Raw genomic sequence first — 72,089 nt, 5'->3', positions numbered from 1 at the left:
GATGAGCCTATAATCGACTGCATTAATTGGTGGCGAACACTTAGTCTTGACTGCAAGAATTGATTGTCAGAAATCTCTGATGTAGAGATGTGTATGCAGGGAATGCATTGGGGCCTTCTCTACATTCTTTAAGGCATAAAACCTCGCACATTTGAAGAATTGGCTATGCGTGCCCATAACAAGGAAATCAGTATGAAATCCCATGACGGCAAAGGTCCCATAGCCATGGAACCAAGCAAGGATAAGAAAGACTGGAAGAAGAGCAACAAGTCCTCAAAGAACACTGCTAAAGAATCCATGACTATCTTAACTACCCCAATCAAGATATTTGTTAAAGATAACAAGAAAGATGATAAAAAGTCTCGCTAGTTTCAAGAGGGGGAAAGACAACGTCCTACACTAAAGGAATTAGAGAAGAAGGAATACCCATTTCCCAATTCTGATGTTCCTGGCATATTGGAATGCTTATTCAAAAGTAAAATTATAGAACTCCCTGAAAGTAAACGCCCTCAAGAGATGAGACATGTCAACGACCAAAATATTGTAAAGATCATTGTATTATCAGTCATCCAATTGAGAAGTGTTTTATCTTCAAAGAGGTAGTGATGAATCTGGCAAAACAAGGAAAAATCTTGTTGACATAGACGAAGTTGTAACTTCAAATCATACTATTGCTACTTTGGCAACCTCTGTCGTGGGGAGTGCTCGTTCTCAACCTTCAACTTCTGAGATATATTGCATAACCATCCAGTTTGGCTCATTGGAACCAATCCCCATCTATCTTAGCCAAAGAAGTGTACCAGACGTTTCAACATTTGGAAGGGTCTTTCCTCAGGATGATAAAGAAGGATGGACTCTGGTGACAAGAAAAAAACCACGAAATCAACGAGCTGACATTTTTCAGACTAGTTATTCTAAAAGGGGGCAAAGAAAAAAGAAACCTCAATATCGTTATAAGCAGTCTGGCCATAACAGAAAATGTGTCAAGAAGACACAGTAATCTAAACACGCCTCTATGAGCAAAGGGCTCCAAAAGCCATTACTTTACAAGAGTTCTTTCCAGAAGGATATTTAGATGATGAAGTTGTAACAGCTTACATGGTTTCAACTGAGAAAATGAGCCCTAATGATGAGAATTGCGAGGATCAAAATGAAGCCCTGACTATAAAAAACCATGCAAAGGATGCAGCCATCATTGAAAAGTCCGATGATGATGAAATAGTAGGAGGTACGCTTGATTCATGTTATGCACCAATTGTTTTCACTGACGAGGATCTTCAGTTGGGTTCGAAGCCGCATAATTGTCCTCTCTTCATTTTCAGTTACGTAAAAGAATAAAAAGTTACTCGAATGCTTGTTGATGGTGGATCAGCAATGAATCTCATACCAAAATTTACGATGAAAAATCTCGGCATCACAGTCGACGAGTTGTCTCGTAACCGTCTTATTATTCAAGGTTTTAACCAAGGAGGACAGAGAGCTGTTGGCATGATTCGGGCAAAACTAACTATTGGCGAGCTCCAAGTTGAAACCTTATTCCACGTTATTAATGCAAAGACGTCCTACAATTTGTTATTGGGAAGGCCTTGGATACATAGTAATGGTGTCATTTCATCGACTCTTCATCAATGCTTTAAATTCTACTAGAATGGCGTACAAACGGTTATGGCGGACCATAAACCATTTACAGAAGCAGAATCTCATTTTGCTGATGCCAAGTTCTATATCGATCCTGATACACCTTCAGAAATGCCTATCCCAAGCCATCCGTCCACACAAGAGATTCAATCTACAGAAACAAAAGAAGCATTAAGTGATCCATTAAATGTTTCAGTGACAGACATTGTAAAGGTAACTAAAACATGAGGGGTCTTAATAAAAGCATATCGGACAAAACTTATTTTAAAGTATGTTCCAAAATCTCAACGACAAAAAGGGCAGTCACATGTCATCGAGATAATTGAAACCAAGGAATTTAAATTGAAGATGTCACAAACCAAGGAAAAAGAAGATATGCAAAAGCTTAAAGTTAAGTTAACTCTTCCTCTCACTAAGATTCAAAAGTCTTCGCCGTCCAAGTCTCCGTTAAAAGGGTTCGTGCGGCCTTCTCAATCTCTGATTGGATATGGATCACTTCCAAAATAAAGGATTGATAAAGGATTTGATCCGAAGGGATACCAACTCTTGGCTAAGTCGGGGTATGATTTTGCTAATCCTTTAAGCCTTGGAAAACTTAATTCTGAGGTCACCGGTGAGAAATTGCATGGCCTCAATGAGACACAGAAGTAGTTGAAAGATCAAGGGCATAAAATTATTCCACCCAAGTCTGGTATCGATTTCATAACTTCTGAGCCATTTCGAATTCGAATCACAAAAAAAGATAAGAAGTCAAACACCTTATAAATTGGGTTTGAAGAAGTTGAGGATGAACAAGATCATCAGACTATGTATCAAAGATCGGTCTTCGACCGTATAGGAGCTCCATGTTACGAATATCTATATTGAACAGGTTGTCGAGCCAAGAATCAAATGTCTCAAGTTCTTATGTCAGCAGTTTGCCTCGTGCCTCTATTTTTATAGAATGAGCTTTCATGACCAAGGAACAAAATCTCCACAACCTCAATCTCGAAAGTCAATATTTTCTCGAATTGGTTATATCAATGATGTGCCGCTAAGAAGCAGCAAGAGTGGAAAGTCAAAGAAAGCTAACATCGACGTGGTGAATACTTGTGAAGTTCAGAGCCTAGTGCCCTCACGAATGAAACGTAAGACAGAAATAGATGTCACCAATGATGTTACACTAAAAGCTTGAAGATGAACCATTGTATTCACTAATCAATCAGAAGAAGTCGATAGAGCAGAAGACACTGGCGAATCATCTTGTGTTACTTTGTACCACATCACTGTTGAGGAGAACCTGACTCTAAACAACCAGATGACATCGAGAAAGCTCCACCAACACTAGAAGATAGGGGGCAGGCTATCGTTGATCAACTCAGAGAAATCAACTTAGGGACTGATGATCAACCCAGACCAATTTTTGTTAGTGCATTCCAAAGCCCCTCAGAAGAAAATGATTACTTTCAATTGTTATCTGAGTACAAGGATGTCTTTGCTTGGACATACAAAGAGATGCTTAGTCTTGATCCTAAAATTACAGTGCACAATCTCGCTGTCAAACATGGGACACGTCCGATTAAGCAGTCTCAACGTTTCTTCCGTCCAGAGCTAGTTCCGAGGATAAAGGAAGAACTCAACAAATTAATTAAAGTAAGGTTCATTCGTGAGGTCAAATATCCAACATGGATTTCGAGCATTGTTTCAATGAATAAGAAAAATGCACAGATTTGAATTTGTGTGGACTCTCGTGATTTGAATGAGGCATGCCCAAAAGATGATTTTTCTCTTCCCATCCCCGAGCTCACTGTAGATGCAACCACGAGGCATGAAGCTCCTCGTTTATGGATTGTTACTCCAGGTATAATCAGATAAGAATGGCTCCAAAAGATGAGGAGCTAACTGCTTTTCGCACTCCTAAAGGTATATATTACTAAAAAGTTATGCCCTTCGGACTCAAAAATGCGGGAGCAACATACTAGCGAGCCATGCAAAGGATCTCCGACGACAAACTCTACAAGATTGTTGAATGTTATGTTGATGACTTGGTGGTAAAGACGAAAGAGCAAAGAAATCATTTACAGGATCTACGTACAATTTTAAATTGCCTCTGAAAATATCAGCTCAAGATGAATCCTCTTAAAAGTACATTTGGTATGACTTCAGGGAAATTCCTAGGATACGTCATACGTTATCATGGTATTGAGATTGATCCTAATAAAGTTGAGGCATTCAAAAGATACCGCCACCAAAGAATTTAAGTGAGCTTCGAAGTTTACAAGATCAACTTGCGTTCATTCGTTGGTTCATCTCAAATTTAGTTGGTCGTTGTTAGCCTTTTAATTGACTCCTGAAGAAAGATGTTCTATTTAATTGGGACTAATCATGCCAAAGTACTCCCAATACTGGAGAATTAAGAAGGTACTTTTTGATGCTATCAAAAGCGCTCCCAAAGTGCCTTACTTGCTCAAAATAATAAAGAACATAAGGATAAGGCATTGTATTACTTAAGTCACAGACTTAACCCAATGGAGCAAAATTATCCTTCAATTGAAAAAACATGCCTCGCACTTGTCTTCGCCTCTAAGAAATTGAGGCATTCTTTCTTGGCTCATACGATACATCTTGTTACAAGAGCTGATCCTCTCAACTATGTCATGTCTAAACCGGTCCTTACTGAACGCTTGACGAGGTAGTCAATTTTGTTCAACAAATTTGAAATTGTTTATGTGCCACGAAAAGCAGTGAAAGGACAAGTCCTAGCAGATTTCTTAACTGACCATCCTATTCCAGCCGATTGGGAAATTTCTGAAGATTTTTCTGATAAAGAAGTCTTCCTTATGGATATCCTCCCTCTATGGATGATGTTTTTCGATGGGGCAGCACGATCAGACGGGGCCGGAACAGGTGTAGTTTTGTCTCCCCAAAAAGACATGTTATGCCATATTCTTTTGCACTCGCTGAAAACAGTTCAAATAATGTAGCTGAATATCAAGCCTTGATCATCGGCCTTCAAATGACAAATGAGATGAAGATCACAGATCTCAAAATATATGGAGACTCAAAATTGGTGATCAACCAACTTCTTAAAGAATATGAGGTTAAGAAAGATGATCTAGTGTCGTACCATCGTTGTGCCTCTCATTTGTTGGAACGGTTTGATAACGTCATACTAGAGCACATTCCGAGGAAGGAAAATCAGATAGCTGATGCTTTGGTAAATTTATCTACAACATTGGCATTAACTGATGAGGACCTAGTTGATGTTCTTCTATGTCAACGATGGGTCTTGTCACAAGTCTTAGAGGATAAATTTGAAGAAAGTAATTTGGTTTCTTGTTGGACACAAGAGGAAGAAGATTGGAGACTCCCTATCATTGATTATCTAGAACATGGAAAGTTTCATAAAGACCTATGTCACAAGACTGAAATACGAAGACGAGTACCTCCTTTCATCTATTATAACAAGATGTTGTATAGGCATTCATATGAGGGCTTTTTCCTTCGCTGCCTTGGAAATGACGAAGTAACCCATGCAATAAAGGAGGCACATTTTGGGATTTGTGGAGGCCATCAATCTGGTCCAAAACGTCACTTTCGCGTCAAAAGAATGGGTTATTATTGGCCCACCATGGTCAAAGATTGCTTGGAGTATGCGAAAAGGTGTCAAGCCTATCAATTCTATGCTAACTTCATACACCAACCACGGGAGCCGTTACACCGTACTGTGACGTCGTGGCCATTCGATGCATAGGGATTAGATGTAGTTGGTCCTCTAGAAAAGTCTTCAAAGGGTCACTTGTATATCTTGGCTGCCACTGATTATTTTTCTAAATGAATGGAAGTTGCACCCTATAAACATGTGAAAAAGAAAACAGTGGTTGATTTCATCAAGTCTAACCTTATTTATCGATATGGTGTCCCTCGATACATCATTACTGATAATGGAACGAATTTTAAAAACAGTTGGGTGATCGACCTTTGTGAGAAGTTTGGCTTCAAATAACGTAAATCCTCCATATGCAATGCCCCTGCAAATGGTCTCGCAGAAGCATTCAATAAAACTCTTTGTAAGTTATTGAAAAAAGTAGTCAACCAGACAAAGAGAAATTGGCATGAGCGAATAGAAGAGGGCATACCGCACTACGCATAATACACCTACTTAAGCAACACCGTATTCTTTTGTCTATGGCTTGAAAACGGTTCTTCCATTGGAACAACAGATCCCTTCGTTAAGGATTGCCATACAAGAAGGCCTTACAAGTGAAGAAAATGCCATCTTACGTCTTCAAGAACTGGAAGCATTATATGGGAAGAGATTAGAAGCTCAACAACAGTTAGAGTGTTATCAAGCTCGACTTTCTAAAGCGTTCAATAAGAAAGTTCGACCTCGGTTATTTCAAGTTCGAGACTTAGTATTAGCTGTTCGTAGACTAATTATCATGAATCGTAAGGGAAATAAATTTGTATCCAAATGGGATGGACCATATGTTGTTCGTGAAGTTTATACTAACGGCGCATATCTCATTATTGATGAAGACGGAGTAACAGTGGGGCCCATTAATGGCAAATTCCTGAAGCGCTACTACCCATGAAGGCTATGCTCCTGATCGTACGAGCTTAAACTGCATTATGTTTTTAGCCCGCATGAGCTAAAACTGTGTACGGCCCCAAAAAAATAATAATAAATAAATAAAATTCATGTCTCTTTTGAACTACGTGATGACTTGATCCCTCTTTTGAAGGTACGTAGGCAGTTTAGAATTTTATTCTAAGTTCAGTATGATGAAAAAAAAAAAAAAAAATTCACTCCTGGCCAGCAAGAATATAAACTGTGAATGGCAAAATAAACAAATCAAATTCATTACTTTGTCATAATAAAATGATATTTTATTTCAAGGTATGTGGAAAAAACTTTTCATTAAAGCAACAAAGGGAGATCCTCAATTTCATTTTGAGTATTTTGTAATAGTTTCTCCAGGAACTTCAAGGCTTTTATATCATTATCAATGACAACGGAGGTTTCTTCGATTGAATTTTGTTCCTCCTTGAATTTTGTAATGTTAGCTTTTCTTTGGAGAATTCGGTTATTAGTTTCTTCAATGGTGGCTGTATGTCTTTCCATACAAGCATGCAAAAGTTCGATTTCTCTCTCACAATTATGTAGAGCTTCTTGAGCTGATTGAACTTGTTTCACGTCTGTACAATCTAAAGCAAGAGCTTCTTTAAGGTGAGAACCAATATTGGCTAAACGTCAAGAGCGTACTTCTTCAGATAAGGTATGATCATGCTTGAATCGAACTTTGTTATATTCTTCACCATTCTGACTGTATGCATCAATTCTATGGCGGAACTCCGAAAAATCCACACATTGTTTAGAAATTTCAAGAAAGATCTCGTCAAACTTTGGTTTAAGAGATGGAATCTTCGAAAGCAGGGTACACTTCACTTTACTCTTAATGATATTCCCAAATGTTTTGGCCACCGTGTGTTTAATCTCAGAGATGGCACTTCTCAGGTCAAAGGTAGTTGGAGAAGGTGTGATTCGGTGAAATGTCTGGGCATCCCCAAGGTGATGTCTCTTAGTCGATAATGTAATAACAGTTGTAGGAATCTCTTCAACATTCATAATCATTTGTTGGCTTTTGGCGTCCTTCTCAATCAAAAGAGGCTTGGGGTTGTGACTGTCTTTCAAAGGACTCCACCTCTTGTAAGAGAAGGTTATTCTCGTCTTTAGTAATTACACAGTTTCTTTTAGCTGTTAAATTAAATGCATATAGTCCATAAATAGATTCCCCACTGCATACAGGATTAATAACCATAACAACATCTTCTCCAAGAAAGCCTTCATTGCCTTTTGTCTAAAAAAAAATCTTTACTTGGATGGATTCCGAACTGCTATTAACTCCCTCAAACAAGCGGTCTAAATCATGAGAATAACAACCCGATCATATGAGAAGTTATTTACACCTACATGTTTCCAGTTACTGTTTTCATTGTCAGTTTCTTTATTTGAATGGACTAACAATTGAGAACGGTACCGAGATTCTGCCGATGATAGAAATTGCTCCGTTGGCGGGCCTGCAATAATGTTGTTGGTGTTGTGATTTGCAATAACTTTTTGTCTGCAAAGACGATTCAACTTGGGTCCATTAATGATAACTTTTCTGACTTTGTTTAGCGGTTCCTTTGGAGAAATTGTACGCTTGGTCGACAGTGAGGTCGGTCTTTTATTTTTAAATGGATCAATATACACGCTGGACCACCATTTGGCATATGCTTTGGTAACTGAGGACTTCTGGTGGCTGGAGGTTGAGGGAAGCAATGTGATACCCCCGGATTTTTAGATGCGGGTTGGCCAGGCCCACGCCCGATTACCCAATGATATCAAACCAATTAGCAATAATCAAACACAGAATACAATTAAAACAAATGAGATAAATAAAATTTTTCTGAAATGAAAACTAAAATGATAATCCAGTAATTGAAACCTCAGAATAAATAATTCTATTGATAAATAAAACTATTCTGCTACAACTGATCCTCCACGAATACAAATCGTTTTCCAAATTATACAACTCGGGAATCCATCTAGTGGACCCCTAAAATATCCCGCTGAACTCAAATGACTGGAAATAAAACCAAAGCCTAAAACATAAAACAAAATCCTACAGCATCGGTGGAGTGAATGACTGTATCTGCTCAGCACGATCCAGCTCTAAGACTGGAACTAACGAACACCTGTAAAAATAAGAGTGAGTCAGGCCCACATGCAAATTCTTCTCTAACTGCAATCCAAACAGTGACCCGATACACAGATACACCCTAGATATCTCAATAATAGCTATCTAGTCCATATATATATATATATATATATATATATATATATATATATATATATATATCCACACTAAAGGATATTCACTGGACTATAATAAGGGTCTCAACCTGAATAGAAGGCAACATGCGAAAACGCACCCAAAGGTGGGCATGATTACCTAGACTTAACAGGGTACACCTCAACCTAATATAACCAGCTACGCATCCACTGCATATATGCACCATAACCAACGAGTCTGTGACTCAAGCTCATCTCGTGGTACCATAAACATATATATAAAGTCCGTCCAAAACCAGGGTATTTAGTTCAATTATTTATTGAGCTGACATACAATATACAATCTAGTTAGTCACTCAACTTATTTAGTTGATATGACTGAACTACAATCCATTAATCCAGGAAGTCATCCAACTTAGTTGCAGTTGATCTGACTTAGTCACAAATAGGATTCAATATCTTTCAATCCATTCCATTAATCCATTAGGTTAGGTTTATGCGTTTTGAGCTAAACCGTCCCCAGTATGTCACCATCCCATACCGGTGCATACAATCCTCGATATCCATGTAAATTACAAAACATAAATAATAGGCTAGTAATTTACAGTCTAAAACCAATATCCAAATCATTGCAAAAAGTGTTTAAAGTATCAGCAATTTAAATCCAACAATTAAACCACGTAATTGCTGGAAACAGTTTAATAATTCACAACTAGCATCTAGAGCAAGCATAAATCAAATCTAATATATTAATGACTCTATCATGCATTTAAAATGAATTTTATAATCATATTATAGTTCAATAAATTGGTAAATTAATTTAAGCAACTTAGTTCTTTTTATCAGGTAACAGCTTACTAAGTTGTACACTAGTACCACTAATTTTCTCCTGTTTGTACCAAGTGTTTAGAACTGACTTTTAATTATTTTAGAGTCTTAATGATACCCAAAACCACCCTTTTAATCATTCTGTACAGTCCCAGAACAATCAGATACACCCATGCTCCAAACAGTAACACACAGTACGTAGAAAAACTAAAAAAAAAATAAAACAGAACGTAAATTGAAGAGGGAGCCTGCTCCAAATTTTGGGAGTTGGCTCTTTCAGCCTAGAGCCGGCTCTACTTATGTGGGAGCCGGCTCCCACATCTAGGGAGCCGACTCTCACCCCTTTTGAGAGCTTTCGGCCTCCTACTGCTTTGTTTTAGTCCGTCTGCTTCATCTCTAGACCATTCCTACCACTCTGTTAGCTTCCAAAACTCATCTTCAGAGTCTTATAACACCCTAGTAGCATTCTCTTGATTCGTTTACAGTAGTGGAAATCAATTGTAAAGACTAAAGTTACAACAGAACAACATGCTTAAGGAAAAGAAAACTGAAATTAATTTGCAACAATAGTTCCATTCCAACCCCTCTGTTCTTCCTCTAATTTAAATTTTTAAAGGTTTTTAAATCTCATCTAGTATTAATTTAGACCTTCGTTTATAGCAATCAAACTCAATACCATGTTAAAACAGTGACGACCTTTTTACTCTAAAACAGAGACAATGTAACCATACATGATACAACTATTATAGATAAATTTCACGGATAACAGATAATCAAACTTAACATATAATAGTCATGCATGATTAAATTAATGTCCAATTAATCCCTAGAGATTATCTAGGTGCACAGAACACAAGCCATAGGGAAGGAGAAAGAAAAGAACTTGCATGTGATTTCAGTAATGAAATCACGGAGAAAGAAAAGAACTTGCCTGTGATTTCAGTAAAAAAAAGAACTTGCCTGTGATTAAATTAATGTCCAATTAAGTTTCCGGCAACTACTAACTTCCTTCAAGCCTCCTATGGGTTTGATTTAATCCACCACCATCCTCCCTTGGGACTCACTGTTCTTCTCCTTAACAATTCTTACAGTGCCTCCGTTCACAACCCTCTGTGTTATGAACTAACCTCACGTTTATGTAATAAGAATTATGATCGTAAACCCTAGACTAAAACACCATAATTGTATTTATAGGTTTAAATTCTAAAACCCTAATCCTTATAATATTAGAGACAGAGCCCTAATCTTAATCCTAGTCGGCCCATATAACAAAACCTACGATTAAATTCTACGTCGGCTACACTAGGTGACGTCCAAAAGAACTGTATTTAAAAAAAAAATAATGTATATTTAAAATTCACGTAACTTAATGATAATAATTAAATCCAATATAAATTAATGCAAACAAAAGAAGCAAAAGAAATTTCAATTTCAATTAATTCAAAAATGTCATACAAATGTCACACAATTAAATCAAATACTTCAATTAAAACAAATAATGCAATTTAAATCAATTAAATAAATAAAAATGTAATTTAAACAATAAATTAAATACCAGGACTATCCTTTTGAAATTAGAAGTATTACATTCTTCCCCCCTAACAAAAGGAATTTCGTCCTCGGAATTCGCTCTTACCTTCTTCCATTATTCTAGGAAATTGCGAGCGAATGTCATCCTCCCGTTCCCAAGTAGACTCAGCCTCATTGTGATGATTCCACTGAACACTAACCAAAGGGATAACCTTGTTACAAAGGATTTGATCTCGATGGTCGACAATATGACACGGTGACTCCAATTAAGTTGCATCCGACAGCAACTCAATCTCTCCAATATCGATATGCTGATATCGATCCTCATCTTGCAGAAATTTTCGCAACATGGAAACATAAAAATTATTCAACACTTAAATTGTATTGAGCAACCAATCATCCGTACCCAATTTTTTAGACAGGGTATAAATCCACATTCCACCAAGTTCCATAGCATAGATGTATAAACCGTCTATGCAACCAATCCCAATGTTTTAAAAACACTAATCGATAGGCTTCCGCCTAAATGGAGAACCACTATTCATGTAAAATCAATTTAAGACACAACAATTGACCTTCCTTAATAACGTTCCTTGCTTCCGATGTGGAAGACATTCCAAATCAACTGTTTCCTGATAGGAAAACTATAGTGTACGAGCGGAACTAGTTACCACACCCTACTACCGCCTCCAAACTGCGCGTAATCTAATACAAAGAAGAGTATATCTCTCTAATGTATCTTTAAATGAGGTTAGGGTCTAATTGTATAACCCCCGCTTCCATATCAAACCAACAGGTAAAAGGTCTGCACCATATAAAATACAAAACCTTCTACGTTGTCTTACTAACCTCCTTGTGCCAACAATATGAGAAGTGAAATAAGCACTTCCAACTTCCCATAAAAACCTAGGATACTTATCCCAAGTATCACCTCCATGATTGAAAAACATTCCCGATCCAATCCCCGTCGAGAGATATGAAGCACAGTTATTCCTCCGTTATAAGTGCAATGTAGAACTAATGCGAAATACAAAAGTGAACATTACGAGAATTAGGTCTAGCAGCAAACTTGCACAATCCGCCACTCTTAATCCGTATGGAATTAAAATTCCAATAGATATTGACAAGTTCTACCAACCTTCCACTTCTGATTAGTCCTACTCCCATTTTAATTTAGGCAATGGCAAAAATAACCAATGAGATTCAGTTATCCATTCACTAGAATCGACATTTGATGTCTTGATGTTCCTTATAACCGTCCGTGTGCATCGAGAAAATTTCTACAAATATTACATCTCAGTCACTCCGACAACATTCACCGAATCAACGAATCATCCTCTAGTACCGTATACTATTTCTGAGTAAAGTAACACCGCCTCTAGGGTTAGCTCCGGTATTTGAGGTTGACCTACCTTAATTTCCTTGGTAAAAGCAAGTGTCATTAATACATAAACTAAGACTTCAAATCCTAATGCAACACCTAACCGAAAACTCCTATCTGTTGTTATAAGCGTCCTTATCCATGTTCCCTTCCACCAGACAGAACTTAACGCAAAGTGCGAATCACCACGTTGATGCATCTAAGTCGTCTTGTAATCCCCTCTATTCATATGAACTGATAGTTCACTAGTTTTAAATAAACAAGATCTGAGCTGATTTAATTTACAACTCAACCCTCAACTAAATCTGTAATGATGCTCTATCATTTCCACCTCAGTACAAAAAATGACTGCAAGGATTTAGTGATCTCTGATGATCCATCTCGACCATCTAATTTTGTTAGACTGGAAGAAAACCACTTTGTCCCTCTTCTTAACCCTCAAAAACTGCTCCAGACCGTGAGTGCATCATATTATCCACCAGAACAAAGAGAGAACTAAGTGTTGTGACCCTCAGTCCCAGCATCCTCCTCCCAAATCTGTCTACTAAAAGTACCATTAGTCTGGTACCACCAGTTTCCGTCTGCACCCAATACTTAATTTGGAGCATCGTTAAAAGCTAACCCTACAGTATGACTTTTTCACGCATACCGTGCACCGCTTCCTTATGACAGGTGACCAGTCCCATCCTATCTTTGACACACCCTACCTTTGTAATATAAGTAGTGTCAATTTGACTCCTTGTCCCGCTTCAAAAGCTTATTAAACTTTTCCCATCCTCTATATAGTCATCAATGTCAAAGCAACAACTAATTGTTGCAAATGAGGACCCTAAAAAAAAAAAATCACATTTTATACAATGTAGAAACTTTGGTTCCTCCTCTAAGTGCACACTAACCACTCCTCCCAATGACACCCTCGTAAATAGTATCTTAATCACGAATAGACTGATAAAGCTTTCATTAGTCCACTATCCTCCCTCGGCGTCATTTTAATAAGTATCTACCAGCACGAAATCCTCCATCCAAACGATAATGGCATTATAGTGATCTTTACTTACCACATCCTCACGAATCCCCAAAGCGTTAACAATCACCATTATTATAGCGTTGTAAAAACGAATCCCTACCTAGCATAGAGCATATGAATCTAATCATTGTAGATTATTTGACTCGTGTTGATAGTTTAACTATCCCTTCCCAAGTAGCATACCATAGTGATGCATATCCAGACCCGATAGATTGGCTAAACGTTTATATGTCTACCCAATCCTATGTCCACATTCCCAAATCTTAGCGCACATAGCGCTATTTCTTTATGTCATTAAAATAATAGTTGGTTGATCACATACTTGTGTCCCCAACCAAACCCTATTCCAAATCCTGAACCAATTATCAAAAATGAAACACGTATCAACAAAATGCAACACAGAATAACAAAAAAAAAAACAAACACATAGATACACACAACCATCCGAATACATAGTGTATAGGAAATACCGCAGAGCAGCTTCTAGGATTTGGTGAGGAAACAATCTCGTTCAAGCCTATGTAAATGATGGCCAAAACTGGGATGGAAAGACAAATGTTGCAGCCATCTTCTAACATACTTGCAACCTTGAAAGTCCCAGGACGAATCATATTGCCAGGGTGTGCAAGCAAGGCAAATTTGCAGAGCCAACATGCTAAAAAAACAGCTAGATAAGTGGTGTCTCTCGATGCTTCATCTACACTAAGGTTGATAAATACTTCATTCTCTTTGGTGGACATCGGCCGGAGAGGAGGGATCACACCAGACGGGTTTTGAGTCCTTATAAGACGTTGAACTTTATTTTTTGTTGATCTCTTTGAAGGTTTAACATGTCTTGATGCACCTTTAAACCAGAAATAAATCCAGACAAATATCTTCACATTCTGATCTCCTTTATACTTCTTGGAAAGTCTGTGGAAGGCCAAAAATAGGTGTTCATAACTCAAGGGGAGAGAATTTTTATTATTGCCAGCTCTCAAGAGTTCATCTGCTCAAGGAATAACTTCATCATAAATTGTTCCTTGATAAGGGAAACTGCCTAGCATATATAAATCTCGAAGGGAAATTGATAACTTGCCAATAGAACAATGAAGAGTATTAATGGCTGGGCACCAACATTCAAGGAATGCTTTGAATACATCTTCATGGCGATCGTAGGAAAATAGGGAGGCGAATAGGGTACCATATAGTTGTTGTTTTGATAGAAAGTCGTGGAAACATGCCAAGATATCTTCTAACCACTCCTAATATAGTTCAGTGTATTGCAATTCAACAGAAAGTTTACAGGGAATACTCCATGATATTTCCTTCGACTGAACATTAAGACCCAAGAGTGAAAATCGGTTTTCCTCAATAACTCTCTCATGAAGTGAAGAATTTAGTATCAAGGCTTCAGAGACAATAGATTCTTCATTAATCTGATCAAGACCAAAGTTGGTGAGTTCGCATATGGCTGTGCATGTCCAATGAGATGAACAATGTTTGTTGTCAGGATCAGACACTTGAATAACATTACGACCAAAAAGTGAGTCATATACACTTAATGTCGTTCCTTGGACTCGTTGACTATTTTCACTCTCTAAAATAGTCATCTTTTACTTCATAAAACACTTGAATACCACCATAATGGAACAACAAACAAATTTTGAAACTTGATTGGTGTTGTCTAGAAGGAGGAATTCAATTTCTGCTACAAGCCTTAAAAAAATAATATAAAAAAAAGGTTGGAGGAACGTGGAAAAAAAAATTCATGAAAAAAAAAAAAAAAAAAAAAGACATACCAATTATTTGTGTGTGTTCAAGCAGAGGCCGCAATCCAACACAGTATTCAAAAGTTGTAATCTGACAAGTCTTCAGAAATTATTGGAATTGATGTCAAACTCTATAATATTGAGGGTATATATAGGCAACAAGATACCTCCAAGTTGTGTTGGGATTTGTATAATTCAGTTCAAATAAGAAAGTAAAATTCTAATCCAAAGTTGGATAGAAAAGCAAAAGAGGAAATCTTACAATCCAAAGTTGGATAAGAAAGTAAAAAAAAAAAAAAAGGAAAGTTGGATATTCAAGTCCCACTTGAAAAAGGAGATAAGTCCTGTCAATCTTGGAATTCTAAGTGGGGGCAATTTGTAGACACTAAAATTTTAGTGGGCTTTGGTTTTAACAAATGGACCCATGAAATATGGGCTTAATGTTTAATTAAGTAATTTAATTGGTCCAAGCTTGGTCCAATTAAATTATTCAATTAGCCCAGCCTAGATGATTAAATAAAAAAAATAATAATTATTCCTAATAAAATATATTTGGAATAATTATATTTAAGGATAATTATCATAATATAATCGGCCTCGCCAGTTATAATATTATCCTTATCACGAGATGACACGTGTCATCATCCTATTAATCCAAGAAACCTAAAAATAAAGGCCTGAAGGAAGAAGGAAGGGGGACACAAATTCAGAATTCAGAAGTCCAGAAATCCAGACTCAGAAGTCAGAGACACAAATTCAGAATCCAAACCCAAAAGCGAAGAACATCAAGTACATCAAATCGTGCAGTTCTTCATCAAATTCCACGGTGATCAACAATAAGCACATCCAAAGACATGCCGTTCTTCATCCAAATTCCACGGTGATTCAAGATCAAGCTCAAGCAGCCCTTAAATCCAACCAACCAAACAGGAGATCTAATCAAAGGACCTTACTCTATTCTTTGTAAAGAATATTACAAAGGATTGTACCCCATTTATCCAAATTAATCAAATATTATATTTTTTGCTCCATATTTTGTTTCTATTCTAGACTTACAAAATTTATGTGTACAACTGTATAATAAAATATCAGCATGTTTAAGATTCAGTTTATGTAAGATATGATATAGGAAACTTAAATAAATTATAAGTCATTCATATTCTGTGATAGCATGACATTATGTTATTTTATTTATTTCTGGATTATTTGATATATTTCCTTAATTGTTACATCAACTATTAGATTATGTGGATGTAGTGCACCAGTATGGGATAGTGACACTCTAGGGATAGATTAACTTATCAGTTAAGTCCTACCTATTTTGTATAAGGGAATGGATTAACTAAAATGTTAAGTCCTACTTATATTCAAGTCAGGTCAGCTGAACAAGTTGAATGACTTATAGATGATTACTTGTAGAGGATTACTTTATACTGGATAGGATGGTTACTGGATTTTATATATATAATTAAGGTACCATGATATGAGCTTGAGTCTTAAGATCAGTGGTTAGGCCGCATATATCGCCAGGGATGTGTAGCTAGATATAGTGTAGTTGTGTGCCCTGATAGGTTTAGGTACTTATGCCCACTACATATACGTTTTGCATGTTACTTTTTATTCAGGTTGAGGCAACCCTATATTCTAGTGAGGTTCCTTTAGTGTGTAGTTATATATATATATGGACTACTAGTTATTATTAGATTGACTAGGATGTATACGTGTATCGGATTTCTGTTTGGACTGTAGTAGTGTAGAACTTGTTTGTGGGCCTGACCCACCATTATCTTTCAAGTGTTCTTCAGGTGTAGAGGATTGTTCGTGCTGACCAGGGATCAGTCTACTTCACTCTTGGAGTCTACTTAGGAGATTCGTTTATGTTTCATCTTTTAGATGTAAACAGTCATTATGGTTACTTATTCAATTATAATTTTCTAGGGGTCTACACAGTATGGATTCCCAAGTTGTATTGGTAGATTTGTTGTATCAGAATATTTTATTATTTAATGAAAATTTATTCTAAGGATTTATTAGATTAACATTTTAATGTTCATTTCAGCATTTTTATTTATTCTTTTTATCGTCTTGTATTCTGTGTTCGTTTATTGCCGATTTGTTTTTGATATCCTCGGGCATTCGGGTGTAGGCCTGGCCAACCCGCATTTAGAAATCCGGGGGTATCACAGATAACACACATCATTTAATCACATTATTTAATTAACCAATTACACCATATAGTAACATAAACAATTAAGTCAAATAAGCAATTAAACAAAATAACCAACAAATCAAATAATTAAAAAAAATACAAATAAAATAATTAATTAAGTACCGAGACTATCCTTTTAAAATTAGGGGTATTACACTGGTTGTAGCTGATGGAGGCGTCAGAGATTAGGGGGAATTGGGGGGTTTGCGGCGGTGCACGACGAAGAAAATGACAAAGAGGCAGTCGGCAAAGGTGGATTTAAGAGTGGGCTTGATCCCACCAAAAAAAAAAAAAAAAATTATTTCCAATTTTAGTCCAACGTAAAATAAAAGTATTACTAGTATTAGCCCACCCTATTGACAATTTCTAGATCTGCCTTTGGCAGTGGCAGTCGGAGGAGAGGGCTTCAGATGGGAAAGGAAATGGGTTTTTGTGGAGAAATGGTAACTTGAGGTAATCGGCGGTGTTTTGGGTGCTGTAGGATGCAAAGAGGAAAGAGAAAATTGAAAGCAAAAAAAGAGGGGAAAGAGGAGACAATAATATAGCACCATTGTGGTGTTAGGAAAGAGGATGATAGTGTGAACAGGATAAGGAATGTGATGAGCGCTGAAAAGTGCGTATTTAAACTCCTTAAGTTTAAGTATTCTAGTACCTTTATCTATCTTACTTTACCGTTTTAGATTGATTTCGTATTATTTTCATTTTCAGGCACTTATCCCGAAAATAAACTAACTCAGCCAAATAAGAGCTTAACTGAAGCAACTCTGGGATAAATCAAAGAAAGGAGCCAAGTGGAAGCAAAATGAAAAAAAAGGTGGAAATCAACATCTTCGATCGATCCAACATGATCGATCTCAGCACTTCAAGATGGATCAGAGCCATGATGACATTTTCAGAGATCTCAAAAGTTCGATCGATCCAACATCATTCTTTAATCGATCAAACTGCTTTGTTCTTATCCAAATGATTGATCTTATCTAGTTGTACCACCCTACCAACCACTTTTGTCCTTTTTCCCAAAAATATCTTCAAAATATCTCAGATTTGTCTTTATCCAAAACCGCCACCAATGAAGATCGATCCAGCTTAAGTTCGATAGGTCTCAGCCATGTTCAATCGATCCAAGTCCAAGGTTCGATCGATCGAACTTCCTCCAGTGCGAAAAAGTTAAATTTCCAGCTCATTGAAAGTTGTCCTTTATCCAATTATTAGGGAATATTGTGTGCACGACCCCAGCTCATTTTGAGTGTCATTTGACCTAACTATATAAGGATAAGGATTGCTTTTTACAAGGAGAGCCAATATCATATCATATCATCTCTTGGAGAGCAAGCTTAGATGAGAAGGAAGCTAGAGACACAAAGGGGGGAGTTCTTCATCAACAAGAAGCAGATTTCTTCCATGGAGTTAGCCCTTGAGGGTTGGAGCAACATCACCATGAGTGGCTAGACATCCTCTTGGGGCTAGAGTTAGCCCCAAACATGCTTTCTATATCTTAATCTTGTGTATTATTAAGGGATTAGTGTTGTAATTAATGTTTTGACACTTTGATATATATAAATCTTGATTGTTCAATGGTTTATGTGGTTAAATGTTTTCAATTGATCATTTCATTATATCCATATGTCTATGAATGTTAGAATAGATGTTCATGTGCTTGTCTCTAGATTTTGTATTATTGATGCATGTCTATGTGTATTGATACTATAGATTTAGAAATTGTCAAAACATAGTGCTTAATGGAATACTCTTGTGATTTTCTTGATGGTCATACTTATTCCTTGATGGATTGTGCTTCTCCCTTAGTTTATTTTCATGCTAGTAGTGTAGATGTAGTGCAGTTGTAGTGTAATGTTAAATGGGAGGACAATCCATGCTTGTTGTTTGATGATCCATGCTTTTGAATGCAAGTAGCATATGTCTCTAACCTTGTGTTGTATTTGGATTGTGAGTTTAATGAAAGGATTAATGACTTGTTTTAATCTATTGTGTATTTCACACGTTGTTTAGACAATATATGCTTCATTGCTTAGATATATTATGCGTTTCACATGATGTTTAGACAATACATCCTTAACTAGTCATCCTTGCTTGTTGAATCAACCAAATACACACACACACCAATATTGCAACACACCATTTGCCCTCATTGGTCACTTGTCAATGGTATAGAAATGCATTGTTTGGTGGTGATCTCTAAACCCCAAGACTCTTCTCTCTCTTATTTGCTCTTAGTTGCATTCTTTTGTTATCACTTAGTTTAATTTAGTTGCTCTCTAGTCTAATCAACCAACCAACTATTTGTTTGATCACTCGACCTACTAACCCTAATAGCGATTCCACAACCAAGTACGGCTCCAATCCCTTGGGACGATCCCTACTCACCCTAACTATATTTTTAGTGAAGGTAGTAGTGGCTTTTATAAATGTAAAACTTGGCCCTCGCCTTAATTGCACACTCTCTAAGCTTGTGGTGCGGCGACACACCAGAATGGTTTATGCTTGACGCGAATGGGTTTCACAAGACTGTTATACTTTTCACAAATGTTGTTTTTTTTTTTCTTTTCTTTTTCTTTCTTGAAGATAAGGTTGGCATTGATATCACATTTTGATTATTTTTTGAAAGGAAAATGATATTTACGTAGATGGATTTGGCTGATTTCTGAGGCAGAATCTAGGTGGCATCTGGCTGGCAAAAAGAATGCGCGTGTGTGCAATCCAGTCATCTTTCCCTGTCTCTCGTCTCTTTAACCTATCAGTTAATATAACGTTTCCACCTCCATCTTTGGGTCTTCTTCCCTTCCCCTCCCCCCCCCCCCCCCCCCCGGCCCCTCCTCTATTTTTTTCTCCCTCCAGCTTCATTAGCGTTCTATAAGTGCAAGCAACGATGGTCGGGATGCCAAATTTGAGCTCAGGGGTGTCAAAGATCAATTGATGGTGTTATCAATAATGGAACTCAAATCAATCGATGATGGTATTTGCGCCGGAGGCTTGTTCAGTGATGGAATTCAATTTTTTTTTTTTTTTTTTTGTATTCCTATTTGGTGAAGAAGATAATAAAGAGATAACTTATGTATAGTCATTTCCCTATCCTCTCTTTTACTAATTTGTTGGGTGAACATATCTCTCTTCCAAAGCTATAACTTTTAGATGATCTATTAATTTCGTAGTGGCCGGAGCACGCGAGATCGATGATGACGAGATGCAAGGATAGCACTTCGAGCAATGACTGATCGGAGGTAATCAGCGAAGAGGTTGGTGGAGTTACAGTGTGTTGGCTTTTTCAGTATCGAATTTTTTTTTTTTATCGTGAAATTTTTTATCGTCACCGTAAGAAATTGATCTAATTTTGCCGTTGTTATTTGCATAGGTGAGGCTTCATCAGTTTTTTGTCCTTTTGGCTGGAAGTTGCAAAGGTTTTGTCGTCATTTTCTGTTTTCCAGCCTCTTCTTCATCGAAAACTTGTTATCGTAAGATTCTCGACTCTAAACAGTCATTCATCGTGGTAGGTTGCAGTAGGGCTCAATCTTGTAGTCAGGTGTTTTGTTTGCCATCGTCGTGCCTTGTTGTGGCCAGCATGTGTGCCACAGTTGCCGAAAGCTTTGCGGGTTATGATGGGATAATGGCGCGTGTGATGATGTCAACGTACTAAAGTCAAATCACATTGATTCTACCCTGCGAATCAGTGAGATGTTTCTGCCTGAATATCACGACTCTTTCTGAAATTATCAACTGTCACGTCATCAACTTAAGGATATAATTCTTAAAACAATAGTACGCAAGGGTTTATTGCATTTAACCCTAAATTTATTTGAAGTAGAAGAATTTACAACACCAACATCCATAAGGGCCCAAGATCAAAGTATCAAACAAACACTCAAGTGAGCCAACAGAAACCTGAATAAAGCTAACATAGGCAACGACGCAAAAAAAAAAAAGGAAGCTTTAATGAAATTCATCTAAGATTTGACATAAGAGTCGTGTTTAACATCCAATATATATATATATATATATATATATATATATATATATCACCCAATAGAAAGCCGAACGCTTGGACAACATTACTTTTGACATTATCTGCACAAAAAAAATGGTTTCGTTATTGTACTTGCTGGAACATGCAAAACAATTATTGTTCAATTATTTCACTTTTTTTTATGTTGTTTAGCAGGAATATATATATATATATATATATATATATATATATATATATATATATATTCTTAAAACATGCAATATTCAGATTATCTTATTCCAACTATTTTAGTAAGTAATCTTAAGACAGATTCGGTCCTTGCGTAGATTTTATTATATGCTTTTATTTAAGATATAAATAAGTAGAGATTATACTAAAAATTAAAATATAATAAAATAATGTTATATACATTATTATATGATAATATATTAAATATTGATGTGTTCAATATTATGTGAAATTGAAGCATGTTATATAAAAAGATTATTGAATTATTTTAATTTTGTAATATGAATTTATGTAGTTATTATATTATCCTAAATTTGTGCCAACTAGAGATGAAAAAAAAAAAGTACTTCGTTACTTTTATCAATGATTGCAAAAGATATTGTTATGTAAATTTGCTACGAAGTAAAGAAGAAACCTTAAAAATGTTTAGACATTACAAAAATGAGATTGAAAATCAACATGGCAAAAGATCAAGGTGTTAAGAAATGATAGAGTTCATGAATACGAAACACCATTTGTTGATATTTATTCAAAACATGGTATCATTCATGAAGAAATGCTATGTTGATAAGTTCTGGTTTAACTCAGAATTTAGGGGGGGGGGGGGGGGAGTTTTGTTTTTCGTAAATTATATTCTCAATAAAATACCTCAAAAGAAAACTAATGTGACACCATGTGAATTATGGAAAAGTCGAAAAGCTTCCTATAAATTCTTAAATGTGTGAGGGTGTCTGGCTAAAGTTGCAATTCTTACTCCTAAGAAAGTTAAAGTGGGACCTAAAATGTGACGACCTTGTAAGTGGGTGTGTCGTGGACGGGTGCAAGAGGCACTAACATGTTACCACACTAGGCAAACTACAAGTGCATAGTCCCACATCGCTTAAGTAAGGGAAATGTGAAGTGTTTTATGTGGTAGTGTTATCTCCAATTGGTATGAGGCCTTCTGGGATAAAACTCAAGGACAAAACCGTGCGGCCTCAGGCCCAAAACGGACAATATCATGCCATGGGGTGGAGTGGATCGTTACATAAAACCTTTGATAGGTTATGCTCATAACAGTAGTGCATATAGTTTTCTTATTCATAAATCATACAATGAAAATAAGGATGAGTTTAGATGTAGCAAGAGAGCTAAAATGTCTAAATCTATTGGTCCTAATTTTTTAGCATGTTTATTGAAAAATGAGCCACAAAGCTTTAAGGAATTAAAGTCTTTTTCTGAATATTATTATTAAATTATTTTTTAGATTAATTATGTGATATAATTAATCATGTAATATAATATTAAATTATATTATTATGCAAATTCAATATTATTTTTATAAATGTTTACTTTTATTTGATACTATAATATTGAACTATGTAGTTGAATTACTTAGTGTGCATTGTAATTCAATTATATAACATAGTTTATTTAATATGTGATATTATTGAATTTGTATAAATTCAGGACTGGTTTGTGTATGTAATACAACAAACAAAAATTGACTAGTCCAACAATGTCAATTCTCCCGATAGTCAAGGGAAAAAGATCTATACTAGTGCTTAAGACATGTATAACTGTAAATGGGCTGAATAAGAGAAGATTTTCTAATAACTCTAAAGAGTTTAATGGAAAATGTTATGGATACACTAAAAAAGTACACCGAGACAAGCTAAATCAAGCTAGTTAGTTCTAATGTACAATTTAGCTAAAAGCTAAAATGTTACCGAGTTGCAAACTAGTTAGTTTAGCTATAAGCTAAAATGATTAATGAGGTACAGAAAACCTAAAAGGAAGATGAAAATCTGTTAGTTGGTTCAAACTCTCAACTTGATAGTAAAAAACACGAGGGTGATGAGTAATCATTTTAGCCGTAAACTATTTGAGCTATACATTATAACTGCTCATGTAGAAGGGAATAATACTACTAGTAAAGTAGTCATTTTTTTAAGAATATTCTTCAAAACAAATTACTCTACTACTAAGGTAGACTACTTAAATAAGTGTGTACTAAAGTTATGAGTTATTAGACTTGATAGCTAAACAAACTTAACTTCAAGATAGCGGTAATAGCTGAGAAGTGGGTGTTCATCATAACCTAGTAGTGAGATATGAGAATAGTGTACTTAATCTAAGCTAATAATGATAGCTAGTAATGATAGTCTAGAAGTGAGTACTCACGCTGTGGTGATTGTATCCAAAGCTTAAATAATAAGAGAATTATTTGCTTAAATGATTGAGTTATGTGTTGTGTGACACATGAAAGGTTATGACGTGTTAATAGAACTGACTTAACATGAACCTAAACATGAATAACTCAATTCATAAATACAAGAGATGAAGAAGCAAATATTAATTAGAACCCATTGTAATTAATATCTCTAGCTTTAATTCACAGTAACGTCTGTGACATATTATAAGAACAAGTTAGAGATAAAGTGAATACATATGCACTAAAGACTGTTATACGTGTTTGTTGATAGAATATAGAACCTTGTAAAGGTAGATGAGGTGAAATATTTAATATATGGTATTTCAAGAGTTGGAAAGCTATAAGAAATATATCATATATAAAATTTCCGGATTATCCCAATGTTGTGGGGGGATATTGTCCATAGATGAAATTTGCTACGAGTTACCTCATCAAATAAGACATACTTATAAATGTGGGGGTTCTTAATCTTAAGAGATCTTGGATAGAACCAAAAATCATTTATAGTATTGTAATACCCCTAATTTTAAAAATGATAGTCTCGGCATTTTTATTATTATTTTATGGCATTTTTATTCTGATTATTTGCTTAAATATTTACTTGTTTTTATTTTATTGAATTATTTGGTTAATTTTTTTATTGAATTAAATTATTTATGTACTTAATGATATGCTTATGTGGTAATTTAATTGTTTGTTTTCATTAAATGTTTAATTAGGGTTTTATATTCTGTTTAGGTAATCACGTTTTAATATAGCCGACTTTGATGTAGAATTATTTGTTTTTCTTTTCCATCTCTAAATTAAATTAGAATTAGGGTTCGTGTTGTTCTTAAGTCTATAAATATAATAGTAAGTCTGCCAAGGGGTTTTAGAACCCTATTCACGTGCTGGATGCAGAAAGAAATAGAGAGGGACTTAAGAGGAAAAATTGAGTGTGCCGGTTGGGGTTTTGGCCATAGTTAAAGGTCGAACCAAGGAGAAAAGAAGGTGATTGCTCGTGGATTGGAACCAAGGGCAACAGAGGAGTCGGGAATAGTAGGAACCGCCGAAAAATCTAGGAAGATGGCGTAGAGATTTTAATTCAAAATCTCGCAGGCAAGTTCTATTCCTAACTCTTTATCTTTGACTCGTGTTCTTTACATGCCTAACACAACTCCAGGAGTAAACAAACGTTAAAGATTAATCTGGTTCGCATATTAATTTCAATTATAACAGTATGCCTTTACATGAATTGGTGTTTGCTTATTTTAAAATTTTCTTGCATAGTTCATGTTTTAATTGATGTCGATTAACAAATAATGAATTTAAATATTTCCTGGAACACACTGGACCTAGTTTTAGACACCTAAGAACTTTAGGAATGGATGACAAATGATCAGAAAGTCTGAAATTAGCCGGCGTCGGAGAAGATGGAGGCTGGGAGGAGTGGAGGCGGCTCCACACCTTATTGGAGGCGGCTCCATGTGGGTGGAGGCGGCTCTACATTTTCTTGGAGCCTGCTCTACATTTTTGGAGCCTGCTCTACATTTTCTTGGAGCATGCTCTATATTTTTGGAGTCTGCTCTACACTTTCTTGGAGCATGCTCTACATTATTAGAGCCTGCTCTACATATTATTAAAACCTGCTCTATATATTATTAAAGCCTATTCTACATATTATTGGAGCCTGCTCCTTTGTGGATTTTTATTTTTTTTTTAGTTTCAGCAATGGTTTTGCTTCGGTACTTTGATTTTGAAGTTCCAGTTTAATTAGATACTATCCTGGAGGATTTTCAGAGGTGTCCTAAGCTTAATTAAAACTTCAAGGGCCTTGTTAATGCATAATAAACCACCTTGGATTATAGCTTGAACAGTATACAATTCTTACACGGATTGGTATACTGTTTCGAATGCGGAGAATTTAAATTGTTTAACATGATTTTAACAAACTTTTTTTTTAAGAATGATTTTATAGTTAAATCATGTTACAATGTTATAAAACAAGCATGTGAATTTATATATTCTATTATGCTTACTTGGAATTAATTGATATTTACATGTAGGATTATCTGTATTATCAATTACTGGATTGATGGATTGTATGCACCGGTATGGGACGGTGGCATACTAAGGACGGATTAGTTTCAAAATACTAAATCCTACCTATACGGAATAAGGGAATGGATTATAAAATAAATCCTACTTATATTTGAGTCAGATCAGCTAAAACTAAGTTGAATGACTAACTGAATTACTTGCTATGGATATGTAAGTCAGTGCAACTGAATAAGCTGAACGGCTTACTGGATTTCTTGTGGATGGATAGGATAAGACTTTAAATATATTGTTATGGTACCTTGATATGAGCTTGAGTTTGAGGATCGATGGTTAGGATGCGTATATGCATTGGAATGCATAACTGGCTATGATGGTTGAAGGTGTACCCTGTTAGGCTTAGGTATACATGCCCACTTCATGTGCGATTTGCACGTTACCTCTATTCAGGTTGAGACCGACCTGTAGTCCAGTGAGAATCCTTTAGTGTGAATATATATATTTGCGGACTATATAGTTATTGTTGAGTTGGTTAGGATGTACATGCGTATTAAGTCTCTGCTTGGATTGTAGTAGGATAGAACTTGTTCGTGAGCCTGACCCACTTCTATTTTTTAAGTGTTCAACAGTTCCAGTTGTAGGCTTGATCGTGCTGAGTAGAGACTATCACTCACTCTTCCGACGATGTAGGACTTCTCTCCGTGGTTTAACTTTGGATGTTCTTTTAGTAGTTTATTAGGGGTCCGCTAGAAATGGATTCCCGAGTTGTTTAAACTATTGGAGGTCTTGGATTATTGGATTTTCTAAGCAGTTAATTTGAAAGGATTTTATTTTAAAATTCAATCAGCTTTTATTTATTTCTTAATTCATTTTATAATCTGTATTCGTTTTAAATATTAATTGTTTGATATCCCCTCGGGTTTGGGCTTGGGCTTGATCAATCACAAGTATTATAACATTAGTGCATGTTGTTTCATTCGAAGAAAATATTATGAAATAACTAAAAGAGTTCTTTTTCCAGCTGAAGAGCTGAGTCATTTGTTCTAGTTGAAGAGTCAAATGTGCAAGCTTATAAGTCCTTGAGTGGATTAAAGCTAGTACCGAGACAATGATATAAATGTGATACATAAGTCATTATATGCCTTAAAAAATTAATGATATACTAATTATATATTTGATATAAAAGATTTAACATCTGATAACATAGTATATTCTCAATAAAATGAGATTGGGATAATACTAGTTATGACAACAGAAGCCTAGCTAACTTCTGTAGATGGAAATCTCAAATACAAATCCTAGTCAAAGTATATCATTGGTTAAGATTGCAAGGCATCTTAATAACTTTTATTGCACACTTTCAATGCAGGATAAGATCACTGAAAAGCAATAAATTGGGTAATTGAGATACACCCTAAATCAAATATAATATTTCATAGATCGAGGTATCTAAGTAAATTAGATGTGTAACAGTGATGCAATCTGGATGTGGGATATTAAACACTTTAAATCCAATAGTGGATATATCATTAATATTAAAGGTGTAGTGGTATGTTCTTAATATAATTCAAAGTTAGAAACTTTGAATAAATCAAATCGTAAAGTCAATAGATTTTACCTAAAGGACATTTCAAAATAAATCTACACCTGTGCCACTAAAGAAAGGGATATTGCTAACAATAAGCAATTTTAGGGCACAAAGTATACAGTTGCTTTCAACTGGAGAAATCTCTTTAGAGTGTAATATGTAATACCCCTAGTTTTCAAAATGATAAGATTGAAATTTAAATTTGATTCTATATGTCAAATTGTTTATTGAGTAGTGGTTTATTTTAATTAATTGTTTTACTTAAATAAATTATTTTTTTTTATTGTGTTTATTTGAATTAATTAATTTGTTTAAATTTGATTTTTGATTTTTCTGTAGTCACATTAATTTTGTTTATGGACTTAATTGTTATTATTTGACTTAGTTGCATTAATTACATTATTGGATTTAGCTTGTTTGACGGTGTGTCCTTAAGTGTTTTTTTTTTTATATAATTAGGTAATTAAGATAAATAAGGTTTTTAATTACGTTAATTTTTTTACAGTCTTTTGGAAGTCACATATGTAGAGCCATAGATTATAACTTAGGCGCCGTAGATGATAACTGAGGTTTTGTTTATGGGCCGACTAAGATTTAGATTAGGGCTCTGTCTTTAATCCTACAGGGAATAGGGTTTTAGTTAGGTCTATATATATATAGAACAGTATGTCACCTTAGGGTTTTAAACAAAACACAGACCCTATTCACGTTCTGGGATATTGAGAGAAAAGAGAGAGAGGTTGTGAGAAACAAACAGAACAACTTTGGGGAGGGTTTGGCCGTGGCTTGAAGCATGGACGTAGGAGAAGGGAAGATGGAGCAATAGGAGATTTAACAGTGAATTGGAACGCCGAAAAAACTTAGAATGACGCCAACAGAGTTTTGAATCCAAAACTGTAAAAGCAAGTTCTTTCCTTTCTCTCTCCCACTGCCTGTGTTCTGTGCATCCTTAGAGAGTCTATAGGGTTTTAATTGGTTATTAAATTGAATCTTAGATGCTTATTATATGCTATATCAATTTTTTGTATGCGTGAATTAATTTTGGTTACAGTTCATGCAATTTTGGTTTGGTTACAGTGTTTGCTCTTCTTAAGCATGTTTGATCGGTAAATGTTCTAAGGTTTTTATTTAATGCAAACCAACCTAAGTAAGAGTATGGGATGATTCTGGACATACTTAGGACTCTTAGGAACAATTTTAAAAATAAACTGAAGGAGTGGAAGTGGCCGGTGTTGAAGCAGATGGTCGAAAAACGGAGCTGGAGGGGATGAGAGGCTCAGAGGGATGAAGAGCCGGCTCTGGGAATTAAAGAGCCGGCTCCCATCATTCAAGAGCCTGTTCCATGCTTGCAAGAGCCTGCTCTTGCATTTTAGAGCAGGCTCTCTCATTTTTGTTGGTTCTGGAATTTTTTAACGTGTACTGTTGATGTTTGGTTGCTTCTTGAGTTAGTATTGGGGCTTTATTGGGTGATTTAATTTGTAAATCCAGAAGCTAGTATGATCTCTAATTGCATAAGTTACCTGTTAAATTTATTGGATAAACAGTATGAAATAATAACCACTTTGCATATTGTTACCGGTTGAGGGGAAATTAATGGGTTAAGTTAATTCGGCGGCTTAACGGATTATCACATGGGTATAACTCTTGCCTTAAATCACAATAAAGGCTAATTATATATCAAGTTCAACCTATATATGCGTTGGATTTTTATTTGCCGAAAGATTTAGCCTTATTTATGCAGTTTCATGGATTACGGCTAGGATTATAATTGCGGAATTATTATACATTAATTTGCAAATAACTGAGTCATGGTTTTAGTTTTTACTGGTTAATCTGCTAGTTATAATTCTGCAGTATATTGGTTTTGGACTTAAGTTGTTGAACTGAAACTCAGGTTCTGTATTTTACCTAGAAGTTAACCTGGAATTAATTGAAGAACTAATTATATATTTTCTATCAATTACCTGGATGGATGTTGAACTGTAACTTGATGCACTATTAAACTTTGTCTCGTTAAGTTACGTGTATGGATTCTGGATTTGTAGTTGATGAACTGTTTAAATTCTGCATTTATCAACTATTTGGATTATGTAGACCTTGTTTAATGTACTGCTTAAAATGTTGCATCATTTACGGATCATATGCATGGTATGTACCGGTATAGGACGGTGACATACGGAGGGACGGATTAGATCAAAACGCTAAATCCAACCTATTCATACATACCGAATGGATTAACTAAAACAGTTAAATCTTACATGGTTTCATGTCCTGTCAACTAAAACAGTTGAACGACATATTAGATGGTTGTTTATATTTTCTGTTAATAGGAAGGATAGGGATTTAATTAAAACATTTAAATTATAATTTTATGTCGTGTCAAGGCAACGAATAGTTGAGCGGCACTACATTGGTTTGGATGGAAATATATATATATAAATTATGGTACCGCGATCTGATCTTGAGTCTCATAGTCGACGGTTAGGGAGCGTATATGCAGTAAAATGCATAACTAGCTATATTGGTTGAGGTATACCCTGTTAGGCTTAGGTAGTCATGCCCACTCAGGTGCGTTTTGCATGTTGCCTTCTATTTAGGTTGAAATCCTCAGCATAGTCTAGTAAGAGTTCTGTAGTGTGGATATATATTTATCTATTACGGACTATATAGATATGGTTTAGACATCTAGGATGTATCTACGTATCAAGTCTCTGTTTGGATTGTAATTAGGATAGAACTTGTTCGTGGGCGTGACCCACTATTATTTTTCAGGTAATGGATGGTTCCAGGTCTTAGAGCTTGTTCGTGCTGAGCAGAGACGGCTTCTCATTCTTCAGACGACGTAGGAATTTCTTCGGGATTTAGCATTGGAGTTCTTCAGTTGTGATTTCAGTGTTGGAGTTTATTAGGGGTCCACCAAATGGATTCCCGAGTTGTATAAAAAATGGAGAATTTGGATGTATCAGAATAATTTTTTATTAATAAAATTTTATTCTGAGGTTTCCGTATTTGGATTATCATTCTAGTTTCTTTTCAGCAATTTATTTATTCATGTTTTCTTAATTGTAATCTGTGTTCGTTTATTGCTAATTGGTTTGATATCCTCGGGTAATCGGGGCGTGGGCCTAGCCAACCCGCATCCGGAAATTCGGGGGTATCACATAATATCTCTAAACACAATCTTGTGGCCACATATAAAATTGAAGGTTGTAGTAGAAAGCAATTGTACAGATCATCGAGGGGAATGGGATTAAAAGCCGAAAGTTAACGAGTCATCTTAATGGAAACCCAACCTAGCTGACTGGAGATCCCAAGATCTAGGTTCAAAAAGATAACAAAAATTCTGAATGACTCACCAGAAGAACTGGGAAGATATAAATCTTTTGCCCATTTCTATGATGAGACAGTGCTACCTACAGTGAGGATTAGGATAAGGTACGCTTTTAATGACTTTTATCCCTTAAAAATTCAAGTGGGGTATGGTAGGATACTCTTATTAAGAAATCACCTATATGAGTGTGAAGTGGGGCCGCTTCTATTAGAACTATAAAGGCTAAGTTTTCTGGAGCACTCATTGAATACAAGGAGTTGTTCAGGGCCAAAATGAACACAAAATTAGAACTAACTCTGTGAGGAAGAGTACTGTTTGTTTGCTATTATTTTGGTTTACACAAACAGTTGAACAATTCAAGACATCACGTTCATTGGTTAGCTAGTAAATCCGATAACAATACACTAGGGAAGGTTCAAGGCCAAAAGCTACCTATCCCGATGCAGTAACTTTCCGACTATACTTTCTCTGATGTCTGCATGATCATCTTTTGCATTTAAGCAGCCAATTTTCATTCATGTGGGGGATTGTTAGAATATTTGAATGAAAATTGTTTCATCAGTAATCAATAGATGTCTTTGATTGAACATATGTGATTATTGGTTGGTTGTGGGATGAAAAGATGCAACTCAAACCAACAGACATAACCTATTCAATGTGAACCATTGCAACCTATTGCAATGGTTGTGTCCAGTCATAAATAGACAATTCAATGTGAACCATTACAACCTATTGCAATAGTTGTGTCCAGTCATGAATAGACACATATAAATGGTTGTGTTCAGTGTGAAGAGACACATATAAATGGTTGTGTCTAATGATGAAGAGACACACCCAATCCGAAAAAGCACTTCTATTTCTATAAATACCTCATTGGACTGTCATTTGCAATGAGTTCAATTCAATTTTTTCTCTCTACCTCTCTAAACTTGAACCCAATCCAAGTGGGTTCAAACCATAGGTCAAATGGTCCAAGCCACTTAGACCCTAATCCAATTTCATCGAACCATATTAAGATTGGTCCGAACCATTTGGCTCGAATTGCATCTAATTTAGCATTTATATAGTATAGATACATTATTGAGTCAAAGAGAGTATTACACGAAGGAGGTTCGCCGTATCCACGAGTTTGTAGTGCTGCTACTGGTGGATGTAGACCGTTGTATCTTGGGAGATAGACGCCACTGAGTCCGTTAGCACCATAGCCAGGCGAATTTGTCTTAAGGACATAGTATTAAATACTAGTCTCGGTCCAGGTTCTTTATTTATTATATATTAATTTATTACTTTATTTTGCATATTTAATTAAATATATAGTTGCATATTTAATTAATCATTTCTTAACATACTATTAATTATCTCATTACACATTAATATAAGGGTTGCTATTACGACTGGTGTTACTGATCGTCATCGTTCTTTTTAGTACAACGCGTGTTGCATTATATCGAATTGAAATACTATTTGTGTGGAGATGGTTTTTTTTTTTAAGTATTAATACTACTAATTTTTTCTTTTTTGAATTATATATGTACTTATAAAATTTTCATATTACTCCCCTAAAAAAAAAAAAATTACATTTGGCTGAAAAGAGAGAAATTAGTAACACAAATACATTTGGCTTAAAACAAGACAAATTAAACAGTGCAACCTCAGGATGAAATCTCTAGCATATCCTCATATGGTAGATGGGTGCTGCCTCGAAATGGAGAAATAAAATGCAATGCGGACGCCTCCTTCTCTCAATATTCTCATGTAGGCGGAGGGACTGCAGCACAAAAGCCAACAGCCCATAAGCCTAAGGGCAAACCCCACAGGCGCAAAGCAGCTGAAAAAAAACCTACACCATCAACAACTTAAAACCTGCTAAGATGCAACAACAATAGGAGATAGAAATTACACAAATACAAAGCTTGGAGGAGAGCAGTCTTCAGGGATGAACTCGGGTCCATTTGTAGGATCGTCGTGTTTAGCCAATTTAAGGCTAAGAACGTCTGAACAACAAAGGCCATTTGCCGCCCTTCAGTTAGGGTATGATCGTTGTTGATTCTAAAGCGACTCCCAAAGAGTGTGTAATGCTATGATTAATTTGGAGTCTTGTCCAATGGAAATGAAAGTTATTGCTTATGACTTTCGGTGTGTGTTTCAAAGATTTGCCTCATCTCGGAATAGCCATGTCAAGAGAAATGGTAATGAGATTGCTTATAAAGAGACCATACTCTCATGAAGTCACATCTACCAAGACATTGTTCTATCTCATATTTCAGTGGACTTTCTTCTTTGTGCTGATCAATCGAAACTGGCTTCAATCATTCTATAAGATTTTAATTTCTTGCCATGTTGTTGGTGTTTGCGGGGAAAAAAAATAATGCAACCTTAGGAAATGTCGTCTAATATATGCATTTCTTCTCATTTTTACTTTAATTAAAGCTGTGTATCTCTTTTCTCCACCTAGACCACAAATTTGAAATTGGTCAACCTCTTCTTAAAGAAAGCTTATTAAAAGTATAGACTTTTATACTTAATCAACCAAGTGTTAAATGTATAGGAAAAGGAAAAAATAACAAATATGGAGAAAAACACTGTAGTCATTACATAAAGTTTTTATCTTTTACATTCTCCAAGAATCCGAAATAGGTGGTCATCTCTCTAGGAAATTTTTAGCCTTTAATTTTTTTTTTTTCAGGTAAAATATATGTATACACACACACATATATATATTTTTGGAGTTTGGCAAAAGTTTTCATATTGAGGGAGAGTTTATCACGCAGAGTATGTAAAATAAATGTCAAAAGCTAATGAATAAGTTATTTTTATTATATTTTAATTTTTTTCTTTTATAAATATTTTATTTAACAATCAAATGCTAAAAAATAAAAAAATATTTAACATCCCAACAAACAAATAGAGGCTAAATTGAAACATACTCCCAAAAACTGACAAGCAAATTAGAGTCTGTAACTTATGAAACTAGGAATCAAAAAATTAAAATGTCAAGGGCCAGGCTCATATTTTCGATCAGCATCATTTCCTGAAAAAATTTGAGAATTATGTCATTTGTTTACTTAGCAGTAAAAATTGTCATGGCTTGAGGACTAGTGAGGTACACTCATGAGTAACTCGATCAAATAAATGTGTGATTAATGCAGCGATCACCTTAACTTATGCATGCTAAAGCGTTCACACTAAAACCGCCAGGGACAGAGTATGTAAATACTTAAAAAAAAATTTGAACACTAAATTATTTTTTTTTGGCGGCTGACTTCAGACTATTAGACACAAGGACTTTTTATAATAGTGTTTAAAAAAAGAAGAAAAAAATGCAATAAATAAAAAAAAATTAAATGAACTAGCTAAATTGAAATGGATTTTTAAAGGAAATAACTGAATTGAAATGAACTTTAAAGGAAGTGGTTGAATTGAAATTGTATATAAAGTAAAGAATGTAGTTCAAATAAAGTCAAATTGGAAGAATATTGTCCTCTATACGTGTCCTTGTAACTTTCCTTCTTCTTTTCAACTAAACTACTTCCTATTTTATAAAAATTTAGTTATTCAGTTTCATTCAAACTCAAGCATTTTCCTTTTACGTTAGTAGCCTAGATTTTATCAATCACACGTGTAATTATATTGCTTTATGTGTTTTCTTTAATGACATGTAATTAAATATCACATTATCAATACTTGTTTCTCTCTAATCGATCCACGTCATCTGTCAAGTTATAGTGTCAACACAAACTGCACATAAACTTTATGTCATTGTCAATCAATTTTTTATTTATGTGTCACTTCTTGATTAGTCAAAATCAATGATCTGGACAAGACATGTGACTTAATGATGTTGTCCCTCCATTTCTTTCAAAGCTGAAGGTGGAGAATTGCAAGGTTCCAAAAAGTGTTGTGAGTGTTTTTTTAGGGACAAAAATATATATATATATATAAAATTTGAAATATACTCCGCTTGTCCTACAAAAAAAGTCTCTATTTTGGGAATCTAATTTGTAAGAGTGTAGTTTTAAATCTTTATTATTTTATTTTATTATAATGGTAAGGAATGAATTTTCAAATATACCCTTTCATGGTGGGTTCACATGCTTTTATATACCCTTCCTAATTAAAAATATAGTACATTGGATTTTGAATTGGGTCAGCAAAAAATGAAAAGATGGACACTTTTTTGTGGGACGGATGGAGTATATTATGCATAGAATCATTAGTTTTGGGCCAATGAAAGCATTCCAAAGTGGGTATTGGGTGATGCAATAGGCAGTGACATCACGGAATTTGGAGTGAAACCATGAAAAGAATGGGAGAGAGAGAGAGAATTGTAAAATTCCAACCGCAAATAGAAACACACACAAACCAACAAAAACGTAGGATTCAGCAGTGTCCCTCCCACCATTTAATTTCCGTAAAGTAGAAAACGTGACACTCCATCTCCAATTGGTTGGAGCTAGTTTGGATATGGATTGAAAATAATACAGCCATACTATATATATATATATATATATATATATATATATATATATATATATATATATAAGTATGTATGTATGAGTGTTTAGAGAATTGAAGAAGAGAAAGAAAAACATCGAAAGGTGGTTCGCTATGCAGGAGAGATGGCACCGTCACGTACCCATGTCTTCATTAATTTGTCTTCTGGGTGGAGTGCCGGCTTCATTTCCCCGGCATGGGGAACCTTTCCGATTATAAAGTTCGAGATTCCTCCGATCAGGATATATCAAAACCAAGTTTAAGGTTGGTATATATTCATCGCTTCCCTTTTCGTGCTAGCTAGCTAGCTCTTAGTTTGTTTTGTTTTTCTCTACTTGAGCATTAATGCACTACACAAAATCAGCTGTGTGCGAATCTATATATATATGTGTGTGTGTGTGGATAATGCTTAGCTACTCACCGGTGAATCACCCCTCATGTGTTTCAATAACCACATACCACATCAGCTTTAATAACCAAATAACCCATGTTCTCTTGTATTTTCTTGGATCAACCATTAAATAACATTTTTATTAAAGCTGATGTGGTATGCTGTTATTGAAACACATGAGGGGTGAGTAGCTAAGAATTATCCTATATATATATATATATATGAATAAGAGATGGTCTGGGGTGTGACAAAAGAGGAGGAGAGAGAAGCCAGAGCCAAATACTATAACAGCACCATGTTGTACAACACTGAACGGTCACTATTACTTACACGTGTACGTGAGTGATAGTAAGTGGCCGTCCATTGCACTACAACATGCATTTAGCACCGCAGAGAAAGAATTTAGAAAGAGAGACATGAGGTCAGATACAGACTTATGTTCATATTGAAAAAAGATCTAACCATATTAAGAAACTAAAACTTTCAATACATCCCTTCACAGTTCACACTAGTGAAGAGGAACCTCCTCCACACACTTTTTCTTTTATATCTTAAAGAGAATTAAGTCCTATGAAATTTTTACTAGGATAAAGAAATCATATAATCTTATTGTTTTCCAATTTCCTTCCCTTGGGGTTCGTGGCCTGAAGAAACTCATCAAAAGATGTTGAGAAAAATAGGAAAGTAATATTTCAACCCAAATGTCTTGGTAATGAATGAGAAAGGGTAAAAGAGGTATCTTAATTTTTATAGAACTTGGTTAGAAATATATTCCAAAAGTAAGACTTGTTGTCCTCAAAAAAATTTTATAGGTGTTAATGGTCTTTAAGGTGCAAAAGTGGGGCTAGGTGGTAATTTTTCCTAAATCATTTAATCTAATGTCTTAGGAAATTTTAATTTCATTTCATTTCATTTCTCTTTTGTTCTAATGTTTGCACCAATGAGATTTTGAAATGCATCCATGCAATGTTTGTTGACCTGTGGAAATTAAACATAAGAAGAAAAGAATAATTAAGTTAAGACAAGAATGAGCAAATAGAGAACTATACTGTAATTAATAGTTGAGGGGGCATAAAATCCCATTGAGTCGAGTCCAGCCCAGGATTCGATTGAGGTGTAACAAATCTACTTTATGAAAATAAAAAGCAATTTCTTGCATCTTCAATGGTATAATTTTTTAAAAATATATATATATACACTTTTTTCTCTTATACTTGTCATTTGTAAAGTTTGAAAAAGTGCCCAACAGAAGGGCTCAAATCCCCTGCTTTGAGTTATCTTGCAGTCCCCTGCTGTGAGCTGATGAAAGGCCTTAGTTTGGCCACGTGTGCTTCAGTTTGTCTCCACTAAAATGGTGCAAAACGCATTATTCCGTTAAATCTGCCTTCCGTTAAACATCCATCTCTCGGCATTTCTGAAAAAGCCCAAAAGAGCCGGCTCTACAAATTAATTGAGCCATCTCCAAAAAATTGGGTTGAGTCGTCTCCACATTTCTTCTTGAGCCAGCTGTCCATTATTTTTTTTTTCTTTTATTTTTATTTTTTTTTTGCTTCGCAAGGAGCCGGCTCTAAAAATTCTGAGAGCCGGCTCCATATTTATTACGAGCCGGCTGCCAACTCAAAGAGCCGGCTCAACAACTTAGAGCCGGCTCCATTGAACTTCAAGAGCCGGCTCCATTAAATCCCAAGAGCTGTTAAATTTAGGTGTGAAATTAGTTTGGCAAAGGTGTGAAATTAGTTTGTTAGAACTGTGTGAATAGCTTATTTTGATGGTGAAGGTGATCAGTGTCCCTACTTATTAAACTTCACAATGTATTTTTTCTCATAAATATGACATAATAACATGTGAAATGTGTAATTGCCGCATACATGAGAAGACAAAATATTTGGATAACACATTGGTATCTAATGAAGCCAACTCAGTTAAAAAAAAAACAATTATGGAAGATTTTACATTCACTAGAATGGTTATTGAAGATTATAGAAGAAAATCCTACAATTAACCAAGATTTCAAATACGCTAGAATGCTTAACTAATGTCAATTTCAAGTAAAAAAAATTATAATTTACACTAACGGATAACAAATGAAATAATTAAAAAATGTTAAATTTAGGTGTGAAATTAGTTTTGCAGAGGTGTGAAATTAGTTTTACAGAACTGTGTGAATAGCTTATTTTGATGGTGAAGGTAATCAGTGTCCTTACTTATTAAACTTCACAATGTATTTTTTCTCATAAATATGACATAATAACCTGTGAAATGCGTAATTGCCGCATACATGAGAAGACAAAATATTTGGATAACACATTGGTATCTAATGAAGCCAACTCAGTTAAAAAAAAAAAACAATTATGGAAGATTTTACATTCACTAGAATGGTTATTGAAGATTATAGAAGAAAATCCTATAATTATCCAAAATTTCAAATACGCTAGAATGCTTAACTAATGTCAATTTCAAGTAAAAAGAATCATAATTTACACTAACGGATGACAAATGAAAGAATTAAAAAATGTTAAATTTAGGTGTGAAATTAGTTTTGCAGAGGTGTGAAATTAGTTTTACAGAACTGTGTGAATAGCTTATTTTGATGGTGAAGGTGATCAGTGTCCCTACTTATTAAACTTCACAATGTATTTTTTCTCATAAATGTGACATAATAACCTGTGAAATGTGTAATTGCCGCATACATGAGAAGACAAAATATTTGGATAATACATTGGTATCTAATGTAGCCAACTCAGTTAAAAAAAAACAATTATGGAAGATTTTACATTCACTACAATGGTTATTGAAGATTATAGAAGAAAATTCTACAATTAACCAAGATTTCAAATATGCTAGAATGCTTAACTAATGTCAATTTCAAGAAAAAAAAAATTCATAATTTACACTAACGGATGAAAAATGAAAGAATTAAAAAATGTTAAATTTAGGTGTGAAATTAGTTTTGCAGAGCTGTATAAATAGTTTATTTTGATGGTGAAGGTGATCAGTGTCCCTACTTGTTAAACTTCACAATGTATTTTTTCTCAGAAATGTGACATAATAACTTGTGAAATGTGTAATTGCCGCATACATGAGAAGACAAAATATTTGGATAACACATTGGTACCTAATGAAGCCAATTCAGTTAAAAAAAAAACAATTATGCAAGATTTTACATTCACTAGAATGGTTATTGAAGATTATAGAAGAAAATCTTACAATTATCGAAGATTTTAAATACGCTAGAATGCTTAACCAATGTCAATTTCAAGTAAAAAAAAAAAAAATCATAATTTACACTAACAGATTACAAATAAAAGAATTAAAAAATGTTAAATTTAGGTTTGAAATTAGTTTTGCAGAGGTGTGAAATTAGTTTTACAGAACTGTGTGAATAGCTTATTTTGATGGTGAATGTAATCAGTGTCCTTACTTATTAAACTTCACAATATTTTTTTCCTCATAAATATCACATAATAACTTGTGAAATGCGTAATTGCCGCATACATGAGAAGACAAAATATTTGGATAACACATTGGTACCTAATGAAGCCAACTAAGTTAAAAAAAAATAATTATGGAAGATTTTACATTCACTAGAATGGTTATTGAAGATTATAGAAGAAAATCCTACAATTATCCAATATTTCAAATACACTATGATGCTTAACCAATGTCAATTTCAAGTAAATAAATATTATAATTTACACTAACGGATGACAAATGAAAGAATTAAAAAATGTTAAATTTAGGTGTAAAATTAGTTTTGCAGAGGTGTGAAATTAGTTTTGTAGAACTGTGTGAATAGCTTATTTTGATGGTGAAGGTGATCAGTGTCCCTACTTATTAAACTTCACAATATATTTTTTCTCAGAAATGTGACATAATAACCTGTGAAATGTGTAATTGCCGCATACATGAGAAGACAAAATATTTGGATAACACATTGGTACGTAATGAAGCCAACTCGGTTTAAAAAAAAAACAATTACGGAAGATTTTACATTCACTAGAATGGTTATTGAAGATTATTGAAGAAAATCTTACAATTACGCTAGATTTCAAATACGCTAGAATGCTTAACCAATGTTAATTTCAAGTAAAAAAAAATCATAATTTACACTAACGGATGACAAATGAAAGAATTAAAAAATGTTAAATTTAGGTGTGATATTAGTTTTGCAAAGGTGTGAAATTAGTTTAGTAGAACTGTGTAAATAACTTATTTTGATGGTGAAGGTAATCAGTGTCCCTACTTATTAAACTTCACAATGTATTTTTTCTCATAAATGTTACATAATAACCTGTGAAATGTGTAATTGCCGCATACATGAGAAGAAAAAATATTTGGATAACAAATTGGTACCTAATGAAGCCAACTCAGTTAAAAAAAATAATTATGTAAGATTTTACATTCACTAGAATGGTTATTGAAGATTATAGAAAAAAATCTTACAATTATCCAACATTTCAAATATGCTAGAATGCTTAACCAATGTCAATTTCAAGTAGAAAAATATCATAATTTACACTAACAAATGACAAATGAAAGAATTAAAAAATGTTAAATTTAGGTGTCAAATTAGTTTTACAGAGATGTGAAATTAGTTTTACAGAACTGTGTCAATAGCTTATTTTGATGGTGAAGGTGATCAGAGTTCCAGTGATCAGAATTTTTAGAGCCGGCTCCTTGCCAAGCAAAAATAAATAAAAATAAAAGAAGAAAAAAATAATGGATAACCGGCTCAAGAAGAAATGTGGAGACGGCTTAACCCAATTTTTTGGAGACGGCTCAATTAATTTGTAGAGCCGGCTCTTTTGGGCTTTTTCAGAGATGCCGAGAGATGGATGTTTAACGGAAGACAGATTTAACGGAATAATGCGTTTTGCACCATTTATTGGAGCCCACAGACATATTACAAACTGAAGCACACGTGGCCAAACTAAGACCTTTCATCAGTTCACAACAAAGGACTGCAGGTAACTCACAGCAGGGGATTTGAATTGGCCATTCGAGGAAGATGGATGGACATTTCAAGTAGTCATTCGAGGAAGATGAATGGACATTTCAAGTAGTCATTTCCTTATCATGCATGGCTTTCCCATACCTCAAAAGAATAGATACATTATTTCCCCCCTTTTGAAAATAACTACTGTACGCTTCTTTTTTATTTATTTTTTTTATTATTTTTGGAAAAATCATCTTTTGTCAATCTAACTGTTTAATGATTTATTCCTTTATGTTACCTTAGAGAACACCAAATCAAATCGTTGTTTTTTAATTGAATGTTACGTTTGAAAGTACCGAATTAATACTTAATATCGGATAAAATTCAGCTTATACTTGAAACTAAATTTTCTTATATTCTAAATCCAAAATGCAGATTATGTGCTTGCAAACATAACTAGGTCAAACTACTAGATTTACTTCAATTTCAGTTTTATTTTATTTTTTACCTCTGGGATTTCAATTATGAGCTTAAACATTGGTATTTGATTTGCCAGGAAATAAATATTTATATATTTATCTCTCATCGATTTTCCTCCAATTGAAATGGTGATATTCTCTGATCCAATGGGTGAGATTCTCTTATGAAAGCAGCTGACCTGAAACCAAATCATCAGGGACTTCAACCATAGCAGATGATGAGGAAGCTGAACGCTCAATAGATGAATCGTTGCTTAGAATGATGACTAGTGAATGAATGTCTACGGGGATCAAAGTAAAACAAGAAGAAAGATGAACAATAGAAGACTACCCATGTTAGAGAAGAACTACATTGAAAATAAGGAAATGTTCTTTATATGTAACAAAAAATTCAGATTGAAAATATCATCGGGTGAAACGAGCAAAGGAGCAATGTTCTCGGAATGCATTTGACTCACTTCTGGATCAAGAAATAAGCAATGTTCTCGGAAATGCATTTGACTCACTTCTGGATCAGGATCCTCTCTTGTGTCTATCCTTTGCATTTAAATCGACAATGCAAGTACTTTAAATTGTTAAACGCAATAACTTCGTACAAGTGTGAAATTGTACAAGTGCGAAATTCTTGAATTAGATGATGTTGTGACATCCCAACACAATGTAATATGTTGCATGAGTATTGTATCTATCTTTGATGTAAATGTGTTGTACAAGTGTCAACATTATTATTGCATTTTGATATAGCATGTTACACTCCCAATTTATTATTAGTGCCTGGAATGATACAGGATGTGGCGCTAATTCAGGTCCCTCAAGAGCGCTAATCCATGGGAACCCGAATCCCCTCTCCTGTCTATAGGAAGCTAATCCAGGTCCCTCAAGAGTGCTAATCTATGGAACCCGAATCCCCTCCTCTGTCTATAGGAACCGGATCCCCTACTTTGTTTATAGGAACCCGGATCCTCCTGTCTATAGGAACCGGATCCCCTACTGTGTCTATGGGAACCCGGATCCCCTACTGTGTTAGGAGATTCTGTGCATTGGTGCAATGCATCTACATCACAATGTTCCCTTAGGAGATTCTGTGCATTGGTGCAATGCATCTACATCACAATGCAACACAACTACACTTCTATCACAATGCAACACAACTACATCACAAAATGTATGACTGTCACCGATAAACACACTTAATTTAAGGTTAGTTGGGTACATCCTCCCATATCCCCACAATGGCGGGAGACTCGAGCACTGGGATGCCTCTCTTACCGATCACAATACCAGGGAGAAGCTAATAAAATTCAACTTTTTTGTTAAAGGAAAAAAATGGAGAGGTCTAAGTTTGTGATCAGTTTCAATTGAATGCCACCAGACTGGTTCCAAAGAAAAACTTCATAAGAGCAGAGATTGAAACATACAGATCAAGTTGATATTTCCTCCGGAGTTCTAATAAAAACACAAAGTTGCATAATTTAACATAGACGAAAGCAGGCTGCCTCATGTATTTTGTTCTTAAATCCGAAATGCATTTTGGGCACTACTTGGCGAGTAACTGGCTACCATGATCCTTCAGCACCCACAGTTGGATTCTGAAAAGCCGAGAAATTCCAGAAAGTCTTCAATGCGTAGGGCGGAAAACTTGTTGCACCCTCTTCTGTGATTTTTGCTATCTGCATTTTCCAAATATTAATGCATTAAAAAAAAGCTATTAAAGTGCCACATCCAACCATTTTCTCCACTAATAGACATAGAGACAAATTTCAGCAGTTCAACACAAGCAATTGTTTTTTTAAGATGAAAAACAATCCTTGACATGGTTCATCTATAAGGGGCCTTTTCTTATTTTCCACCACAGGGCACCATATTTCACTCTAATATGACACACAACCGAATAATTAAGGCATTAGAAAGCCAACTACTTTCTGAGAACAAAATATAACAAGGACATAAACTCCTCAAGCACTTCCTATCTTGTATATGTAAATCACATCAGACGCATCAAAAAAGATTACTCAACGACTTGATGCTGCATAATACACATCAGGAACTTGAGAGACATCCAATCAAATGATACAATTGTGGAACAATCTTTTTTCAGTATTATTAGATCTCATGAAATAATTTTCTAAGACACAGAAGGCAAAGAAAGCAATTAGATGGTCTGGTTAAATTAATAAGCTCATGTTATGTAATGTCAATCTCCTTAAGTAGATGGTCTGGTTAAATTAATAAGCTCGTGGTATTTAATGTCAATCTCCTTAAGTAGGGCATATATCATTGCAGGTCTTGCACCAATATGATAATTGCCACAATCCCAGTTGCAGCACCTAAGAACCCATGCTTCACGTTAAGGCTTTTAGAGCTTTGACCCAATTCACTCCTGTACTAAAATTAGAATTATACCAATTGCATCAACAAAAAATAGGGATGCAAAAATACGGAATCTGGACTACAGGGAGGAGGGAAGTAGACATGGCTGAGAAAAAAATTCACAAAATTTTCTCAATTTTTTCATGAATATATGAGGATATCTCAAAGTTAGATTAAAGAATATAATGATATAGAAAATATCGGCATATAAATCAAAATATTGTAGAAACCTAATAAAGAGGGAAAAAATAAAAATACTTTTAAATTTCAGCTTCCTCAAATATTCAATAAGGCAGTGAAATTTAAAAAATTAAACAAAAACAATATACTAAACTATTTCACATGATAAACTATTTTGAATTTTCAGAATATATATATAGAGAGAGAGAGAACTTGAAACAGCCTACATGTTACAGCTTCGGATGTTCAAAAACCTCAGTGGACTAGTAGTTCAATCTAATTTTCTTTTCAGTTAAGAACAACTCATAGAAAACCCATAATTACAAGTCAAGAATATACTTGCCCAAATTATAAAATGCTATAGGGTACATATATATTCCAAGAGCCACCCGGTGAGTTAATAGTGAAAGAACCACACCTGAATCTTGTTAACAGCAGACCTATCACGATACAGAAGTACACGCATGCATTTCTCCAGTAATCGGACACCATCCTCAAAACTCAGGTTCTCATTCCATTCATCACGGAGAATTGGCCGTGCAAGGTGATTTCCAAATCCAGTTGCAACATGATTGTCCTCAAAATGTACACCGATCATACTAACCTGGATAAATTCATAATTATCAATATAAATGAGCCAAATTTCCGAACTTGAGATACTTTAGCACTAAGCATCAGGATAATGGATTAACCAAGGATTACCGTTCCAAGATACTTCTGTCCATTTTTAACTCCACCAAGTACAAGTGAATTCCACAGTGGGTTGAACTTGTTGCGACGATTGTACATCACCTGAGTTAAGTAGCTGTGCACCTCTTTAGGCCCCAATGAGTTCCCATCATCCCACATATTATCATACAAGCTGCAGATATGAAGCAGTCAGGACCAAGAGCCACTTAGGCAGAACTCAAAGAAACACTTGGAATCACTACCATCCCAAAATAATAATTGAAACAAAAAATAATGACATGAAGAAAGGACAGTATGGCCAATTCAGTATATGTTTAGTAGAGCCATTCCAAAAGACCAAATACTTACATAAGCTCATCAAGGTAACGTAAAATCTCCTGAAAATCACTAATTTCTCCACTTGCACCAATAAGGGAATGTTTCCCAACAGGCTTCACTCGCTCCACACTCTTATAACGCAGGGTTGACCCATAGGAACCTGTGAAAGAAGTATTAATCACATGACATGCAAAAAAAAAATAACTTTGTCATGATAACAATGCATACGAATCAGAAGCATCTCAAGGTATTGGAAAATGTGGTTCGTTCGTAATATTACAAGCAGAATGTGGCATTAGAAAATTTAGTCCCTGCTTTGAAGTAAAAGGAATTGAAATCTGCCTTAATAACAATGAAATTATTAGTTTTGATTTTCAATAAAAATTGAAATTATTAAGTCCCAGCCATCTCCAGGCACTAGTGCACCCACAAGAACTACTGATGCCTTTATCAAAGCCCCTTCAAGCATTGGACGCATAGCATGAGCACCGCTCTCCAGTCTCCACAGATTTCAGTGGATAAATTCTCCTACAATTGCTTCTAAGTTCTTATAGTTCCTTCAGTATACATTCCGAAGCTACTCATGGAGAAAATGATAAGATGAGCAACAAAATAAATAAAATCTGCCAAATATGTCTTTCAAATAACTTAATAAGAAAACAAAAGCTTCCCTATAAAATGTATTTTGTATAAAAATATAAACCTGCACAATTTGATTGGTAAGATAAATGACCAACTAATATTGAATATGTGTGAAGTCCCAAAAAAATAAATAAATAAATAAATAAATAACTAAAAAAAAAGAAAGAAAGAAAGAAAGAAAGAAAAGTGAGAGAGAGAGGGGGGGAGGGAGAAATTGTCTCATATGCATGCATTGGAAGGACAAGGATATTAATTGACATGTGTGTAATTAAGATGCCAGATGAATCAGACCGAACCCAACAAACCAACTAGGCAGTGGACTTCAGACCACAAATCCAAAACTTATTCTAACCAAATGATTGCAATGGTATATGCAGTAAATACACCATAACTTTATAAGTTATGACTTTCATTAAGCTGGCAATTCTAGGAAATAATAAATAATTTACAGGCACCTATTCTCACTGCTATGAAATTTGTACAAGAACCAGTGGAGTGGGACAAAATCTCTTGAAGTGGTGTTACTATTTACCAAACTAAAAGGAAGTAAGGAACTACATTCACAACAACTACAACAAAAAAGAAAGAAGGAAGAAGAAGAAGCAAAGGGACAGCTTATGTTACTATATTAAAAATTATGGAAAAGCAAAGTAAACCAAGACATAAAACTGTTATTATCCACAACCTTATCATTTATCATCCTTTATCTTGTCTTGACTCAGAGCTTTCAACCAATAAAATAGTAGGAAGCTGTAATATCATATCACGTATTTGAATAACTAAAGTACCACTGAATTACAATGTTGAGTGCATATGGTAGAAGCTTTGAGAAAAAAGAAAAAAGAAAAAGAAGTGCCCATATGAGCCACAAGGTGGAGTTGAAAGATCAAAAACATAGAATTTCCTTCATCAAAACACACCTGGCTAGAATTTATGCTACTTCTGTCTCTCAAGAAAAATGGATGAATGAAAAATTGGAATCTTTGCATCTTGAATTGGGTTTTGCGCCGCGCCCGCGGGTGGGGGTGGGGGGGGTGGGGAGAAATGAATAATAATACAGCCTAGACAACATGTCATTTCAAATTCAAAATATGGAGTTAAAAATTAAAATCTCAGATTCTGTAGATATGCATACAGATACAATCAATCTATGAAGCATATTTTGCCAAAATACGAACTTGGCAACAGCAATTGCTACAAAAGTAAGACGTGGACAAGACCAGAACTCAGACAAAAATTTGTACATACATATATATATTTAAATGTATGATCATATAATATAAGAGCAATATTTTTCTTTTCTAACACGGTAGGTGTCACACTACTTAAAACCCTCAAGCTTCACTTTAGTAGGCGGAGAGATACCTCCCAAGCTAATGGAAAGTGGAACTAAAAATTATAACATGATATAATTTTGTTTTGTAAATTAAAAAGTTACCAATAGGCCTGTGGCCAAGCGGTATCAGGCTCCTACTTCCCAAAGGGAGGTCAGGGGTGCGAACCTCAGTGGAGGCAATGTGTGTGAGTACCAACTAGGAAAAAAAAAAAATTTAAAAGTTCCCATTATTCATGTTTTGACCCCTTTGTTAATGAAACCTCTTTTTTAGCAAAAATAACTCATATTTTATGCTTTGTCAAACACACGAGGAGAGTCCAAAAGTATTATTGCAAATCCAAAGCGCACAAGTTTTCATTTTTTTCCTTTTCTGGTGATCAAAGTATAAAATACGAGTTTCTTATCATTCATATTTTATACTTCAACAGTTCAGCCATTAAAAACTTTGTGACATAGCACGGGGGCATTTTTTGTAAACCCAAAAGTTTCTATTATTATTCACAAAGCACACACTTAAAACTCGAATTTTTAGGATCAAGATAAATCCATGAACATCAATAGTAACAACAAAAACCCACAGTTATGTGCTACTCTGTAATGTAAACCATCCTACCAAGAACCTCTGGCCGTTTGAAGAATTTTACAGCTTTACACTGGCAAAAATCTTTTTTCAACAATGCAAGTAAACAGCAGCTATTCTATAGTGATATGGTAGAAGCATGCAATGGGGTGATCGACTTAAGTTGCCCATGAAGTGGTAAGAAAATCCTAGAGATCAAGTTAGTAGCTACCAAAACATGGTCATCCAAGGAATTAAATCCATGATGCAGTTGCAAAATCATCAATATTTAAACCATTTGAACTGGAAGGCAGCTATTTCCAGAGGGCATCATCTATAAGTTTTTCTAGTTCTAAACTTTTGCTTGCTAAATTATATAATTCGGGATTGGATATGATAACTACATATTCAACCACAACGTGAAGACCAAAATTGTCGTTCTACAATTTTATATGTAATAAGGGCATTCAGAAAATATAGAAAAGAAAAATAAATAATAGAGTGCAACAAACATGAAGCAATGTCATGCCATGACCCCCATCACACGCACGTTATTGAGATCAGAATATAATATATATATATATATATATATGTGCAAGTGATTACAAAAACCCAAAAAACCCAATGCCTACTAAAGGCTTATACACAAATTATGAACATTTAGAAGTTTACATCACAAATGGGTAAATTGCTATGAGAGCCGAAAGGCATCTTGACCCACAATGCAAGACATTATATTATGAGTGAGGAATCAAAGATATGCATCCAATTAACAAAATGAAATTCTTAAGAAAAAACTTCCCATCCAAGCAAGTATAATATTAATATCACATTATCAAAATAAAAAACAAAACAAATTAATTAATTAAATTTGATAGAAAAAAAAAAAATTAAATATATATCATGCCAACTCGAGTATGGAGAGTTTAAGCAGCTACCTCCCATGTCAGCAACCATGAGAATGCCATCTTTGTATTTGATGCCTATCACAGATGTACCGGTCACGTACGGATACCTGCATCAATACTCTACCCAAATTATGATTTCACAAACAAAACCCCGAAAAATAGTAAATTTCTTCCGTGATTGATGTGCGTATATATTCACACACACCCACCCAACCCCTAATGCCCACCATGGAGCTCAAACCCTCACCTCCCCAAAACCCTCACCTCCAATTTGCCCCAATTAGGGCCAAAACCTATGTTGCACAGTCACTGTAACCCTAATTTTCGAACTTCATATAGATCTCTAATCCCTTGATAGATGAACATACAAATATACATATATAGAGAGAGTACGAACAGTGTTCTCTCTGATGCTGCTGTTTCAGAACCCAGTAAAGTGCTGTTAGCTTGCGTAGAGTCGATTAACTGCATAGAGATTAGAAACAAACATGTGTGAATAAACGGATCTTTTGATTTGATAGAAACATGAAGAAAAGAGACCACCGATTTACGGATTGAAACTTACGTTCATTATGAATCGTCGATTTGGGAACCTTTTGAGAAAAGCAGAGCGAAACCAGGTTGCGAACAGGTACTCTGGTGTTGGCGCCTATATAAATAGTAATGAACTTGGTTTCCCTTCTCTCAAGAAAACAATTTTCTATGATTTATTGTTATTTTCAACCTGGGTGTTGCAAAGAATGGAGAGCGGGGAAGGAAAGGAAAGGAAACATGAGGAAAGGAAAGTACAAGTGAAGTTTGGCCTTTTTCTTTTTTTCATTTTTTTTTTTTGTTCTTAACTATATTATTCTAATTTCTATTTTATTTTAATTACAGTATTTAATGCTACTTCTTTTTGCACAAAACCTTATTCTAAAAATTTCACATTGGAGAACACCCGAAGGACTAGGGATGGCAACGGGGCGGGAATTCCATTCCCTATCCCCCGTCCCCAATGAATTTTTCAATCCTCATTCCCGTTTAAAATTTCGCCACCATCCCATACCCGCCCCCGCACCCATAATTTTTTTTATTAAAAACAAACACATTTTTTCTTATTTATATATATATACTAAATTTAATTTAGTAATAAATTATCATATATAAAGGTATATTAGTAATTTCACACTTAATCAGGGCGGGGCGGATTTACCCCATCCCCGCCCCCGACCCTGGTGGGGATTCATAATTTGCCCCATCTCCATCACTGTTTAGCTAAAAGGATCCATATCCCTGCTATAAAGGGGGCGGCGGGGCAGGGCTCCGGCGGAGATGGGAAATTTGCCATCTCTACGTAGGACTATCAATTTTTTTTTCACAAAACACCGTTGATAAAAATTAAATAAAATTTCGATTTTCTTTAAAATGATTTTCAATTTAGATTTTATTTTCTTTTTAATTTCCGAAAAATATAAATTTAAGAAAATTTAGTTTTTCTTTAAAATTAAATTTATTATAGGTTTTATTTTTTAAAAAAATAAAATTCTTAAAATTATGCACAATTAAAGTGTTGTTATGATGACAAAAATGCCCCTTAGTATAAATTTAAGAAATTTTATATTTTATTTAAAATATTTTTTCATCTTAGGTTTTATTAATTTCCAATATAATAATTTAATTAAAACAAACTCAAGGTATTTTCATTTTCCTAAAGACACATCTGGTTGTTTTAAAAAAAAATAAAAAATACAAACATAATCTATTTAATTTTTTAACAATATTATGTTAAAAATTGACATAGTTTTTGTAATACCCCTAATTTTAAAAAGGATATCCTGGGGATTTTAATTTAGTAGTTAATTGCATTTTATTTGATTATGTGTGATTAGTTGAATTAATTTGATTATTTAATTGTTTAAGTGTTTTAATATTTATTTGAGTTAATTGTTTTGATTTAATTTATTTAATTATAGTTAATTATTTAAGTGGTAAATTTATTTGTTTTGTTTAATTTGGTTTTCACGGGACTGTATGGGACACATATAGTTATATTAGGGTTTCAATTATAGCCGGCAATGTATATATCATAGGTCGGTTTATGGGCCAAGGAGGGCTCTGTCTCTATTAAACAAGGATTAGGGTTTGGGATTTGTACGCCTATATATATACATGCTTCTTGGTATTAAGGATTGGAAAAAAAAACTCTACTCGCGTAACATAAAAACAGAGAGATACAGAGTGAGGTTTTGAGAGAACAGTTTTTGTTTGGTGTGGGATTCGACGGGGATTTCAAGGTTGGACCTAGGAGAAGGGAAGGGCAGAGGTATTAGGAGGCTAGACAGTGTTGCAGTGGTTACCGGACATTGGGAAGACGGCGACAAGTTTTGAGTCCAAAACTTCAGGCAAGTTCTTTTCTTCCTCCTTCCCGTTGGCCTGTGTTCTGTGCACCTAGCCATACTCTAGGGTTTTAATGGATCAATAATTGAATTAAGCATGTTTTTATATGTCAATTTAACCTTATCTTTGCCTTGAATAAATTCGGTGATGGGTTTTGAAAGTTCATTACAGTAGTTGTTTTTCCTAAGCATGATTTGTCTGTGGAACTTGTAGTTTTGTTTTTGATTTCAACTATTGTAAACACTCCATGGGGATTATACCGGACATAGTTAGGACCCTTGGGAACGGTCTAAAACTAAATAGAACGGGTGGGAAGCGGCAGGCGTTGAAGAAGAAGGTCGCAGAAGTCACAGACGGACAGACGGTTCTCAGAGAGGGAGAGAGCCGGCTCCATGGAGGAGGGAGCCGGCTCCCCCCTAGTGTAGAGCCGGCTCTAGGAGGTGTAGAGCCGGCTCTACCCAAGTAGAGCAGGCTCCAATAAAAATTGGAGCCGGCTCCCCCTTTGTTCATAACCTGTTCTCGCTCAGTTTGCTTCCGAAAGGTGTTTAATGCACTGTTTGAAGCTGTTGTGTGTTGGAACTGTTTAAAAAAAATATTGGGACTTGCCATGGTGATTAAGAAGTTAACTTTGGGTATTAAGAGGTCTTTTAATTGATTAAAGTTTACCTCTAAATTAACGGAACAAACTGTATAAAATTTATGCACATTGTACACGATTAAGGGATGGAAGAAGACTTAATTGCTCAAGCTTATTTTTGAGCATTCTAGTGGGATCTAATATGTTTATAAATTGTTCTAAATACATTATAGGGTCATTGATGTATCGAAGTTGACCTATGCATGCTTTGGGGGCTAATTGTTGAAATAGTAAATACTTTCTGCAATGATATGGATTATCGTTTGGATTTTTAATTGCTAGAACATCAAATATCTTCCTGCAATTATTTGGATAATGTTTTGGAATGTAATTTACTAAATTATGATTTCTATACTGTAATTGGCATTGATATGGAGGATTGTATGCACCGGTATGGGACGGTGGCATACTAGGGATGGTTTAGCTTCAAAACGCTAAGACCTAACCTAATGGATTAATGGAATGGATTGTAAGATATCGAATCCTAATTGTGAATAAGTCAGATCAGCTGTAACCAAGTTGGATGACTTCCTGGATTAACGGATGGTAGTTAAGTCATATCCACTGAATAAGTTGAGTGACTAACTAGTTGGTTTATTGTAGGTCAGTTTAATAAATTGTTAAACTGCTTACCCTGGATTTGGACGGACTTTATATATATGTTTATGGTACCACGAGTTGAGCTTGAGTCTCAGACTCGTTGGTTAGGGTGCGTATATGCAGTGGATGCGTAGCTGGTTATAATAGGTTGAGGCGTACCCTGTTAGGTCTAGGTACTCATGCCCACCTTTGGGTGCGTATTCGCATGTTGCCTTCTATTCAGGTTGAGACCCCTATTATAGACTAGTGAATGTCCCTTAGTGTGGATATATTTATACGTATGGACTAGATAGATATTGTGAGATGTCTACGGTGTATCTGCGTATCGGGTCACTGTATGGATTGCAGTTAGATTAGAACTTGCTCGTGGGTCTGACCCACTCCTTTATTATTCTTTTCAGGTACAGGACGGTTCCAGCCTTAGAGCTTGATCGTGCTTGTCGAGGACAGTCTCACTTTCACCGGATTACGTAGGACTTTCCCCGATGTTTCTAGTATTACCTATTTTCAGTTTCAGTCTCAGTTGAATTTTTAGTTAGGGGTCCATCAGCGGATTCCCAAGTTGTAACTTTGAAGTTTTGAAGGATTGGAGTTTCAATTTGCAGTTACACATGAAGGATTTTATAATTATTATTTCTTGCAGTTTTATTCTATCTTTATTGTTCTTTTTGTCATCTGTGTTCGTTTTAAAATACTTTAATTGTTTGATATTCCCTCGGGTTTGGGCCTGGGCCTGATCAACCCGTGTCTCGGATCCGAGGGGTATCACAGTTGGTATCAGAGCACTCCAGGTTCAAGTGTCTCTAGGACGTTTCGTATTAAGACTTCCGCGTAGCGTTTTTTTTTATATAGAGCTCATGTTTAGGATTCGTTGAATTCTTTTACGGTTCGTTTAAACTCGTACTGATGTCTGTCTTTCTATGTTAACAGCATGGTTAACACTGGAAGAGGACAGAACATGAACAGTCGACAGAGGAGAGCGGCACGTAGACAGCAGGAACGTCTGCAACGTCGGCAAATAGAAGAAGAACAGCAAATGCCAGGGTTTCAGGAGGAGCAGGAGGAAGTTCAACAGACTCAGGGTCGGGACAGAGATCCAGAGATTCCTCCACACCTCAATGACCTTGTTGCTCGGGCTATAGAGGCTGGGGTAACAGCTGCACTCCAGAACCAACCACAGGTTCAGCAGGCACCTGTACCAGCACCAGTAGTTCAGACGGATTCTTGGGGAAAGGCTAGGAGCTCTTTCACAAAGGGGAGTCCACCTGTGTTCTCAGGCTCCACCGATGCGAGAGCAGCTCACCAGTGGAAACAAGACATTGAGCGTCATCTTCGTTTGGTTCAGTGCACAGAGGTTCAAAAGCAGATGCTTGCTACTTTCAAGCTAGTTAGGGATGCACTACAGTGGTGGGAGTCAGTTACCACCCCAGAGGAGAGGATGACATTGACTTATGAGGAGTTCAGTGCTCGCTTTGAGGATAAATATTTTCCCTATGCAGTCAGGGCAGCTATGAAGACCGAGTTTCTAAATCTGCAGTAGGGAAACATGACAGTGGCGGAGTATGAGCAGCAGTTCACACGCTTGTCTCTCTTTGCACCGGAGGAGGTGGATACAGAGGAGAAGAAGCGCAACAGTTTTGTCAAGGGACTGATGTGGTCTATCAAGAGAGCTATTACAGGTAGTCCAGCCTATACTACCTATGCTCAGGTGGTAGACGCCGCTCTACAACAGTATCAGTTAACTGTGGACATCAGACAAGCTCGTGGTGAGAAGCGGGGAGATAAAGACTCTACTAATCAGTCAGCTGAAAAGGGGAATGGCAATGGTCACCGGCAGAATGACAAAGGCAAGTTCCAAGGGCAACAGCCTTGGAAGAAGCACAAGGGTGGTTCAGATGCTCATCGGAATGGGGCACCTATTCAGAGGCAACAGAATGGGGGACCACAGGCAGGACAGGGTCAGCCACAGGCTAACCGACAGAGGAGGCCATTTGGTACTTTCCAGGGTAGTTGTTACACTTGTGGAGAGTATGGTCATACCACCAGGTAGTGTCCTAAAGCGGGACAGGGACAGGGACAGTATGTACAGCAGGGACAGAGGGCGCCAGTGCCTCTACCAGCTCCACAGGTTCCACGGATTCAGGGACAGACACATCTGGCTTTACCGGCACCGCCGCAAACTCAGGGACAGGCACCACAGCAGTTGCATTATGGCAGGGTATATAACCCCAAGCCACAGGATGTTCAGGCACCTCAGACTATTGAGGGTAAGTTTCCTATTCATGAGTTACATGGACGTGTTTTATTTGATACGGGTGCTACACACTTATTTGTAGCTAGGACTTTTGTTGCTTTATCTGGGATGAGGACGAGGGTATGCACTAGACCTCAGGGTATTTCTACACCATTGGGTGATACAGCTATTATACATGAGAGTGATGGGCCTGTTACACTAGATATTGGCAGACTCAGATTTCTAGCCAATCTACTGGTCCTGGACATGCACACTTATGATGTGATACTTGGGATTGATTGGTTGTCTCACTACCATGCCCAAGTTGATTGTTTTGATAGACCTATTATTTTTACCATACCTGGTCAGGATATGTACGTAGTAGCTATGCCACGTTCTAAAGGAGGCTGTAGCACCTATTTGTTCCATATGGAGGAGGAAAAGGATGAGGGGATTACTGTGTCATTGGATAACATACCAATTGTACAGGATTTCCCGGATGTATTTCAGGAGATTCCAGGGTTGCCACCTAGTCGCGAGATTGATTTTGTGATAGACTTAGGCACTGCGCCTATTGCTAGGGCACCCTATAGGATGGCACCGGTAGAGATGAGAGAACTGGGGGATCAGATTCAGCAGTTACTCAGCCAGGGTTTTATTCGTAGGAGTACATCACCTTGGGGAGCACCAGTTCTATTTGTGAAGAAGAAGGATGGTTCGCTTCGTCTGTGTATAGATTACAGGGAGTTGAACAAGGTTACGATTCGTAACAAGTATCATTTGCCCAGGATTGATGACTTGTTTGATCAGTTAAGGGGAGCCACATACTTCTCCAAGATTGATCTGCGTTCTGGGTATCATCAGCTGAGGGTTAGGGAGCAGGATGTTCCTAAGACAGCGTTTCTCACGAGATATGGTTCTTATGAGTTTCGTGTTATGCTGTTTGGGACGACTAATGCACCTGCAGTGTTCATGGACTTAATGAATAGAGTCTTCCGGGCTTATTTGGATCAGTTTGTTATTGTCTTTATTGATGACATCTTGATCTATTCTCGGTCGGAGGACGATCATGCTAGACATCTTTGCATAGTCTTGCAGACGCTTCGTGGACACCAGTTATATGCCAAGTTCGAGAAGTGTGAATTTTGGCAGCGGGAGGTGAAATTTCTGGGTCACGTGGTGTCAGAAAAGGGGATCGCAGTGGATCCGGCCAAGGTCTCGGCGGTGGTTGAGTGGGGACAGCCTACATCACCTACAGAGATTCGGAGTTTTCTCGGTCTGGCAGGATATTACAGGAGATTCATCCGGGGGTTCTCCAAGATAGCAGGACCACTCACTCATCTGACCAAGAAGGGTGTACAGTTCATGTGGGATGAACACTGTCAGCGAGGTTTTGATAAGTTGAAAAGGAAGCTGACTTCTGCACCGGTTCTGGCTACTCCGCAGAACGGGATAGAGTATCTTGTTTACACAGATGCATCGTTGCAGGGTCATGGATGTGTATTGATGCAGGAGGAGCGACCGATTTCTTATGGATCTCGGAAACTTAAGCCTCATGAGCTTAATTATCCAACACATGATTTGGAATTGGCAGCAGTGGTCTTTGCCTTGCGTATTTGGAGGCATTATCTGTTGGGTGAGTCCTTCAGATTATTCAGTGATCACAAGAGTTTGCAGTACTTGTTCACTCAGCGGAATATGAGACAGCGCAGATGGTTGGAGTTTGTAAAAGACTATCATTTTTCTATACAGTACCATCCAGGGAAAGCGAATGTGGTGGCGGATGCACTCAGTCGCCGACCTGTTGGTAGTCTTTCTGCTCTATTCACTACTGAGTGGAATGCTTCGAAGAATGTAGATGAGTTGTCAGATGCTTTTATGGCTTGCATGGTGGTTACACCTTCCATCATTCGCAAGGTTTTGCAAGCACAACTCACTGATCAGCAATGTTTCGACAAGGTCACAGAGATAGCTTCCGGAGAGGTTCCATTCTACTATGTTGGGGCTGATGGAGGTTTAAGGTACAAGGGACGGCTAGTGGTACCTTCTGCTGATAATTTGAGGAAGGATGTGATGACTGAGACTCATCACTCTGAGTTCTCTGTTCATCCAGGAGGCGATAAGATGTATTAAGATATGAAGCGGCAGTTTTGGTGGGCAGGTTTGAAGAGGGACATTGCTCTTTTTGTTTCTCAGTGTAGTACTTGTCAGATGGTTAAGATTGATCATCAGAGGCCGCCAGAAGCTCTACAGTCACTACCAATTCCGGAGTGGAAATGGGAGAGCATATCTATGGATTTTGTGGAAGGGTTGCCAAATTCTTTCAAGGGGCATAATTCCATATGGGTCATTGTGGATAGGTTGACCAAGTCAGCTCATTTCTTGCCTATTTGCACTGACTACACTTCGGAGTAGTTGGCGAGGCTTTACATTTCAGAGATTGTGAAGCTACATGGCATTCCATTGTCTATTATATCGGACAGGGATTCGAGCTTTGTATCTGGATTTTGGAAGAGTTTTCAACAGGCTTTAGGTACGGAGTTACACCTTAGTACTGCTTATCATCCTCAGACTGACGGACAGACTGAGAGGGTGAATCAGATTATGGAAGATATGCTTCGGTCGTGTGTGGATTTCAAGGGCCACTGGGAGGACTATTTTCCACTTGTGGAGTTTGCTTATAACAATAGTTTCCAGAAGACTATTGGGATGGCACCTTTTGAGGCGTTATACGGTCGACCGTGTCGATCACCTGTTTGTTGGATGGAGGTTGGAGAGAATCGATTCTTAGGTCCTGAGTTCATCAAGGATACCTCTGAAAAGATTGCTCTTATTCGAGATCGCATGCGTACTGCCCAAAGTAGGCAGAAGAGCTATGCTGATCGTCGCACTCGTGCTTTGGAGTTTCAGGTTGGGGATCAGGTTTTTCTTAAAGTATCTCCTATGAAGGGTGTTATGCGCTTTGGGAAGAAAGGGAAGTTGTGTCCGCTGTTTGTCGGTCCATTCATGATTACGGATCGGGTTGGAGCTGTTGCTTATCGGTTGGCACTGCCGGATAATTTTGACCGCGTACACAACGTATTCCATGTGTCCATGTTGCGGAAATTTCTGCGCGATGAGGATCGGTATCAGCATATTGATGTTGCGGAGATTGAGTTGCAGCCAGATGCAACTTATTTGGAGCCACCGTGTCGTATTGTCGACCGTCGGGATCAAATCTTTCGTAATAAGGTTATCCCATTAGTTCGTGTGCAGTGGAGTCATCACAATGAGGCTGAGTCTACTTGGGAACGGGAGGATGTCATTCGCTCGCAGTTTCCTGAAATACTGGAAGAAGGTAAGAGCGAATTCCGAGGAAGGAATTCCTTTTGTTAGGGGGGAAGAATGTAATACCCCTAATTTTAAAAAGGATATCCTGGGGATTTTAATTTAGTAGTTAATTGCATTTTATTTGATTATGTGTGATTAGTTGAATTAATTTGATTATTTAATTGTTTAAGTGTTTTAATATTTATTTGAGTTAATTGTTTTGATTTAATTTATTTAATTATAGTTAATTATTTAAGTGGTAAATTTATTTGTTTTGTTTAATTTGGTTTTCACGGGACTGTATGGGACACATATAGTTATATTAGGGTTTCAGTTATAGCCGGCAATGTATATATCATAGGTCGGTTTATGGGCCAAGGAGGGCTCTGTCTCTATTAAACAAGGATTAGGGTTTGGGATTTGTACGCCTATATATATACATGCTTCTTGGTATTAAGGATTGGAAAAAAAACTCTACTCGCGTAACATAAAAACAGAGAGATACAGAGTGAGGTTTTGAGAGAACAGTTTTTGTTTGGTGTGGGATTCGACGGGGATTTCAGGGTTGGACCTAGGAGAAGGGAAGGGCAGAGGTATTAGGAGGCTAGACAGTGTTGCAGTGGTTACCGGACGTTGGGAAGACGGCGACAAGTTTTGAGTCCAAAACTTCAGGCAAGTTCTTTTCTTCCTCCTTCCCGTTGGCCTGTGTTCTATGCACCTAGACATACTCTAGGGTTTTAATGGATCAATAATTGAATTAAGCATGTTTTTATATGTCAATTTAACCTTATCTTTGCCTTGAATAAATTCGGTGATGGGTTTTGAAAGTTCATTACAGTAGTTGTTTTTCCTAAGCATGATTTGTCTGTGGAACTTGTAGTTTTGTTTTTGATTTCAACTATTGTAAACACTCCATGGGGATTATACCGGACATAGTTAGGACCCTTGGGAACGGTCTAAAACTAAATAGAACGGGTGGGAAGCGGCCGGCGTTGAAGAAGAAGGTCGCAGAAGTCACAGACGGACAGACGGCTCTCAGAGAGGGAGAGAGCCGGCTCCATGGAGGAGGGAGCCGGCTCCCCCCTAGTGTAGAGCCGGCTCTAAGAGGTGTAGAGTTGGCTCTACCCAAGTAGAGCAGGCTCCAATAAAAATTGGAGCCGGCTCCCCCTTTGTTCATAACCTGTTCTCGCTCAGTTTGCTTCCGGAAGGTGTTTAATGCACTGTTTGAAGCTGTTGTGTGTTGGAACTGTTTAAAAAAAATATTGGGACTTGCCATGGTGATTAAGAAGTTAACTTTGGGTATTAAGAGGTCTTTTAATTGATTAAAGTTTACCTCTAAATTAACGGAACAAACTGTATAAAATTTATGCACATTGTACACGATTAAGGGATGGAAGAAGACTTGATTGCTCAAGCTTATTTTTGAGCATTCCAGTGGGATCTAATATGTTTATAAATTGTTCTAAATACATTATAGGGTCATTAATGTATCGAAGTTGACCTATGCATGCTTTGGGGGCTAATTGTTGAAATAGTAAATACTTTCTGCAATGATATGGATTATCGTTTGGATTTTTAATTGCTAGAACATCAAATATCTTCCTGCAATTATTTGGATAATGTTTTGGAATGTAATTTACTAAATTATGATTTCTATACTGTAATTGGCATTGATATGGAGGATTGTATGCACCGGTATGGGACGGTGGCATACTAGGGATGGTTTAGCTTCAAAACGCTAAGACCTAACCTAATGGATTAATGGAATGGATTGTAAGATATCGAATCCTAATTGTGAATAAGTCAGATCAGCTGTAACCAAGTTGGACGACTTCCTGGATTAACGGATGGTAGTTAAGTCATATCCACTGAATAAGTTGAGTGACTAACTAGTTGGTTTATTGTAGGTCAGTTTAATAAATTGTTAAACTGCTTACCCTGGATTTGGACGGACTTTATATATATGTTTATGGTACCACGAGTTGAGCTTGAGTCTCAGACTCGTTGGTTATGGTGTCCTTAGGTATTAAAGCCCTTTGCAAATACCAAATTTATACACTCTTTAGGACAAATTTGCATAGACTTTATTTGAATAAGTCAAGAGCATTTTGGTATTTTTAATTAGCTTCTTTGACCTTGGGGGACCCTTGCTATAATTGGTATTTTGTAATATTCCAGGCCCGCTACAGTAGTCCATTTTGAGAACAAAACATGTTTGGGGCGGCTTGTTTTGTTTTCAACATAACACTTTCAAAACAAATTTATTATTTGGTCCAAAAGGTGGGAAAAAAAAATTGGTATTTTATGTTGTTCCAGGCCCATTTTGCTGTAGTGGGGGAAATAATTTTTTTAGGGCAAATCATTTCAGCCTCCCAATTGCCTCCATCTCTATTCTCGTTCTCAACTCTAGAACTTGCTCCCTCTCTGTCTCTGCAACTGCAAACTACAAAATCTATAAGAATTAGATATTCAAAACCCGCCTCCATCTTTATTCTCGTTCTCAACTTTGAACTTGCCCTCTCTCTCTCTCTTTGCCTTTGCAAACTACAAAATCTACAAGAATTAGAAGTTCAAAACCCATATATTTCAGTTTATTTATCTATCCGCAAGAATCAAAACCCATATCGGCATATCATTTCAAATTGTTCAAAACCCATGTCGGCATATTTGTTTGCAAGAATCAAAACCCATATCGGCATATCATTTCAGATTGTTCAAAAAATCAAAACCCATTTATGTTGTTTGATTTACCATCGGAGTGAGCCTCACAGCCTCTATCATTAGGGATATCGATGCCGCCGATGATGAGGGGTTTCCAGGTTCCAATATGTGGAGGCTGAAGTCATGGCCGACCCGAAAACCAGGGACTTGGAAGGAGTGGCGGCGATGGTTTGCGGCTCTATTTCTATAGCGGTAGTGGTGGCGGATGCCGTAATCGGAGATGATCTGGGTGTTGCTCAGAGAGATAGAAGAGGCGATGAGAGGAGAGTGAGATGGGTGCAAAGAAAAAGTGAAGGAGGAGGAGAGAGAGAGAGAGATATATATTGGGTTCGTGAATGTTTTGAGGAGAGAGAGATTGGGTTCATGGATGTTTTGATCCTCGCCAAACATGTTTTATTCTCATTTCAAAACACTACATTACAAAACACTTGTTCTGTTTTAGGCTAAAACAAAACATTACAAACCATAACACTTTCCAAACGGGCCCTAAGAGGGTTTTAGGTCAATTTTTTAGTCAGTGAGTTTGATGCAACATCGGATAGTCAAGAATGATTTCTTACAATTTGTTTATTTTTTTTTAAATATACATTACAAGTGGAAAATTAAGTACTTGTTGGTAGTGCAGTATACAAAACACTTCCAATAGCTTACAAACACGATTTTTAAAAAACCAAATCGCTTCGCTTCAAAGTAAAAAGAATTTTTTTATTATTTCAATCGTAAAAGTCTAAATACTAAAGAATCTAATGCTAATTATAATTTAGATTTTTTTTTTCATGACATTTTACTTTAATTTTTACCTTTAGTGAAATTCAAATTCAATTATGGAACGTGTCTACTTAGATAATCATTTAATTTGAAATGATCAACGTATTATTGACTAATAAAATTAGGACGGGTACTAATTTCAGAATAATATTTTATGCCCATTCCAAGATCAAGTGAGGATTTGGAAAATGACATTGTAGATGCAAAAATAATAAAAATTTGTGCGATTCGAAACTGTAATGACCCGGCATTTTCCTTCCTTTCTTTTTCCCAGATTTTCATGAATATATTTTTTTTCCGTTGATCTTTTCTTTTCTGAGTTCAGCTTTTTGTCACTTAGTGTGACGCCTCTTGGATCCGAGACACGGGTTGATCAGGCCCAGCCCAAACCCGAGGGAAATATCAAACAATTAAAGTATTTTAAAGCGAACACAGAGTATTAAATGAAATAAGAAATAGAATAAAGCTATCAAAAATATCCAATATCAAATCCTCCAAACTATCATGAATAAAGTGAATCTAAATCTCCAAAATCTCTAAGAGTACAACTCGGGAATCCATCTAGTGGACCCCTAAAAATCCCAACTGAACTAAAATAACTGAAAGTAAATTAAATTAAAACATCGAGAAAAGTCCTACGTAATCTGATAAATGAGAAATTATCCTCAAACAGCACGATCAAGCTCTAAGGCTGGAACCGTCTTGTACCTGAAAAGAATAAAAGAGTGGGTCAGGCCCACGAACAAGTTATAATCTAACTGCAATCCATACAGTGACCCGATACGCAGATACACCCTAGATATCTCACAATATCTATTTAGTCCATACATATATATATCCATACTAAGGACATTCACTGGACTATAATAGGGGTCTCAACCTGAATAGAAGGCCACATGCGAAAACGTACCCAAAGGTGGGCATGAGTACCTAGACCTAACAAGGTACACCTACCTACTATATCCAACTACGCATCTACTGCACATACGCACCCTAACCAACGAGCCTGAAACTCAAGCTCATCTCGAGGTACCATAACCATATATCTAAAGTCCGTCCAAATTCAGAGTATGTCATTCAATTATTCATTGAGGAGACATACAAAACGCAGTCCAAATAGTCACTCAACTTATTCAGCTGATATGACTTAACTACAACCAACAAATCCAGGAAGTCACTCAACTTAGTCAGTTGATCTGACTTAAACACAATTTAGGATTCAATAGTTTACAATCTATTCCATTAATCCGATATGTTAGGTCTTAGCGTTTTGAAGTTAAACCGTCTCTAGTATACCACCGTCCCATACCAGTGCATACAAACCTCCATATCCATGTAAATTACAACAATTAAATAAAAGTTTAGGAACTTACAGTCCAAACCATTATCCAACTAATTGCAGAAAAATATATAATATTCTAGCAATTTAAATCCAAACACTAGTCCATGTAATTGCAGAAAAAGATTTAATATTTCAACAATTAGCCTCCAAAGTATGCATAAATCAAATTCAATACATCACTGACCCTATAATGCATTTAGAACAAGTTTTATAATCATGTTTTTTTCCTATTAAATTGCTAAAATTTAGTTTAAGCAATTAATCCCTTTCTTCCCGTAACAGTTTAACACAATTTCACAAATTAGATATTTATGTCCCATGTACTTAAAACTGAATTTTAATCAATTTAAGGTCTTAATGATACCTAAAACCATCTTCTTAAGTCCTCTGTGAAGTCCCAAAACCATCAGAACAGTTTAAGCCTCACACAGTTCAAAACAGTGCGGAAAAAAAAACCATCAGAAAACAAATTTGAGAGAGAACCTGCTCCATGACTTTGGGAGAAGGCTCTATTAAGCCTAGAGCCGGCTCCAAGGACCTTGGAGCCGGCTCTACATGTGTGGGAGTTGGCTCCCACTTCTATGGAGCCGGCTCTCACCTCTTCTGAGAGCCGTCTTCAACTTTTACGACCTTCTGCTTCGTCTCCGGTCGCTCCCAACCTGTCTATTTGGTTTTAAACTGTTCCTTAGAGTCCTAACTGTGTCCAATATAATCCCCGGGGTGTGTTTACAGCAGTTGAAATCAAATACAGAGATTACAAGTTCTGCAGACTAATCATGCTTTAAGAACACAACTAAAATCAGACATGCACGAACTATAATTGAACAGATTTCAACACATACAGATCATCAATATAGCATCTAATATACATGTAACACTTATTTAATGATTAATTAAACCCTAGAGACTATCTAGGTGCACAGAACACAGGCCAACGGGGAAAGAGGAAGAAATTAACTTGCCTGTGATTTCAGTTATGAAATCCCGACGTCGTATCCACGTTTTCGGCAACACTAAAATACTGTCTAGCCTCCTATTACTTTTGTTCTTCCCTTCTCCTAGGTCCGACCTTGAAGCCTCAGTCGAATCCCTCACCGAATGTGCTCTGTTCTCCCAAAACCTCATTCTGTATCTCTCTGTAGCTTTGATACGTGAATAGGGTTTTTCCAACCCTTCCTGCAGACTATAACCGTGTATATATAAGCACAAATATAACCTAATTCTAATGGTAATCCAAGACAGAAACCCTAATCCAAGTTAAACCCTAATCAGCCAATAGGATAAAACCTACGTTATAACCCTTGTCTGCATCCACCTACTGGACTTCTAACAGAAATCCAAAATAATTTATTAACGTAATCTAAAACTCAATTAACTTAGTTACATTAAAATTTATAATTAATAACTTAATCCAATTAAAGAAAATACCAAAGACATTTAAATAAAATAAAATAATTCTATTAAAAAACACAAGAAATCAATTAATGCAATTTAACTTCCATAATTAAACAATTAAATCACAATTAAATCAATTAAAGAAGTAAAACAATTAAACACTTAATCAAATAAACAAATAGGCACACAAAATGCAAGAAAACAATAATTAAAATACCGAGACTATCCTTTTAAAATTAGGGGTATTACATTCTTCCTCCCTAACAAAAGGAATTCCGTCCTCGGAATTCGCTCTTACCTTCTTCCAATATTTCAGGAAACTGCGAGCGAATGACATCCTCCCGTTCCCAAGTGGACTCAACCTCATTGTGGTAACTCCACTAAACACGCACCAAAGGAATAACCTTATTACGAAGGATTTGATTCAAGCGGTCGACAATACAATACGGTGGCTCCAAATAAGTTGCATCCGGCTGCAACTCAATCTCCCCAACATCGATATGATAATATCGATCCTCATCTCGCAGAAATTTCCGCAACATGGAATACATTGTGTACACGATCCAAATTATCCGGAAGTGTCAACCGATAAGCGACAGCTCCAACTCAATCCGTAATCATGAATAGACCAACAAACCGTGGAGACAACTTCCCTTTCTTCCCAAAGCGCATTACACCCTTCATAGGCGACACTTTGAGTTGAACCTGATCCCCAACCTGAAACTCCAAAGCACGTGTGCGATGATCTGCATAACTCTTCTACCTACTCTGGGCAGTGCGCATGCGATCCCTAATAAGAGCTATTTTCTCAGAAATATCCTTGATAAACTCAGGACCCAAGAATTTGCTCTCCCCAACCTCCATCCAACAAACAGGCGATTGACACGGTCGGCCATATAATGCCTCAAATGGTGCCATCCCAATAGTCTTTTGAAAACTATTGTTATAAGCAAACTCCACAAGCGGTAAGTAATCCTCCCAATGGCCCTTGAAATAAAAAACACACGACCGAAGCATATCCTCCATAGACTGATTAACCCTTTTAGTCTGTCCATCAGTCTGAGGATGATAAGTAGTACTAAGGTGTAATTCAGTACCCAAAGCCTATTCAAAACTCTTCCAGAATCCTGACACAAAACTCGAATCCTTGTCCGATATAATAGACAATGGAATTCCATGCAACTTTACAATCTCTGAAATGTAAAGTCTCGCCAACTGCTCCAAAGTGAAGTCAGTGCGAATCGGCAAGAAATGAGCTGATTTCGTCAATCTGTCCACGATGACCCAAATAGAATTGTGATCCTTAAAGGAATTTGGCAACCCTTCCACAAAATCCATAGAAATGTTCTCCCATTTCCACTCCGATATCGGCAGTGGCTGTAGAGTTCCTGGCGGCCTCTGATGATTAATCTTGACCATCTGACAAGTACTACACCGAGAGACAAAAATAACAATGTCTTTCTTCATACCTGCCCACCAAAACTGCCGCTTCATATCCTGATACATCTTGTCTCCTCCTGGATAAATAGAAAAACTTAGAGTGGTAAGTCTCAGTCATCACATTCTTCCTCAACTTATCAGCAGAAGGTACCACTAACCGTCCCTTGTACCGGAAACTTCTATCAGCCTCAACATAGTAGAATGGAAACTCCCCAGAAGCTATCTTTTCAACTTTGTCAATGCACTGCTGATTTGTGAGTTATGCCTTCAAAACTTTGTGAATGATAGAAAGTGTAACCACCATGCAAGCCATGAAAGCATCTGACAATTCATCCACCTTCTTCAATGCATTCCACTCAGTAGTGAATAGAGCGGAAAGGCTAGCAACAAGTCGGTGACTGAGTGCATCCGCCACTACATTTGCTTTCCCTGAATGGTACTGTATAGAGAAGTGATAGTCTTTCATAAACTCCAACTATCTGCGCTGTCTCATATTCAACTCTCGCTGAGTGAACAAATACTGCAGACTCTTGTGATCGCTAAATAATCTGAAGGACTCACCTAACAGATAATGCCTCTAAATATGTAAGGCAAAGACCACAGCTGCCAACTCCAAATCATGGGTTGGATAATTAAGCTCGTGAGACTTAAGCTTCCGAGATCCATACAAAATCGGTCGCTCCTCCTGCATCAAAACACATCCAAAACCCTGCAAAGAAGCATCCGTGTAGACAAGATACTCTATCCCGCTCTGTGGGGTAGACAAAATCGGTGCAGAAGTTAACTTAGTCTTCAGCTAATCAAAAGCTTTCTGATAATATTCATCCCACACGAACCGTACACCTTTTTTAGTCAGATGAGTGAGTGGTCCCGCTATCTTTGAGAGTCCCTGGATAAACCTCCTGTAATATTCTGTCAATCCGAGAAAACTCCGAATCTCAGTAGGTGAAGTAGGTTGTCCCCATTCAACCACTGCTGACACTTTGGCTGGATCCACCGCTATTCCTCTTTCTGACACCACGTGACCTATAAACTTCACCTCCTGCTGCCAAAATTCACATTTCTCAAACTTGGCATATAACTGGTGTTCACGCAGCGTCTGTAACACAATCCATAGATGTCTAGCATGATCATCCTTTGACCTAGAATAGATCAGGATATCATCAATGAAAACAATGACAAACTGATCCAAATAGGCACTGAAAATCGTGTTTATTAAATCCATGAAGACCGCTAGTGCATTAGTCAACCTAAACGGCATCACTCGAAACTCATAAGATCCATATCTTGTGAGAAACGCTGTACTCGGAATATCCCACTCCCGAACCTGAAATTGATGATATCCAAACCGCAGATCAATCTTAAAGAAATAGGTAACTCCCTTTAACTGATCAAAAAGATCATCAATTCTAGGTAACGGATACTTGTTACGAATAGCAACCTTATTCAACTCCCTATAATCTATATATAGAGCCGAAGTGAACTGTCCTTCTTCTTTACAAACAAAACCGGTGCTCCCCAGGGTGAAGTACTCCTGCATATAAAACCCTGGCTCAGTAGCTACTGAATCTAATCCCTCAGCTCTCGCATCTCCACTGATGCCATCCTATACGGTGCCCTAGCAATAGGCGTAGTGCCTGGAGCTAAGTCTATCACAAAGTCGATCTCGCGACTAAGCGGCTACCCTAGAATCTTCTGAAATACATTTGGGAAATCCTGTACAATTGGTATGTTATCCAATGTTACAGTAGTTCCCTCTTCCGTTTCCTCCTCCACATGGAACAAATAGGTGCTAGTGACCCCGCTAGAACACGGCATAGCGACGACATACATATCCTGACCAGGTATGGTGAAAACAACAGACCTATCATAATAATCAACTTGGGCATGGTAATGCGATAACCAATCCATCCTAAGTATCACATCATAAGTGTGCATGTCCAGGATCAAAAGATTGGCTAGAAATCTGAGTCTACCAATATCTAGTGTCACGGGCCCATCACTCTCATGAAGAATGGTTGTATTGCCTAACGGTGTAGAAATACCCTGTGGTCTACTGCATACCCGAGTCGTCATCCCAGACAAAGCAATAAAAAATCTAGCTACAAATGGGTGTGTAGCACACGTATCAAATAAAACACGTCCATGTAAACCATGAATAGGAAACTTACTCTCAACAGCCTGAGGTACCTGCATATCATGTGGCATGGGGTTGTATACCCTGCCATAATGTAACTGCTGCAGTGCCTGTCCCTGAGGCTGCAGCGGCGCTGGTAAAGCCGAATATGTCTGTCCCTAAATCCGTAGAACTTATGGAGCTGGTAAAGGCACTGGCGCCCTCTGCCCCTGCTGCACATTGTGATACCTCCTAATTTTGGAACATGGGTTGATCAAGTCCGCGCACAAAATCAGGGAATGTAAAGACAATTTAAGTATTTAACAAGCACAGAATACAAAGATGAATAATAAAGAATAAATAAACCGCTGAAGAAAACTAATAAATAAATATTACTTAACGATTCTCCAACAATTACAACTCGGGAATTCCATAACTCAAGGACCCCTTAAAACATTATCTAATAATCCAATACTACTTAAAAGTACACAAGACGAATAGATGAATGATAGTCTCCCAGCTGCGGATCCTCAACCTCAAGACTGGAACCTCTAATAACCTGAAAAATAAATCGTAGGTTAAACCCTACGAGCAAGTTCACTCTACCAGGCCTCTGAAAACAAATAAGCAGATCATCTCTGATCAAAACCAAACCTAATAAAGTTTTAACTTTAATAAAGTACGATATACATGTCTATATATAATTATATATACTATACTAATCACATCCATTAATATGTTTATTAAATTTCCAAACCTATTAAATAATGATTAAAATAATAATCATACTTAGATCAATCCACTATTTCTTTTTAAAAGAAACTTCTTTAACCTTAATCATATCCTAATCCGTTGTTTAATCATTTAAACAAAAAACTATAATAAAAGGAAAAATTATAATTAATCCCAAAACCCGATAATGATTTTAATTATTTAAATCACAAATCCAAAATCTAAGCTTTGACAAATCATCCATGCCTCCACCAATATTATTTTATTCATATAAAATAATACACTAGCTAGTAAGTACTAGATTATTCTAATTTAAGAATATCTAATCCTAATCCAATCTATATATACAATAACCATAGATGATATTTTAATCATATAATACATAGCAATTTAATTACGCTTTGGCAAATCAACCATGCCATTATAAATATTTTCATTTATAAATTGGCAACTCAACCATGCCTCCTTAAATATATAAATTTATATATTGGCAAATCAACTATGCCTGCTTAAGTATATATTTATTTATACATTTAATTAGCAACTCATTCATATTTCCCACGTATGTATTTTATTCAGACAAATAAGACAATATATTTAAGTCTTTGGCAACTTATCTGTGCCGATAATTCAACCATATATCAAACCTTAAAAGTTAATTTATCAACCAAACAATTCATATATAGGAAAAATTAACTTACAAACAAAACAACTCATACCTAGGCATTCCATGCATATCTTATGCATATACTTATATTAAGTAAAAATAATAATTTAATCATCTTAAATGATATATATATACATACATATATATTATATAATATATATGTGTATAATACCATTGATAATAATCTTTGATTATCTTTGATTATCTAAATCATATATATACCTATATATCAAATATATATATATATATATATATATATATATATATATATATATATATACGTATTTCCTTCCATACAAAACACATATTAATTAAACCATATATATATACTTCCTTCCATACAAAAAGTATTAATTAATTATGTATACGTCAATTAAATGCTACTAGATACTGCCATAGTACTCTATGGCTCTCATAACACCATGAACACCTCCTCCAATGGTTGCTTTCAATCCTAACGGCTTAAATATCAATTCTGGGAATTCACCGGACCCCACAAGAGCTTTTCGGGACCACACACGCATTCCCATGCTCTTCCACGTGCCGCCACACGCTCCCACACTCTTTGCACGTGCTTCCACGTGCCATCATTCACTGGTAGGCGCGTCCACGCGCCTAGCACACTCTCAGCTTGTGCTGGCAGCTCCTGATTGGTTGCTGTTTTGTGCTCTTGTATGCCGCGCCACACTGGATAACTATTCTGTTGACCAAACCAAGTTAACAGTCCAGATCACATGCGCACCATACTCCTATGTTCCTTGATGCACCGAATCATCTCCCTTTTATCAATTTAATCCAAGCGTCTAGATCAACGTGCGCACCATAATAATATACACCGCGAAGCACCAGATTATTCTACTCAAACTTATCCTAATCTAATGGTCCTGATTGGCGTGTGCACAATCTTCCTATGCACACGCCCACACCGAATTAAATCACTATTGATGCGCCGAATTGCTGAAGATTCTTTATGTACACAGTTTATATATTTTGTATAAATATTTAACAAAACAAATCAAAATAAATAATCAGAAAATACAAAATAATCCCAGAAAATTACAAAAAATTCCAGAAAATTCTAAGAACTTATAGAAACTCTAATTAACCCACTTGGGCCCTAGATCACCCTATAAAGTGATTAACAAAATATATGCAACACATATATATATTATTTAAAATCCAATAATCCAAAAATCAAACATAATAGTTTATGCTTTTATTTAATCCGATCTAATCATAATTTTTAAACAAATAAATTAATTAAAGCCTTAATACTCAAGGTGAAATCCTTATGAGTTCTAAGAGGAAAGATAGAGAATAACTCGTCTGAAGGTTTCGAAACAAAACCGACACTTCATGTTTTGATTGTCTCTACTAATTCCAGCGTCTTCTTTCTTTAATCCGGCTTCCTCTTTGTCAGCCTTCTCCTCTTCTTTTTCCACTTCTCTTATTTTTCTAACGTGTAAACTTTTAATCCTAAAGCCTTATGTGTATATTTATACACATTAAAATCCAAATCCTATTCAAACTAGGATTATGAATTAAAATAATAATCCTTAAATAATAAATATCTATAAACATATATTATATTACATATATATATATATATATACACCTTCCATAATTAACCCATTGGTTAATTAAATCACAAAGACCTATATATATCTATATATCTCTTTCCATAACATTTATTAATTAAGTATATTTACATATAATTTTATATATATTTATAATTAATACAAAAATGATCATTTAAATAATTAAATAACCATACGCCTTTATTAATTAACCCAATAAGGCTTCATTCAAGCCCAAGACCACATCCTTTGGTCCAACTTTCCTTAAGCCCAATCCAAATAATTTAAATAAATAAAATAATTAAATAAACACTTAAATTAAAATAGTTAATTACATAAATAACATAAACAACCAAGAATTTACAATTAAGTTATACCATACCAATAAAAATTAACACGCCAACAATTCAGTCAATAATTAAACTCACACCACAATCATCATATCAATAATTTACGAAATATAAATAAATAAAACAATTAATCTAAGCACTCAATAAAACAAATAAAATAAAATAAATAAAATAAACACAATTAATTCAAATTAAATCAAATAAATCATTTTTAAAAAATAAAAGTAATTAATTTCAATTAATAATTCCTCTAAAATATAGGGGTATTACACACATGTTGTCTCTGTCCCTCTTTAGGATACTGCCTGGAAGTATGTCCATATTCTCCACAATTGTAGCAACTACCCTGGAAAGTACCAAATGGCCTCCTCTGTCGGTTAGCCTGTGGCTGACCCTGTCATACCTGTGGTCCCCCATTCTGCTGTCGCTGAATAGGTGTCACATCCCTGTGAGCATCTGAACCACCCTTATGCTTCTTCCAAGGCTGTTGTCCCTGGAATTTGCCCTTGTCATTCTGTCGGTGTCCGTTCCCATTCCCTTTCTCAGCTGACTGATTAGCAGAGTCTCTGTCACCCCGCTTCTCACCCTTGGCCTGTCTGAAGTCCACAATCAACTCATACTGCTGTAGAGCGGCACCTACCACATGAGCATATGTAGTATAGGCTGGACTACCTGTAATAGCTCTCTTGATAGACCACATCAGTCCCTTAACGAAACCGTTGCGCTTCTTCTCCTCTGTATCCACCTCCTCCGGTGCAAAAAAAGATAAGCGCGTGAACTGCTACTCATACTCCGCCACTGTCATGTTCCCCTGCTGCAGGTTAAGGAACTCTATTTTCGTAGCTACCCTGACTGCATAAGGGAAGTACTTTTCTTCAAAGTGTGCACTGAACTGATCATAAGTCAATGACATCATTTTCTCTGGGGTGGTAACTGACTCCTACCACTGTAGTGCATGTCCAACTAGCTTGAAGGTAGGCAGCATCTGCTTCTAAACCTCCGTGCACTGAACCAAGCGAAGATGTCGCTCGATGTCCTGTTTCCACTGGTAAGCTGCTTCGCATCGGTGGATCCTATGATACCCATCGGATCCGAGACACAGGTTAATCAGGCCCAGGCCCAAACCCGAGGGATATCAAACAATTAATATGTTATAACGAACACAGATTACAAAAGAAATAAGAATAAAGTTTTAAAAAAAAAAACTGGAAGAAACTAAAACATAAAATCCTTTAATAATTGAATACTTAAATCTGATAATCCAAACTCCAAAACTCCATCAGTTTACAACTCGGGAATCCATCTCCAGTGGACCCTTAATAAACATCCAGACTAAAATAACAATTGTAATAACATCCAAAAATAAACTATGGAGAGAATCCTACATCGTCGGAAAAGTGAATAGAGACCTCTGCTCAGCACGAACACGTCTAAGCCTGGAACTGTCGTGTACCTGAAAAATAGAAGTGGGTCAGGCCCACGCGTAAGTTCTATACTTCTACAATCCAAACAGAGGTCCGATACGCATGTACATCCTAAACAATTCAACAATAGCTAATAGTCCGTAAGTATATATATAGTCACACTAAAGGACTCTCACTGGACTACAAGCTGGTCTCAACCTGAATAGAGGGAACATGCCTAAATGCACACGAAGTGGGCATGTGTACCTAAACCTAAAAAGGGTACACCTCTAACCATCGTATCCAGCTATGCATCCTAATGCATATACGCTCCCTAACCGTCGATCCTGAGACTCAAGCTCATATCGAGGTACCATAACAATATATTTAAAGTCCATCCCGAATCCTAGTAGTGCCGCTCAACTAGTTGTTGCCATGACACTATAATCAATAGGACTTAACTTTTAGTTAATCCAATTCTTAATCCAGAGTAGGTAGGTTTTGGTATTGTGAATCCAAACCGCCCTTAGTATACCACCGTCCCATACCGGTGTATACCATCCAATCATCCAACAGTTGATA

General features: G+C 36.2%; 1 protein-coding gene across 1 annotated transcript; it reads right to left on the bottom strand.

Annotated features, from left to right (window-relative positions):
• Window positions 1-42,212: 42,212 nt before the first annotated feature.
• LOC132306989 (proteasome subunit beta type-4-like) lies at window positions 42,213-48,595 on the bottom strand. Its single transcript, XM_059804624.1, has 7 exons — window positions 48,407-48,595; window positions 48,239-48,306; window positions 47,872-47,948; window positions 44,427-44,556; window positions 44,091-44,250; window positions 43,807-43,992; window positions 42,213-42,508 (listed from the first exon to the last, which is right to left on the bottom strand). Exons 1-7 carry the CDS (start codon window positions 48,410-48,412, stop codon window positions 42,395-42,397), a joined length of 741 nt encoding a protein of 246 aa, XP_059660607.1. The 5' UTR covers window positions 48,413-48,595; the 3' UTR covers window positions 42,213-42,394.
• Window positions 48,596-72,089: the final 23,494 nt, after the last annotated feature.

This window comes from Cornus florida, unplaced genomic scaffold (assembly GCF_030987335.1).
Source record: "Cornus florida cultivar Cherokee Brave unplaced genomic scaffold, ASM3098733v1 CherokeeBrave_3.0.0_Hap2_Chr05, whole genome shotgun sequence".
Classification (NCBI taxonomy): domain Eukaryota; kingdom Viridiplantae; phylum Streptophyta; class Magnoliopsida; order Cornales; family Cornaceae; genus Cornus; species Cornus florida.
Note: the sequence above shows the minus strand (reverse complement) of the source record. Positions and strands in the feature narration are given on the sequence as shown.

What these genes read in the sequence shown, in the direction of transcription:
- LOC132306989 (XM_059804624.1), bottom strand. An exon ending in CGTTACCTTGATGAGCTTAT is followed by an intron (nt 44,251 to 44,426) that starts GTAAGTATTTGG and finishes TCATATCTGCAG; the next exon opens with CTTGTATGATAATATGTGGG. An exon ending in GACAGAAGTATCTTGGAACG is followed by an intron (nt 43,993 to 44,090) that starts GTAATCCTTGGT and finishes GAATTTATCCAG; the next exon opens with GTTAGTATGATCGGTGTACA.